At 37.2% G+C, this 72,089-nt stretch overlaps 5 protein-coding genes across 5 annotated transcripts; 2 read left to right on the top strand and 3 right to left on the bottom strand.

Annotated features, from left to right (window-relative positions):
* The first annotated feature begins 14,619 nt into the window (after positions 1-14,619).
* LOC143610500 (axial regulator YABBY 5-like) lies at positions 14,620-18,844 on the top strand. The gene is made up of 7 exons (XM_077084964.1): positions 14,620-15,030; positions 15,145-15,300; positions 15,496-15,616; positions 17,225-17,273; positions 17,366-17,441; positions 18,411-18,491; positions 18,633-18,844. Exons 1-7 carry the CDS (start codon positions 14,893-14,895, stop codon positions 18,699-18,701), a joined length of 690 nt encoding a protein of 229 aa, XP_076941079.1. The 5' UTR covers positions 14,620-14,892; the 3' UTR covers positions 18,702-18,844.
* A 9,566-nt stretch (positions 18,845-28,410) lies between these two features.
* Positions 28,411-33,027, bottom strand: LOC143610501 (acid beta-fructofuranosidase-like). Its single transcript, XM_077084965.1, has 5 exons — positions 32,594-33,027; positions 32,342-32,350; positions 29,962-30,818; positions 28,946-29,340; positions 28,411-28,852 (listed from the first exon to the last, which is right to left on the bottom strand). The coding sequence occupies exons 1-5, from the start codon at positions 32,976-32,978 to the stop codon at positions 28,588-28,590; spliced, it is 1,911 nt and encodes a 636-aa protein (XP_076941080.1). The 5' UTR covers positions 32,979-33,027; the 3' UTR covers positions 28,411-28,587.
* A 13,042-nt stretch (positions 33,028-46,069) lies between these two features.
* Positions 46,070-48,848, bottom strand: LOC143610512 (beta-ketoacyl-[acyl-carrier-protein] synthase III, chloroplastic-like). Its single transcript, XM_077084973.1, has 6 exons — positions 48,678-48,848; positions 47,602-47,707; positions 46,852-46,970; positions 46,717-46,781; positions 46,419-46,641; positions 46,070-46,342 (listed from the first exon to the last, which is right to left on the bottom strand). Exons 1-6 carry the CDS (start codon positions 48,759-48,761, stop codon positions 46,070-46,072), a joined length of 870 nt encoding a protein of 289 aa, XP_076941088.1. The 5' UTR covers positions 48,762-48,848.
* A 20,040-nt stretch (positions 48,849-68,888) lies between these two features.
* On the bottom strand, positions 68,889-69,497 carry LOC143610510 (protein NDR1-like). Its single transcript, XM_077084972.1, has one exon. The coding sequence runs from the start codon at positions 69,495-69,497 to the stop codon at positions 68,889-68,891; it is 609 nt and encodes a 202-aa protein (XP_076941087.1).
* A 1,466-nt stretch (positions 69,498-70,963) lies between these two features.
* On the top strand, positions 70,964-71,758 carry LOC143610516 (protein NDR1-like). The gene has a single exon (XM_077084976.1). The coding sequence runs from the start codon at positions 71,059-71,061 to the stop codon at positions 71,689-71,691; it is 633 nt and encodes a 210-aa protein (XP_076941091.1). The 5' UTR covers positions 70,964-71,058; the 3' UTR covers positions 71,692-71,758.
* Positions 71,759-72,089: the final 331 nt, after the last annotated feature.

Below are 72,089 nucleotides of genomic sequence, written 5' to 3'. Positions count from 1 at the left end.
AACCAAGAATCATCCAGATAATCTCAAAGACCCACCCAAGCATGAAAGCTAGGATCTTTCAGAAAACGTATTCATATTCGAAGGGTGCATAACCACATGGACAAACTCACACTAACCCGTAAATTTAAGATCCAATTCGATATTTTCCTTAAGAGATATTAGGAAGGATTTGGATGGAATAATACTGATAGATACAGAAGGAACTGGATCGATATTCTCTGGCGGCTTCTTCATTTTTTTTTGCTGGAAATCGATTCGATCCCCGAAACGCCCGGATCGGGCACTTGTAGATCCTGAACATCCGGATCTACAAGGAGAATGCTTTAAACTCAGTTATTTCTCACTTTATTTCCAACTTTGTTTCTAGATCTGGAAACTTTATTTTCAAAACTTCAACGGGTTTTAACGTCTCAGTTCGGGTAATAGCGGAAATAGAACCCGAATATCAAGAGCAAAGTTGAATCATAAGATTCGACCCGCTCTGATACTAATTGTAGGTCCCAAAACGACCACCGAACGGTTTTGCTCTCGGTAAACGTGTCGAGACGGGTGCGGTAAATCAAACGATCGAACAACGATATAAAGATAATAAGTATAGTGAACGAATCCGTAATCGATTAGAATATTGATAATATTAAATGAACCGATCCCACCCGAGCTCCCCTTGAGTGGTTGATTTACACCTTACATAACACACATACAAATAATAATAAAGTCATATATATAGCCAAATACAAACATTTTAGAAGCTTAATCTCTTTGAAGCTAAACACGCTTCACAAAGCTCTTGTTTCGTGTCCGATCTCCTCGTCGGCTTTAATTATTAACGTGACCATTAATATATAACGGGTTTCGTAATTTGATATCGAAAGTCACTAAAATTGGCCTTACACTGGCTAATGGTCAGAACTTTATATAGTTAGAGATCGGAAATTGTTAAGAAACAATAGGATCTTTATTTTCTCAGACGATGGGAAAATAGATAAATGGTTAATCTATTCAAGATAATTACGTATACTACCTGTTAAGCTCAAACCTAAACTTGTTTAACCCTTTGTTATTTCACGACGTATTAACACACCCGTATCATAAATTTTTAGCCTTAACTCTTTGTCGTTTCGCATCGTTTTAACGGGTCGTAGAAATTGGTGGAGCTTCATAGGTACATGTTGGTTCCTAAGGACAAAGCTAAAGCTTTTCACACGATATGTCTAATTACAACGTGGTGTCTTTGGATGAAACAAACGATTTAGTCCATAATGAGATCCCGCCTCATATTCAGAGTCTTTATGAAGGGATTAAAGCCCTAAGTTACCTAATTTGGATCAAGTAGCTCCAAGAAGAGAGGGTTAGTATGGGAGAATTGTTGTAGTTTTCTATTATAATCGTTGTTATTATTGTATGGTTTTGTATAGGGTGTTGAGGCTTGAATTGTGTCATTTTTTCTTGTGTCTCTTTTCATGGGCGTATGTATTTGGTGGTTGTCAAGAAAAAACTAAGATGATATGATATTGATATGGGAAAAATGAAATAAAAGAATTAAAAAAGTCAAATAGGTGAGCAAATTTTGAAAATCGACCATGAATTTGTAAGGCTTAGGATTCTCCCACATCACATATGACCCTCACACATCATTTTTTTCCTATACGGCTCATATAGGGCTATACGGTCGTATAACACCTGAATCGTGCTAGTTTGTGTATGATGTTGTCGGCCATCATTTATAGTGTCTCGTATAGCCCTATATGGCCGTATAGGCATTTTTTTTGAATTTTTTTTAATATATTATCTGACTTGCGTCATATTTTTTAGCAATTTTAAATGTTCTTCTTTCGACCCTTTCTTGTGTTGTATAACACCACTGAAAATCTGTCTATACTGGTCGTATAGCATTATACGGTTCGTATAGGCGTTTTTCGGAAGCGATTAATAGTGGTCAAAAGGCAATCTAATATTTTTCTGCAAATGTTTGTCATATAGCCCTATACAATCGTATAGTTTTATGGTTTGTCAGGGAGCAATATGAGTCATTTAATGCATATACGGCTCGTATAGGTCTATACGGTCGTATAAGCTGCAAAAAGCTATTTTTTGTCCATTTGTCAGTCATTCGTACCCTATACGACCGTATAGGCCTATACGAACCGTATAGACATATGTAGATGGTGTATGAGGATCACATCACATTTGTAATTATATGTAGTTTTCTTGTAGTTATCCTATATTTTTTTTGTTTGGGATAACCGATATTAATGACAGTAAAAGAAAAAAACAATTAAACAATTGTGAGGTAGCAGGCTTTATACATGAGCCTTCACAACAGCAAAGGTACATATATTACATCCAAGTATGGCTGCATGCATGCCATTGTTGATGCACAATGCCACCTCAATAAAATATATATTCATTTATGAGCTTTGGAAATAACACTAACTTTCATTAGTTTCTTTACATTATACAACTATACTTCACTTGGTTTTAAAATGTTTCTTAGGCTATTTATTGTGGATTTCGTCATGGGCGGCAAAGTAATATGGCGTGGTAACTAGGCTTTAACATAGTGTTGGGGGCATTAAGGCCCGGGTGGTAAACAAAGAAATGAGAATGTGGTAATGGGGCTTTAATAAGAAAATGGTGTGGCCTAAATGCTTGGCGGGCTAACCACAACACGGTGTTAAAAAATGTGCTAGTTAAAGCTACATTGCTTACATTGTATTTACATGACGCTTTAAATTGGCATTTAAAGGTCCATCACAACAAATAGACTTAGGGGCTGTTTGGTAGCCTCTTAACAGTCATTAAGAGACTACATCTTAATAGCTCATAGCCTTTTAATGGTTAAGATGTAGCATTAAGTCTGAATGGTTAAGAGGTAGCTTCTTAACCATTCAGACTTAAGGTTCCATCTTAACCATTAAGAGGTTACGGACCATTAAGAGATGACCTCTTAATGACTGATTGACTATTAAGAGGCTACCAAACAGCCCTTATACTTTTCACATAATGTTTATAATATCTTCAAGTCACAGAAGAATTAAGAGTTTATATATCAAGTCAAAAGGCATTTTTATAACAAAAGGAGCAATAATATAACTTATCATAAAAATACTAAATCTTATACTTTATAGAAAGTATTTAAAATTTCTAAAGCAAAAGTGATACTCTTACTGATGCAGTAAAAGTTATTTCATACCCATTCATCTAATAACTAATTGTATGCATTTCTAAATCATTAACCAATTGGTGTCTAGCTGGGTTGGATAAGGCTTGGGCTCTCCTATGGGAGGTCTCAAATTCGAATCCCACTCCGGGCAGCCTTGAGGTACCCGTCACTAATGAAGTTCTACTAAGACAGGGAAGCCGTAGTGGCACGGGTTCGATCCTGAGGGTCGGCCCAGATCTGTCACGGATTGAATGGAGGTGTTTTACCGGCATCATACCTCTTGTGGGGTGGGGTGATGGGTATGCAAATGGGTAACGGGGTAAGGGTTCCCTCCTCCAACCCTCTCTTTTTTTTTAAATCATTAATCCTTCTAGTTACAAAAAGCAATTAAATTAGTCTTTTTGCAGTTGTTGCTTGAATTTAAAGAATAAAAAGAAAGTACCCAATTCATACTGATCTAGCTAGCCCCACATTTCCTTATCTTCTTTTATTATATTTTTCTTGGGGCTGTAAAGAAGTACAAACATTGTTTGTTTATGATTATAAATTGAAAAGAAAAAAGAAACACATGTTACATTACATCAATACAAAAGGAAATATTAGGAATGTACTTTGGAGCTAGCATACATTAATAATCTATCTAATGGAAATTTGACTTCTATCAGCTGACCCATGCTTGTCTTTCTTAGATCACCTAACCAGTGTTTTCTTTAGTTTTTGAATCTACCATTTTATAAAGCCCCAACAGAATTTCAACTTTTTTCATTCAACAGCAAACACAATTAATATTTGAATAGGATTCATACAGTAAATTTTTACCCCACAGGCATGTGGATCATCATCAATGACTGCACTAGCTATATCTCTAAGCAATTACACTCCATCATTTTTACTGCAAATTTTGATTTTATTGAGTTATGATGTTTCTTAAGTTGTACGTCCTTCTAAAATTAATATTGCATAGATGTTAAAGTTTTACATTACCATGCAAGAAAACCCTAAATAGTTATATATACTAAAAAGTGCCATCAAAAGTTGATGCATCGACTCGATATACCCGTCAAAAACTAGGGACTTTGGGTGCTCGGAATTGTCATAGGATGAGTCGGGATGGGATAAATTTTGGTGTGGTACTAAAGGGAAATACCACCCAAAACACAATACAAAGTTAAGTAACTGTAATGTAATGTTATAGATATTACTGCACAAAATTGAATATATTCAACAATGAAAACATGTTTAAGTCATGAATATTGAACAAAAAGAAATTTCACTTTTTTTATATTTAAATGATTAAAATAATAATAATTGTCATCATTTAATGATAATAATATTGGTTGGCTTTGCTATTCAAAAGTTTCGTTTTTAGCAGGATTGACTTTGCTATTCAAAAAAGGGTTGTAGCGCAGCTTGTTGCACGTTTGCCTACCACTTTATTGTAATCGCTTTGTAGTAGCTAAATTATATGTAATCAAGATATAAAAAATAAAAAAAATTTAATATTGATTTAAATTAGTTAATTGAGAAATGGTTTTGAGATGGTGAATGTATTTTCATGGTTTTGGGCCGGCTCTGTCTATATGGGTGGTACTACAAGAATTGTGGTCATTAGTGGCGACAGTATTAGCAGCGACCCAAACTTTTTAGTGTGTTTTTAGCGGAGATTTTTAGGGTTTTTAGCAAACAAATGTCACCATTATTGATCCGAATCTTTGTAGTGTGAGATGTTATCCCTCCACCCTACAAATTTAAGAAAAAGTACACATTGATTCAAAGTTTCACATGTTGTTACAGCTACACTTTGTGTATGCAACAGCATAAAATGGTAAGTATAAAGGGTGCATTTCAAAAATATCTATATATGTGACAAAGGGTAAAGTTCAAGAAAGTTGAATATATGAGGTAATTACACGGATTCATCTTGAACCATAGCTTTAGGTATTATGCATAAAAGAAGAAAAGGAAACCTTAAAATGCGTGAAGTTAATATAACCATGTATAAAGTGTAAAACAGCTAAACTAGCTAGCTAACTTTAGCACAATTACTTTGTTACCATAGTATTTGTAAGATTGAACTTACAAGTTACAAAAAGTAAATCTTTTATAATATACATTTAATTAAACCAAACAAAACTCGTTTATCGATATCATTGAAGACACGTATCTGATAACACATGAAAAGGTTAGGCCTTACAAAACATGTTGGAGCTATGAACCGGAACATGTTGTTAATGAGATGAGATCCAACTCGTGATGGTTAAAAGATGACAAAATTTAAGGTGGTAAAAAGTAGGTTATTTAGTAGCCTGGATTGAATTCATTGATTCGTATACTAGACTGTCAACTGCATTATGTTTCTACTGAGCTTAATTGGATCTTGTGTGTGTGTGTGTGTAAGAGGGTGAGACTATGAATGGTCATGTCATTTAAAGGTAGACCTTTTTTGTTCCATGTCTTCTAGGGACACAATTATGTACAATATTAATTTTTAATTCCTTCATCTCATTTTTAGAAATGTTTTATGTTAATTCTGATATTTTTATGAATTCTATGAATAGTTAACATGACTATTTATGTTATTATTTTTCTTCATAAAATTAGCTTATTTTGTTAATATAGTTAACAGTTTGACAGTAGAAACATATATTTCATATTAATATAAATATATTGGATGCCAAAAAAGGTGTGTTTCGTGGCTTGGCGGGCGGATTTAGAGAGACTTCCAGTTTTCGTTTCGTTGGCAGCTACCGAACATGTGTTTGTTGTGGTCTCGCACTCTCACTCAGTCTCTTTTATATTTTCCAGGTTCGGGATGTGATCGATTCCTATAAGTTTTCCAAGTTTCCTGAAAGGAAGGCTAAAACATTCTATGCTATTTGTTTAATTAGTCGCAGTTTGGTGTCCTTGTAAAGCGAGAAATGCTTTAGTTTTCAACGGTGTTATTTCGAGTTATTTTGTCCAAGTTGGTGGAAGACATTAAGTGCTTAGTTTCTTATAGATCAAAGGCCGCTTTATTGAGAAAATTGGTGTCGGTTCAATTTTAATTGTAATGGTGTTTGTATGTTCGGGTGGTTGATCGCCCTGTTGATTGGACTGATCGTGTTTGGATGAGGCTAGTTTCTTGCTAGTCAGTGTTCTCGATTAAAGTTTATATTAATGAAAACGTATTTTATTGGTCGTTCAAAAGGAAATATAAATATACATTATTTGAATACTAGATTATAAACATGAGAAGTCAATTTTGTTTTGCTTTCTTAACTTAATAAAATACACATCATCAAAGTGATTTAATTATGAGAGAGAAAAAAAAAAAACATAATGATGGCTGTGAGAACCCTAATGAGCCGGAGACGGAAACGGAGGGGTGGGGGTCTTAATGCGCCGTGGGGGGTGGGTGGGGTTGGGTTGGACCATAATTTGCAAAATCTATATATGTTTACAATAAATAATTTTTCATATTATTATCAGTCATACAAATTTGTGAATTTGCTCTAGTATAAGTTATAACCACCAAAATAAAAGGGAAAATCACCAAATACCTATCGACAATTGATAAAAAACCAAAATAGACATGGAAAGTCTCTTAAATTTAAGAGGTTAACGAAAATTTAGGACTTTAAAATTTGACACATAGGTGAAACGTCTGGGCTGTAGAGGTTTTATTTGATTGTCGGGCCCATAAACAGACAACTTATATGCTGACACGTGACATATTTAAGAGGAAGCGTCTACCATTCATACGAAGTTTAGGCGCTTCGTACATTTTTTTAAATGTACAATTTTTAGATATCCCGTTTGATTTTTTTGACGCTTTAACATAATTTTTAATTAGTTGCTTCCGTACGGTTTTTAGACGCTTCCATACGGCAAATAAGTGATCCGTTTATGAGGTCGACTATCAGATATAAACTTCGAAAGCCCAGACGTTTCATCCATATGTAAATTTATGAAGTCCTCAGTTTTCTCGAAGCCTTTAAATTTTAGAGACTTTTCAGGTTTATTTTAGTTTTTAGTCAATGGTCTATGGTTATTTTGATGATTTTCTCAAAATAAAATCATTGCATTAAACTATATATTAAAGTGATTATTGTAACTTATTATTTTTTTTTTGAACAACAATTGTAACTTATTATTAAATAGGGTTTTGTGCATAGATTTGAATTTTGAGTAATGAGAAAGAATTGAACGGGAAAGTAGTTATTAAATCATTAATAAAAATAAATTCAGAAGAAAGCAACAGATGATCGACTAGTGAGATATTTGATCCCATGCAAACGTCCCTTTCTGGCTCCTCTCTCCCACAAATCTCAGTCTCTAAACTTGTGATAGTTGTGTATACATACACAAATATATGTATTTATGTACATATGTCGTATCTTGATACCGGTACTGTCATTTCCTTACAAAACGGGGCATCTCTCAATACTTGCATGCAATCTAAGCAACTACAGGAAGGTTAATTGCATCATCTTTATATTATGGAGTGGCTTAATTAAACACTAATTTAAAGCATTATGTCACTGGCACGTAGACATGTATTGTGGCTTTAACTAACACACTGCTTTGACATCACATTATGGTTTAAAGCAATAAAGCCCCACAATTTTCTAACTAAAACATATGGACCTTACTATTTTCTCCCTTTTTACTTTTCCAGCCCCGTTAATGTGTTGAAGCCCAACCCTTTACCGTCGGTCTTTAACGCCCGGCATGACGTCTCAGACGTTAAAGTAGGGCCACATGGTTTTACCGCTTCCTTTACAGCCTCATAACAATCAGTCTAGTGCAACATCATTTATCTTTAGTTACTATAGCTAGGGTGCATTGTTGATGTTAGTGCTTATTATTTTTATGTTTTAAAAAGTATATTAATTATATTTTACAAAGAATAATATTGTCTTTAATGGCTGCTTGATAAATTCATGTCAATGGGAACGTGTATTATTGTTTTCTTGACAATAGTTAATAGTAGTCACATCATTCTTATCGTTAAATCAAACTACATGTTCATGAATAGACCCGTTAACATATTCACATGGCATCAATTCCTAAGATGATTGATTAATTTGTATATGTAAAGCGAAAAAAATATTAAGGAAACGATTAATAATTAAACTTATTTGACACTTATACAAAAAATGATTATTTCTTAAATTATTGGTTTCTATTAAAAGTTATGTTGATTGGAATATTGTTGTTTCTTTTTCTTTTAACTCACTAATATCATGGTTAATATGTATATTACTTTGGCCGAACTTAACACTTTAGTTATAAACAACTACTGTTTTATCCGGCGCAAGGGTTAATAAAACTCAGGCAGTAAGTCAAGGCGAATTTGGACGGTTTCGGTTATGTGTGTTATGGCATCAGAACTATAACCAGAATAAAACAAATATATATATATATATATATATATATATATATATATATAATTTTAGGTGGACCAATTGGATGACGTAGGTCGATAAATCCCAAACGTTGTTGATCCCAGGCGTTGAGATGATGGGTCTACACAAATTTGATCAGTGAATCTATGCGAATTTGATTGGGTATTGTCACGTTCGTTACAGTGCCGGAACTAAAACTATAAAACTGGTACCCGGTTGGTTTTTGTTATGGTACCGAAACTGAAACAAATGGCGTCAAAACCCAAGCCTTATCGGTCCCGGACATTGATGCGAATTCAGTCGATTTCCGTCACGTAAAAAACAAAATTGGCATTCAATCGAGTTCCGTTACGTTCGTCACGACTGCCAATACTAAAACATAAAAAAATCAAAATGACGTGAACTAGCTTTGCGCCGCCACTTGGCCCAATTAGGGCTTAGCGGCACCAAACATATCTTTTATTATATATAGTAATACAAGAAACACTAGGCTTGAGGCTATCACTAACGGACATATCAGTTAGTGATGCATCGTTCGGGTATTAGTCGTCCTGATACTAATTTTTTTCGTGCACAATCGATTTTATCTTTGATTCACCAACGATAGCTTTACCGATAGATGCTAGTGCAAAACGTTTCTTTAGGAGCGTTTAGAAATTGCTTTTTAGAGCGGTAAATACCGCTTCAAAACTGCTTCCATGAATATGAATTAAATATGAAACTGCTTCCAAAAATGGAGTAGCACTATTTAGAGACAGTTTTATAGAGGAACCACTTCAAAAGTGAAGCCCTATAAACACATTTAACATATAAGCAGCGGCAATCTCTCATACAAAGTCAAGCAAGAATCAAATACAATGACATTGTTTTGAACTACGGTTGCCAGTTTTCTGCCTGTATAAACTTGTCTAAATGCCACTTCATCCTTATTTCTTCCATAGTTAGCGTGTCACTTGATTTGAATACTGTTTGGTATGGGGTAATGGAATAGACGATAGAATGGAATGGACGTGGTAATGGAATGGATAAAGGAATGGAATGGGTTATTACCATTCCAATGAAATGTTTGGTTACCACATGGGAATGAAATGAATCATTACTTTGTATTGTTGATAGGTAAGAAAAAAATAAAAAAAATTAAATTAAAATGGTAGTGAGTGGTGGTTGTGGTGGGAGCGGTGGCGGTAACGGTGGAGGTGGTGGTGGGCAGCGGTGACGGTGGGCAGTGTGTGTGATGGTGGGGCGATGATTGATGGATGCGGCGGGCGGCTGGAGGTGGTGGTTGGTTGGCACTGATGGCGATGGTTTGTGGAGGTGAGTGGTGGCGGCGGTGGACGCCGATGGGGGTGATTGGTGGCAGTGGCAGCGGTGACGGTGGGCGGCATGTGTGATGGTGGGGCGATGGTTGATATATGCGTCGGGCGGCTGGCGGTGCTGGGTGGATGGCATCGATGGCAATGGTTGGTGGAGGTGGGTGGTGGCGGCGACGGTGGGCAGAGGTGGACGAAGATGGTGGTAGCTGGTGGCAGTGGAGGCGGTGGATGGTGGTGGTGGTGGGTGTTGATGTGGGTGGTGGTGGTGTTGGGAGGGTGGTGGAGGTGATGTAGGGTGAAGGAGAAAATGGAATGAAAAAAAAAACATGGGGTATGGATGGAATGAAATTGAGGTATTTTAGAGGGAATGGAATAGACTAGGTAATGGGTCATTCCATTCCTTTGGTCAACCAAACACACTATTTTCCATTCCCTCGCAATAGGTCATTCCATTCCGTCCTCCATTACTGCATACCAAACGCTACCTAAGTGAGTGCTAGTTTTATTACTCTTACTCTTTCACTTACAGTTTTTATAGAATAATAACATATGTGCCCGAAGCACAAAACATAAGTACAAAAGAAAACTATATACTAAATTCATAGGCTTCCCTATAGAAAAATAACATCCATGAGTTTGAATTAAATAGAATTGTTTGATGATGAAGGAAATGAGTTGCCACCCACCGAGCCTCATAATGCCAAGATGGTGAAGCAGACTGTATTTAAGGCTATGTTGGAGCCTGCTGGTTGAAGTGGTAACAAGTATCAAGGAGATGTTCCTGGTACAAAGTTTGGTTTGTTTGCTGAAACCAAACTTGATAGTGAAGAAACAACTGAAGAAGAAGCAGAGGATGATAGTGGAGATGATGGTGATATTGATGATTAACAAGAGCATGACAGTGAGGCTACCGATAGTGACCCAAAGATTGAGGGTGAACATAGAAGGAAGAAGTTGCACGACAAGAAAATGAAGGCTATCAGTAAGCCTTCTAATTGTGGTACATCTCAACAACCAGAGGATGAAGAGGAACCCGAGTTGCCCCTCAAGTTTGAAGAAAGCCAACCACCACAAAGATTCCTATGTCTGTTAAGGTAATCTTTCCCTCTGCTTCCACTGTGACACAACCACCACAAACCACCCAAGCCGACCACACCAAGCCTCACCAACTACCTTGTCCCGCACAATAGAAGCCTTAAAGGGAAAACAAGTTCATGTGCCAATGCACAAAACCAAAGCCAAACCCAAGACCAAGACTAAGCCCCATCTAGGGAACTCCATTACTCACCCATAACCTCTCCCTAACAATCTCCCAGTCACCAAGACCTAACTATACAAGGCCTTACCTAACCGCAAATAATCGAACCAGAAACCAAGCCTACCTATACCTCACCCATCCAACAAACACCTCTCTCCCCATCTTGGACCGCCTCAGCAATATCATCACCATTTAACTCAACCTTTACCTCACCACTTAGGGGAACAACCTTCTGGTCATCTACCTTTACATCCCCACCTACTACGTTACCCATAACCTCCCGTAACATTACACAAACATCCAGTGAACCCTCGAGCCAACCTCTAGCCCTAACCGCACCTTTAGCCACCCAAACCAAAACCATAACCATAATCATGCCTACCCAAACCTCACCACAATCCATCTTTTCAATCACACCATCCACACTTACCAAAAGCCCAGTCATCTCAGCCATTCCATTGTCCAGTAGTAAGTTCAAGAAGTCCCTAGTTTACCAGGATCCTATACTTGATAGAATTCAGGCTCTGAAGGAATCAAACAGCAAGAAGGTCACACGAGAACACCTCATGATCAATTTCATGAAAGAACAACAGGACACGAACGAGAAGGTTATGAAAGAAAGAAACACTCTGGTCGCAAAGGTTGCTCAGTTGGAGCAAGACAAGAAGGTTGATAGAGCCCTGATAAAGAGTCAACGATTGTGAATTGAGACTCTTCAAAACCAAGTTAAAAATCAACACACTCTGTTGACCAACCAATCTTTATTGAATACTGAACGTCACGATGAGGTGGCTCGTCTTGAATCAAGCCCCCCCCCCCCCTTGAGACTGTTCGACCTTCCTCCTCAAACGTTGCACAGTATTTGAGGATAGAGTTTTGAGGATAGAGTTAGAATCAGGAGTTTACAAAACATTGATTAAGGTCGAAGGAATTGATTCTCGAGTCCGTTCGTTGAAGGGTGAATCCAGTTCCTCGAGAAACATTGAAACATTGATTAGTGAAAACGCCAACTTGAGAACCGAAGTTGAACGACTTAGACTCCAACGTAAGCAGCATGACCACTTTAAATGCTCAAAATCCGGTCAACGAAGCTCTCGTGGACCACTATCTTGCTGTCGCTGAAGTTATGAAGCTAACTGATGAAGATATTGAAGATCTGAAGAACCAACTTAAATCAGTCATCAGAAGCTGGATTGACTCTAATGATGATTATCAAAAAGGGAGTAAGAGATAATCCGCTTTGGCTGAGCTCATTGTTTATGCTCAGCTAGAAGCGGCGCAAGTAGTGATGGAGTTAAGACTGGTGATGGTGCGAGTAGAAGTGGTGCTGGTATTGGTGGTAGTGAGACAATTATGGTGGTTGGTACAAATGTTGCTACCAACGTGGTTGAAACCACCATTGTTTCTAGCGTCAGTACTGAGACCGTTCCGGTGATTACTCCGGATATCGGAGTAACTGGTACTAGGAACGAGGAGGAAGAGGAGGATGAGAGTGATGATGATGACGAGTCTGATGAGGAGGAGGACGATGAAGAGGATGATGAGGACGATAATGAGGATGATCTCATGATAGTTTTGATGAACCGCACGGTGGCGGTAATGGTGCTAATGGTACTAGTGGCGGCAGTGGTGCAGTGGATCAGCCTACTTCACAATCTGGCATGCCGAGATTGGAGACCCAATTTGTTGATCCTGCTAAGAAAATAAGAGACGCTGACGCTGCATTGGAGTAATAAATTGCCTCTATTTTTAATGTTGCTACTCGTGTATGTACTTCGTCTCCAGCTCAAGAAGCCGTGGAAACTAACGGCGAAATAAATTATTAACCAAATCTGGACACTACAGTTCATGGTGATACGACGGATCAAGTTCAGGAGCCAGTTGTTGTGATGGCTCTTCCCGCGACTGGTGGTGAGTCTTCTCAACCGTCAAGACGAGGAAAGAAGAGGAGACGCTACATCACTAGGGTTGCTACTTGCTAGTCCCAGATACCGTTTCTACCCTTATCTCGACGACTCGCCAATTCTTTATTGTAAGTGTCACACGACAAGCAAGACGTGGGCAATCCGACGTGGCAATGGGGACCTGACTTACATGTATTACACCGATATGCATACGTTGTCTGAGCTCGACATGAAGTACTTCATACGATTCGTAGGTAAGGGTGCAAGTGAGAAGGAGATGAATGGATGGTTTATGAAACTTTTGAGCCAAGAGTGGAAGAACAACTACCCTAACTTCAAGCTCAACTAAGGTAAGTCGTATCTTAACCGAATGAGATTGATCCAATCTCTGGAAAGAAAGGGAAGGGTTGGAGGTACAAGACTCACAAGGATGGGCGACCCATTTATCATGGAGAACCATTTCTGCCCAACTTGTTCCATGCCTTCATTTGTTGTGAATTCGAAAACAACACAGGGGAAATTCACTGCATATGCGTGCACTTTCTTTGTTTATTCGACGAGCATGAGCTGGCCGTCCTCAGCAAAGAAGACTTGTTGAAGTTGTACAACTCTCCGTTAGCCATAGTCAAAGATGTTTGTCGGTACAACACCGACATGATAGTTGAGAAGTTCAACAAGTTTGTTCATTCTCTTATTAACAATCACCTATATGAAAATGACGAAGGCTTCGACTACGAGACCAGCTGAATATAGAACCTACCAGAACAAATACTAAATACTAGAGAGAGATTGTAAGGCCCGTTTTGTTTAATAGTCTTTTGTATTTGTTTATTCTATTCACAATCTAATTTGCTAGCTTACGGTTTCATTAATATATGTTTGGGTCCGAGTCCATGTATTTAAAGCACATTGGGCCGATATAATGAAAGCCTAGCATGACATGCCTTCACCTATATAAGGCGAAGCATGCACATACTAGAAACATCCTTTTGAAAACACATAATCTTATTATCCTACCAACTCTCCCTACACCCTCTCTCTTTCTTACCATTCCGGGTAATAACCAACACCAACAAGATCCGAGATCTCGGTTTTGTAAGTGATTTCCGATAGCCTACAAGGAGATTGATCCAAGAACTTTGTTTTTTTGATCTGCTCTTAGAACCTACAGTTAAGGCTGTACAGTAGGTTTGAGATGTGTGTGGTGGAATATGTTAATTGTTCTGTCGTTGTATGCCTGATGAAGTTTGGATAAGCTAAAACCAAAACTAATAATGAGTAAATTAAAAAATCGAAAAACATAAAAAACAGAGCATGCCAAGGCTTGAACTCGCGTCTTTCGATTGGTGAAGCAAGGTAGTCTCCATCAGACTAGAATGGTAATATGAGTATGAGTCTAAGTACTAATTTTTATGAGGTCCTTCAAAAATTTATTATATCGTTTCTAAAACTTTTTTAAAAAATATTGGTTTCTTAGAACACCGATTGTTACTATGTGGGTCCATCCCTGATTATATACATTGTCAATCGAGAAAAAGCCAAGAAAGAATGTAGAGTATACATAACATGCAACCAACCCATGCATGGTACATATACCCAACCCACTATTTGCAATAAGAACCCAAAAGAAAAGGCAAATTGACAGTTGTGGCCTTATATAATTTCTCTCTCTACTGCACACCACTCCTCTTTACCTCTTATCTGCTCCCCCTTTCTTGCTCAACTTAACTCATGAGACCCCAAAAGCAGATCCAAGGTTGTTGTTAATCTGTCAATTCACAACTATCAATCAACTCAACTCACATCAATCAATCAATCATATCACATCACACCCCACATAAATTTCCAAACACACCAAACCAAAAACATGTCCATCTCTTCCTCCACCACCTCTCCCACCGTATCTCAGCTCCTCCACCACTTCCCACCTCCACCATCACCACCTCCTTCATGCTCTGATCAACTCTACTATGTTCATTGCACCCACTGTGATACTGTCCTTGCTGTATATATATACATACATCCTCTATCTCTAACCTCTTTTCAACTAGGGTTTTATTATTATTATTATTCTTATTATTGTTGTTGTTTTAACCGGCTTCATGAAATACTACTTCAGGTGAGTGTTCCTTGCACCAGCTTGTACAAGACAGTAACTGTCCGGTGTGGTCACTGCACTAGCCTCCTGCCTATGAACATGGTGCTGCCACCTTCAGTGAACCAGTTTCCTTTTGGTCACAATAATTTCTTTGCTCCTTCTACTCACACACACTTGGTAATCTTTCTTCAAGATTTTAGCTTGTAAATGTGTATCAATCATGGTTGCAAAAGTCGTTAGACGCTTTTAGGTCGTTGGGAGTTGTGTGTATTTCCTAGTAGGGAGTACTCTAGTACTCAGCGACTAGACGTGATTTTTGTAACCATTAATAGTATTGGTAGAAGTAATCTAAATGTTTAATGTTTTTTACAGGATGATCAAATTTCAAATGTGAGTGCTAACTTTCTGACCAATCAGAATTACCCGAATGATTATTCGCTGACTACAAGAGGAGGATTTAGAGAGATTCCAAAGCCTCCTGTGACTAATAGACGTAAGTCAAATTTCTTTTGATCACATGTTACTTTTCTTTTCTTATAATAAATTTTATAAGAAAACTATATACTGATGATGATCAAGAATGAAAGCGAATATTGTTAACATGATAAGTTTAGAAAATTTCTTTTCAGTGTTATCAATATTAGAAGTGATAAAATTTGTGTCAATTCAAACAAAACATTTGGCAAAACTATAATTCACTTGGTAAAATTAAATTGAAAATCTTTGAAGCTAAGAAACAAAAATTCTTCACTTTTGGACAAAAGCCTATTGGTGTTAGTTGTTAAATGTTCAGATCATACTTTACATACTAATTAAGTGTTTCACTAATTATCTAAATTAAATCCATAACCAGAAAGTGGAGGGTATTAAACGTTTTTGTGACACCACAATCTCTTGCAAATAGACCGAAAAGATATATAATTAACCCATATTCTTATTTTTTTGGAACCTTTTATTCTTGTTGGTTTTTAAAACAGAGCTTACAAAATCTTAGAAGATAGTAATATATGTATACCTTTAAAGAACTAGTTATTTTGGACATGAGTTCTCTTTTGAATATAGCACTTGTGAAAAGTATCCAATATGGTTATGATTAATGATTACTTAATTATGGATCTCTTTCTTTAGAAAGTTTTAGTGAGGTACATGTATAAGTTGTTTGATCATAAATTACTGATGTTCAAAGGGACTAATAAAAACTTCTATTCCTTCATTTTCCATGCTCCTTGATCATGTTTAAAATCAAAAGCTTATGATCTCTCTCTCTCTCTCTCTCTCTCTCTCTCTCTAACACACACAAACACTAATCATTTAACTTATTTTTTTGGAGAATTTTGAACTAATATGACATAAATCAAATATCCCTTCACTTATTCATAACCACGGTTGTGGATTTCTCCCATTAAAAATATTGAAAATGGTCTAATTATTCTCTCTTTTTTACTGAGTATGTAGAAATGACATCTACAAATTCAGCTAAGTTTTAACTTAGAGATTATAGATAATAGATCTACGCATAAAATACATACATTGCACTATTTTAACATTTATTATTTATTTGCTAAAAGATAAAATATTTCACCCTGATTCGACCACCTCTAAATAATATATATTGTACTGTACTATTTTTTGACCTAAAATATATACAATGTTTTAAAATACCATTTATGATCATAAGCCTAGTATAGCAAAGTTTTTATCTTTCATTTTTTTATTGTAACATAATTGTATTCATTATCATATAATCCCAGAAACTCAAAACTCAACTAAAACTAATCTGTAATATATTTGATTTCTTTTGTTTGTATATTATCATTCTTTTACACATGATATTTTATATAAGTGAAGTATATATATAAGAGTTATTTATTAAGTTCATTAAATGAGGGAATGCACACAATTTGAACAGATATGACATTGATAGTTTGTATGAAAATAAGAAAGGATGGATGAGGTGACAGTATAGATACCCTATCATTCCTTATATTTTTGTTCAATTATTAAAAAATGACAAAACACAAGAAAGAAGAGGATGGAAGGCACACACAGACACAGTCAAACAAAAGTGAAATTTGATGGGGTTTGTTTTTGTTGATGTCAGCTCCGGAGAAGAGACAAAGAGTCCCCTCTGCCTACAATCGGTTCATCAAGTCAGCTTTCAAAATCTCTTTTCTTTTTTACTTGATCTAGAACCATCCATTTTCAATGATATAATGCAGATAATATTATGAATATAATGCAGGGAAGAGATTCAAAGGATCAAAGCTGGGAATCCAGACATTAGTCATCGAGAAGCCTTCAGCGCTGCTGCTAAGAATGTAACGTCTCTCCTCCTTAGTATTTGGCGGTGCCTATTATTCGTAAACACGTAGGGTTTGCATTAAAATATAGGAACAGTTTTATATATACGCTTACAAACATTGAAAATACCATATATACCCAATGAGACTAAATGAATATCATATATACACCCAACTTTAACTCGTTTAGAAGGGCATATACGATATTGTTTTGAATACATACGATATTTTGGGGGTTATATATGAAATTACCAACAAAAAAAAAATACAATTCCAGATTTTATTTTTTCATTTTGCTTCAATAAAGGATAAACACAATGCATGCTTATAGATGTATGCATTAATTCTAAGCAGGTAATGCGGAAATATATCGGATATTGGTCAAAGACCGATATCTAAGATATCGGTTATCGCAGTGAGATATCGGTGGTTTTTTTATGAATTTTAATATCATGTAAAATTCATATCTATAGCAATTTAACACTAATAATTCAATATAATCTCCTACCATGAACAAATTAACCTTTTGTAAATTGCAAAACACTAACAATCGTAGCAAAGTAAAAATTAATTCAGACTTAAAACATTAACATTGAACACTAAAAGTTGATCATTAAGACTTAAACACTAATATCGGGAGTATCAGTGATATATTGGTCAAATAGTAGTCCAATATTGGTCAAATATCGGTTAATATCATTGATATTATCAATACCGATATTCTGAACCGATATTCTAATTTATATATCGTCAAGGACCGATAACCAATATATCACTGATATATCAACGATATCGACTGCATGCATCATTATAAAGCATGATTAGTTGATTACTAACCATGCAATTAAGTAATTTGCAAGAATTAAAAAATAGGGTTTCATGCTTATTTGTTTTAAAAAAAATACAAAAAGCGTAAATAATGTAAACAGAAAGGTATATTTATGTTTTAGTATTTAAATGTGTGATCTAATTGTTTTGATCCAACAGTGGGCCCACTTTCCACACATTCACTTTGGTCTGATGCCTGATCAGATGAGTGCTGTGAACAAGAGCAGCATGCGCCAACAGGTACACTGTTGATATATATCATTTCTCTATTATATGATCTCACATTCCCATGGCTCTTGAAAAACAAAATAAATGATTTTCTTTACAAGAAACATTATTAATATCATTTTTGAAATATTTTTTTTTCATTTGTGCGTGTAGGACACTGATGGTGGTTTCATGAAAGATGGTTTCTTTGCTTCTGCAAATGTGGGCGTCTCTCCTTACTAGTTACCCTTATCCCAACTTAATTAATTAGCTTTATCAGCATAAGAAGCTGCTTATCTACCTTTGTACCTTCAAATTTTAATGTAGCAAACTGTTTCCAATATCACACTCCTTTATGCTTCAAATCTATCTCCCTCTCTCTCTCTCTCTCTCTCTCTCTCTCTCTCTCTCTATATATATATATATATATATATATATATATATATATGGGAGGGTTATCCTAAAAATAAGTAGTTTCTTAAAAAAACTAAGAATAAATCATAGCAATTGAATCATATCAATCAATTGTTAAGATTTGAAATTAATAAAAAGTGTCATAATTTCCTAGAATTATTTTTTCACCATAAGTTTAATGCCAAATGTCAAATATCTATTGGTTCTTACTATTCCTAGGAAACAAGTTCTTTTTATTTGAACAATTTTCTATACACACACATATATTGTCGGGTCGAGTACAAAGTGAAGCAAAATACACGTCGTGGCATTTTCGTAAATAGCATAATTATGCTACAACAATTTGAACTAGCGTAATAATTATTACGGAAGTTGTAATCTTTGGCGTAATACTATGAGCTACTTGTATAATTTAGTGTAGTAGTCTAATTATTTTGTTAAGAGTAATTATTAGATTGTCACCGCGTCTTTCTCTTCTACACCCCTAATATCTATTTGTATTTTATCCAATATACGTACACACACCTCATTGTTACTGGTGATAACTTGGAATAATGTCGTGACCAAGTTTTTTATAAAGGATGTAATATTACAGTTTAAACATCACCATTACATATGGAAAGCGAAGGCTGTTATTTTTAAATTTCCAAACCAAGTGTTTTCAAAATTACATTGATGAATCTTGGAGTCATAACTAATTAAACATAACCTGTTGAAATCAGATAAGTAGCTTCACCATTTCAAGGTCGAGGAAACCAAAAGTATAAGAATTTAAAAGATAAAAACACATGTTAGTTATCAAGACACGCTTCTCGTATTCCGTCACTTTGCATGAAGTAGCTTTTAGAACGGCATACTAACCATGAAACCACTACCCCCAAGCATACAAGACGGCAAAACCCTTGTTAGGTCCACACATACATGTTTCTCTTCCATCCATCAAAATACCAAGATGTATGTTGGTCTGAGTATTGATCTTCTTTCCAACGGCCAGTCAAGAAATTTACAGGTTCTTCATTTTAATTGATATCCATTACTAGAAAACAAGTCATTTTCTCACAAAAACTTCCTACAAATTTCCTACAAGTAGTTCCAACAGAATTCCAACAAAGCTCAAACTTTGCTACAATATTATCTAATAAACATTATGAATAGTTTTTGTAGGAAAGTTGTAGGAAGTTTACAACCACATGTTTTGTAGCAATTTCGTAAAAAAAGTTGGAAAACTGTTGAAAACGATTTTCAAGCATGTGTTTTTCCAACAACTTTTTTTGTTAGAAAATTGTTTGAAACTTATTTTTTCCAACAAATTTCCTACAATTCGATTGTAGAAAAACATCTCTTTTTCTAGTAGTGATCCCGACATAGATAAATATGTCAAAACGAACGCCCCTAACCAAGTTGTGTCGGTATTTCACCCCAGGAGCTCTCTACATTGTCGTGTCGGCTAAAACAGACTTATAGCTAATACATATGATTTTATATAAGCGAAAATAGGTGTTGGTTATTATTATGAAGTATGAACATGAGTTGTACTAAGAGTTACATAACGAATTACTTAATTTGCTTCAACAACTTTTATCTAGATTATAGCACACAAGAATTTTTCTGAAAGCTCTTTTCTTTTCTCCCCCACCATAAAGTAAATTCCTGAAAAAGATTACTTAATAAAGCTTGAAAAAGAACACCCGAGAATTTGATTTTTCGCCAATATCTATTCCAACATGTTAAGCATGGTGTCATTTTCTCTTTTGCGGATTTAAAACATCTTTTTAGAAGTTATCGAAGAAACAAAGATTTGAAGTATTAATTATTGTCGCGTGTGTTTCACAATTTCTTATATTTCGAATGCATGTAGGCAATATTATGAATCATGTAACGCCATTACTCATTAGTGATGATGGACACGCAATTCAGATAGCCAACTGTTCGTATGTCGAATGATAGGAATGACAAAATTGTTGGCATAATCTCGATTTGGAATTTCGGATCCAAAGAGATAAGAGGATACAAAATTGTCTAATCACATGCCACTTTTAAAACGGTTGTTTGAAAACACTTAAAACGGCCATAAGGTGAAACCAAAATCGTTAGGGCTACTTGGTCACTTTGTAAATAACTTAATCGGAGATTGCAATAAGCTAAGGTAAATAGTTAATGATTCGAAATACTTTGCGTACGTAGTAGTTTGCGTGTTTTCATATGTGAATGTTTGAATGTTGTTTCTTGGCAAATTAAGTTTCTTGATCATGATTTTGGTTGTTTAATCGGATGCACCGACACATCGTCTTCTATTCAACTTAACTATTGGATATTCTTTGTATCTAGATTCGACATATGTATAAGATCTAAAAAAAATTATATATCTTCATATAATTAAAAAGAAAAATGCTTGATCTAGCTTTACATTCATTTCATAAGTAAATAAATTGTCAAATTTGATTAAGATCGTGTTTTACACATATATATATTAAATTCATTGGGACAAGTGCATATTTCCCTATCTCTAGCTATATTAAATACGGAGTAACTTATTTGCTCTTACACCGTTAATTATAAGTCAACGATTACTTTAAATAATATCAATACAAGTTACTCCGTATATAACAGTATTGAAGTCATAATATAATTTTGTAAAATTAAACAGGCTCTATAAAAATTGAAATGTAAATGTTAATTTACTTACATGAAATACTCAAATTAATGTAAATAAATCAAAATGGATTAAAACAAGTTGGGCGGATAGTTGGGCTAGAGGAGCAATGAGCCTTGGCCCTTGTGGGTCAGACATGGGCTTGACTGCTTGAGTCAGTGCTAGACCAAACCAAACTACCACCAGCTACCAAGTCCAAAGGCCAGATCCAATGATCCAACCAGAATTTTAAGATTCCGAAATTCAAATAAAAAATATAATTAGATTCCGAAATTCAAAAACACACAGAATTTTAAGATAACTTCCAAATTAATTTACCTCAATGTGTTTCAAATATATAGAATGATAAAAACAATTGTGCTTTTAATAAAAAAATAACAAAAAATTGTGCTTTTAAACCCGCGTGTTTTAGTAGGGGACGTGTAGGGAATCCAGTAGGTATCGGTTCGTTAGGGTACCGGTATGATACTTATATACGCTATATCGAAGGGAAAAAAACACTCAAAAATAAATTTTTAAATGTCTAAACAAATCGTGATAAAAAAAACATGCAAAACGTCAATAATTAATTTTTATGACTCCGGCCTTTTTATTAAAAAGAAAGTAAAAAAACATTTATATAAACGTTTAAAAAAATAAGAGAAAATGTTAATAAAAAACAAAAGAAACAATTACAAATATCAAATACTTGGTGAAATGCAATATTAATATCTTAAAACATCAAAAGATCATCCCTTTTTCTTGCAAGCCCCAACACCTTCACTTCACTTCACTTCATTCTTCAACAATCCATTTTAGACAAGAAATTGTTAGAATTCTGTCATTTCTTGAATGCCAAATGCACCATAACGTTGTAAGAAGACTCCATTCAAAAGATTTTTTTGCTTAAGTGGAATTGATAAAAGAGGAATGAACTTTAATAAATCATTTACCGAGGAGACTTGAACCTATGAAATTTTGCACAAAGAACATACTTGTGTCCAACAGGTATTGGATAGTAATGTAATGACCTCACAATCTATGAATGCTATTTTTAAACGACTAAATTTTGCTATTCAAAAAGGGTTGTTGGCACAATTTGTTGCCGATTTACCTTCCTTTTCGATGTAACGCTCATCCCTATTAAATGAAAAGACTGTTATCAATTGAAAAAATAAAAAATAAAAAAAGAGAGAATTCATCAGCCATGTGTCGACTGATGTGGTAAGTTTAGCAGCCGCAGTATTGATAACGTTTGATCCATTAAAAAGAACACGTTATGCAACTTAGATTTGTTTCAAAGTTGATATGACAATCCAATTAATGGACACCATATGCAATGTCATCTTATTATTGTATTAGTTATTTTGTTTTAAGGATGAATAATTTTGAATCACATGCTATGGCTTCCATACCACATAATATGTTTATAGTTAGAATTGTGTAACCATCACTAATTATTTGAATAACGCAAACTACCATTCTATGTGGCCAAACTTTTCTATGTGACTACCATGTTCATCTTCACCTAACGCTTGATGTGAGATGTTATCCGTTAAAGTGACATATATGATGTAATAAATAACGTATTTTATACATAAATTTAATGGCTAACTTACACACTTACTAAACCTACTCCAAGATCAATGATAATGTCCATCATAGGAGTAGAACATTCAGCCATTTGGAGAGAAATACCTTACTACACTTCTTGATCCATAAAATAATTCGTAGATAAACACATTTGCTATACTTTTTGATACACCTAGGCTACAAGCTTTTAATGTTATCGTTATATATATACTAGTAATTTAACCTTGCACGTTGCACCGAGAATTTAATTATCAGTTCAGTACTGGAACTCGGTATACCAACTGAAAGAGATAACGTAGAACCATTGGAAAAAACATTCAAAGGTAACCGACGTATGAGCCTGGCGGTTTAAAAATGACGCTACAGAATTAATGTGTATATTAGTAAAGTTAAAAAAAGAAAAACAAAGGAATTTGAAAATTTTATCAAAGTCAGGAACTAAACAATTTATTAGCAAAGTTGAGACTAGTTGTGTTGATTAAACCGTATCAAAGTAAAGGGATTAAACAAGTATTAGTAAAGTTAAAAAGGAAAACAAAGGAATTTTGAAAACTTTGGCAAGGTTGAGGGATTAGCAAAGGTTAAAAAAAAAGAAAGAATTAAAAGTTTATTAAAATAGAGGGGCCAAACATGTTATTATTAAAGTAGAGGGATTAAAGTGACGAAAGAGGTTTTTTTCATAAAAAAAATAAAGGCTTCCATGTGGCCGCATTTAATTGACCCATGTTATGAATAGTGTATTTTGTGAGTATAGGTATCTTTACATATATAAAACCAAAACGAGTCATTAGATGCATCTAACAATTATATTCTCCATCTTCTACTACACATTTCTACCGATTACCTCTAAAGCAGTTTATAAAATACATCAACGACGATTGCTAGTGAGTACGCTGTCGCTAAACCATTTAGATAAACATTTAGCTTCACTCGTAACAAATAAGCGGCCATGTAGACCAGCGCACCAAATATATCAAATAGTCAAGTCCTAACGGCCCTATAGTCTGGCTCAATGAGTAGGGACATGATGCTAAGCATGGCTGGGTATGCCCACCCTCTGACCACATATGAATGGATCTAGACGCACATATACCTAGACTAAGAGCCACTAACTATTAAAGTTTTAGGGATTCGTAATCCCATATAAACTTTTGCATTTATGTAAATAACTTAATTAAATAGTTTACAAGAGTTGGGTGTATTCATCTTTTGATGAGTTGTTCAATTAACAACTTCTCTGTATTTGATGAATGATTACATTGAGCCTATACTTTAAGAGTAATAGTTTAATAACATAGCTCGATCGAATGATCTAGCTTTAGACCATTAGTCTGATTTATAGCTTTAAACCGATTTATAGATTTAACCTTGATAAACATTTGTTTTGATATAATAATCACTTTTATTCGGAAAGTTTACTTAAATCTTTTGGTCCGCATGACGTTTGGTGTGACATTCTTTGGCCTAATAGTTTCGAAAACTCTCATCAAGCTCTTCTAGAAAGTAAACAGGCCCCGCAGTTAATTGGTTATATACGAATTACTTTTCTAAGACAACAGACTCGATTACTGGTGTTGTCACCCTTCCAACTAATATATACATGCACATTATGTTTTTCTGTTTAGTTATTTATAAATATCTTGTATACAAAAAGAATAATGTTTCTTCATTTAGAATCTTTGTATGTACAACTTTACGTTTCTTAATAATAAAGAAACATTTATTTTTTGTAACCCTATATATGAAAAGCTTAAATATATCTATAAAAACTTTCCAAAGTTTATGTTATACCTTTGACTAGGGTCTAAGCTATGTATTGAAATAATGAAGCATAACTTTTATCTTAAAACGAGTATAACACTAAAGCATGAACGAGTAGCACTTCGATTACACATACGGTGTCGGGGTATGAAACGTCGAAACTCCGAAGTGGCGTCGGGATAGAGCGGACTTCAAGAAAGTGAGAGTGGTTTGGTGTTTGGGGTGCCACAAATGAGAAAGCTTATGACCACTATTATAGCCATCTGCTCACACCCCGGTTGGATCGTCGTTCACCACCATTCGCCATGTATCATCTTGTGATGAAACGTGTAATTTCGTGTTCTATTAGTAATCAGACATGTGTCATTCCATTCGATTAGTAATTAGCCATATACCGATTTCCTATATTTTTATTTTAGCTACATGACAAACTGGTCCCTCAACTTTCAAAATTGTCAAAATTGGTATGGATATTTTCGAAATGTTACACGAAACTAGCCCTATTTGTATCTTTCATGACGATTAAATAGCTGAACAACCAACCGAAACTGTAAACATAACACACACACACACATATCTATATCTATATAATAAATATAAACGAAACCATAAAAATCCTACATGTCACGATATGGTCGCTTCCACTTTTTTTGGAGTCACCAGATTTGCTTGATTTTTAAATGGAGACTTCTAATGCATTTGACCCGAATTCACAAGTATGGGTCTTATCAAACTCATATATTTTTAAACGAGTTATAACATCTCATTAAATTAAAAACTAATCTCATCAAATATTTGATATAAAAATCTTATAGAGTAGGGATATATTAAAAATTAATATCTGATTTAGTTAAATATATATAACCCTCGGGTGAGCCAAAGTAAAATTGCACTAATTTTGACGTTATTTTATTAATCTCATGAAAATAACGTTAAAAGTGGCGGAAGGTTAATCAGGCATCATGTGGTGGCGTTGATAGCCGAAAGACAAGGGCACATGCACCAATCAGCCGGTGTCCCGATGATTGAGTGCTATGTGCCTTATGTCCAAGGCTTGATGCAAAACTACTATCGAGCCGGGTGTCTCACTGGAAGCAGCCTCTCTATCCCTATGGGATAGAGGTAAGGCTGTCTACATCTTACCCTCCTCAGACCCTACCATAGCATTGCTATTGGTGGGATATACTGAGTACGATGATGATGATGATGATTATTTAAATATATATATATATATATATATAATTTATAATTAAAAAATTAATTTTATAGTAAAAAAAATAAACGGGTCTTGGGTCTCATCAAACCCATATAGCTTTTAAACCGGGTTATAACATGACATTTATTTGTGAAACAATTCATCATCAAACCATAAGTATATTATTAACTTTCATACAATAAAAATTCAAAAAATAAATAAATATTATAAACAATTAATATAAAACAACCCCGTAATACAGGGATAAAAACTAGTGTGTGTGTGTGTGTGTGTGTGTGTATATATATCAAGTTCGTTGGGCTTGGGCCATCAAGTGAACTTAACACAAGTACGCCTATGTCCAAGTTCGCCAACGATATCCGAATTGCATAGCAACGGTCACAAACTACACCAACATGAACAATACATTGTATCAGACACGAATGTTAACAAATCAAGTTTAGACATTATCTTTAACTAACCACTGGGTCTCCCCTAGTGGCCAGGCACAATGATGGTTAGTTCTCTGCCCTCCATTGAGGTCACAGGTTCGAACCGGAGGGCCGCCCGAGTTTTCTAGGGTGTATTAGTTGCAAAGGGTTTCCCCCTTGGTAGTTGGTACAACATCTGTCAAGTGGCAGGTGGCCTGAAATTTTCTCGGGGAACGCCTAGCCAAACTCGGATGTCAAGCGTGGGCCCGGTTAAGACAACATAGTCTTGGCCCGAGTGAGGCGGTTAGAGCTTCCGTATGGAAGCTGCGACGATCCTGCATCGTTAAGAAAGTCGTCGTTCAAAAAAAAGACATTATCTTTAACTATACGTATCAAACAAATGATTTATGAATGATAAATTTTATAGATTTGTTCTATCAATAGCAATATTTGTTCTTTTGAATAACTTTATCAATGATGTAAGTTGAAAAATCTTGATTAAACTATTTGTTGAAGACCTTATCCACAAAAAAAAAAATAAAGAAAGAAAAAATAACAGAAAAAGCAAACCTACATTAATTTCAATTTATTATATACTTTTTAACTTTTTGTTATAATTCTAAAGCTAAAGTAGTAGGTTGTTTACTAGTTGCTACTCCTATCTCTTGGATGAAAGAGCTCCACGTATTTTTTCTTGGTCTAATATCGTGACAGAAACACCGATTATTTATTTCGCATTCATTTGCCGACCAGACGTGGGAGGCGAATCTTTCTTTTTTCTATGTTTCTCGATTACTTATAATTGCGTAAACAAATGGAACATATTATCATTTGATATATGTTTGTTCTTGTGTTTGGTCGTTTAACTGCATTCGAACGAACATAAACCATTTGTAAACATATTTTTATTTTGTGTCCATTCGTTAATAAATTGGGCTTCGTCTACGTGTTTGTTTATATTTAATTTTTAGTATATCAAACAAACATGAATATATAAATAAACGAATATGAACCAACTCAAATGAAAATGAGTGGCATATAAACAAATGAATATGAACCAACACAAATGAAAAATGAAAATGATAAACTATTTTATGGGCTTAAAGTAAAGTAAAAAAAAACTGTAACCATGTTACAATTTCATTATCATCCAACACATATAAATGATGCGTCAAAATTTTTTTTATTTAAATCAATAGGGTTTGCAATAAAATTTATAGCGAAATACTAAGCATGACATTCAGCCTAACAAATATAGCACTAGCATAGCAACTTAGGACATTCGTAGTGGTTTAATGCCTCTACAACATGAGTTAATAATAACTTAATAATCATGACTAATTATAAATTTAGAAAACTGTTTAAAACACATAATTCTCAACAGTATAATCAAATACATCAAATATGCTACCTATTTTAAAATAGGTGTGCAAATTATTACAGTTCAACACAAGATAATTGAGAAATAATCGTTGAAACTTTCAATGACAACATTTCATCATATCATTTGGTCCAATGTTACAACATTTAATTGGATCATGCATCTTGCCAGAAAATTATACAATGACTTGTGTCATTTTATTGATCAATAAGGAAGCTTCGATCGAATTCTTCTTTGGAGTTGTTGTGTTACGTTGCTGAGACAACAAGAGCTGAGAAGTGAGAACCTACGTCTACTGGAAGTCTGGAACTGGCAAATGTGAGCCCTTTGATAAGTATAGGCCCAAGACAAGGGATTTACTTCCCTTACCCTTGGGTTGTTAATGTTAGCCGGAAAAACGAACGAATAAATATGCTTTCATGTTCGTTCATTTAGCTATAACATACAAAACACTTATCAACAAATGATTTAATAATGATTTAAGTGAATATTATGTTGACTCTTGATACTTTTTATACCTAAAAAACGCAACAAAATAAAACATCTGAAATAAAGAAATTCATACTTTACTCAAATCTAGCTTACATTCATTGTGACTCCTTTCTTTGAAGTTCATGAATTCCCATGTACAACAATGAAGAATCTTCAAAATAATAATCATCATCAAAATCAAAAAATAATAATAAAATGGATTTTAAACATCATTGCCAAAAATATAGGAACTAAATTTCGGCCGATTTCATTTGCCATACACTAACTGAGGTAGTAACTGATGCTGCCGTAGCATTGTTAAACAAGAACAACCGAGCATTATTGTATATCGCCTTTGTCGGATAAACTCGTGAAGTAATACATGTTCTTCCTCCTTGTGCAAAACTTTCGACTACAGAATGATCCACCAAGATTCTCATAGTTAGTTTTTCGCCTTTTAGTACCGGGACAATGTCTCCATAGATTGACTTGTCAACATCGTTAGCAGTAGATGATCTACATAGGGTAACAAATAATAATCAAGCACTAAAATTAAAAAAAAACATAAGCCTAAACATAATAATTAAGAAAATGAGAACAAATGGATACCTTGATTGGTCAGCACAAAAGAAAGTTGTAAGATTTCCATCAACGCCTTTGGCAACGTAAAAATAGACAGGAGTATGCTCGATGAGGCCCTCATGCGCAAGGACTGAGAAACCGAATGGACCTAGTGCGCCTTGTGTTGCAGCTCCACCATTAGCACACAGGTATGTAGCATCGGCTCCATTAAGTTTTAACACTGTGGCCTCATTGAGTTCAAACTCGGCAACAATGTCTAACTGGGATGCTGCAGGTAGGTCTAGTGGTACGAGTGAGCCAGCTTCCAGTTCTAGATTCTTGAAAACTGTTACATTTGTTCGCAAGGTATTGATCTCATCAACCGGCCATTGGATTATATTGCTTTGAGTTTTTTTGTCCAACAAAATTGTTCTTGGAACGCCCTGTGAATTCACAAGTATAAATATAATTAGATCAAACGCGTTCAAATATTAAAACCTCTAATATTAATAATTTAAAGTTTTAAACTATAATTTGTTGGTCGATAATAATTATGCTGAAATGTGACAAATAACACTTTTTACTACCACTTTCATTGTCGAGTGCAAGTGTATAAACCCTACGAGAAGTTAACTATTTTGTCCAGGATGTTACAATTATGTCGTTTCAAAACAAATACTTGGATAAAAATCGGTTAGTTTTTTACTAGAGTAAACAGATATACTTTTCCATTAAAGTGAGATTTCTTATTATGAACATATGAGTTTCGTTGCCACATCACCGGTATAGATTATTTAAAATGATGTATGGATGATAAATTTTACCATTTTCATTCGATAAGTATATAATATGTTCTAAATTTGTTGGTAGTAAATAGTTAGTTATCAAGATCTGATTTATGTATTATTAAATAGGAAAATAAATGCAACTATAAACTTAAAATACCTATTTCTAAGCGCCCCATCGGATTTTTAAATCCAACCGGTCATTAATAGGTTATAGTTTAAATTATTAAAATTAAATTTGAAAAAAAAAACACTTATATGGTAACTTAATTTACGTACCATGAGAGAAGCCCAACCCTTGCTAATGTCAGAGGTTTCAGTGTCGGTCTCCTTGATCCAACTCCACAAGACTCTTCTTTGTTTGTTTTGGTCATAGAATGTCTTGGATGCATAATATACACCGTAATCGTATCTCAACCCGATCCCAACGTCTAATGTCGGATTATCCGGTTTCCATTTTCCCTTATATGCATCATAAGTACCAATGGCATAATAGTCATGTCTATCATCATCCATACTTGCTTTGACTATATGTTTAACCCCCGGTCCATCAATGGACGTGTCAAGACCATTTTCGTCTTGTTTTGAAATCGGGTAAAAGTCAACACATTCCCACATACCCGTACCTGGGACCGCATGGAGCACTCCATCTAAAAGCTCAAACGTTTTAAAGTCTTCTGTGTCGTAAACAAGTGAGATCCCGGTTTTATTAATCTTGGACCCGATTGTGATTCTCCATTTTCCCTCGGGTGTCTTCCACGCGGTTGTGGGGTCACGGAGGTCCTTGTTGTCAATACCAGGTGGTGGGACCAGGACCGGGTTTCCAGGGTACTTGACCCAGTTTATTAGGAGTGGGTCCGATGGGTCAGCTGGGTATGCGAGGTTTTGGACTTGGACCGACTCATTGGTGGACCCGGTGTATAAAACCACAAGTTGACCGTCGGGAAGGATGGTGGCTGAACCGGTCCAAACACCCTGCTCGTCGTACCATTGGTCGGTTTCCATAGCGATGGGAAGGTGGCGCCAATTAACTAGATCTTTGGAGACCGCATGACCCCAAACAATTTTTCCCCACACGGGAGCATCCGGATGATATTGATAAAACAAATGGTACCATCCTTTGTAAAAAACGGGACCTAAAATATATTTTAAGACAATATATCAAAAACTTGTGAAGAAGTCCAATGTTTTTCAAGTAAATGATTAGTTAAAAAACACATGTTTTGTTTATTAGGACATGGTTGATGTTATAAACAATTATTTAGCCCGTGAAAAGTGTGTTCTCTTTCTTCTTTTCCAACTATAAAAAGTGTTTAAAAGTTGTGATATTAAAGGAATTAAAAGGTAATATACTATAATAATTTGATTGGTAAATCTGGAACTGTTGTGTTGGTTTTGTGATCTTGCTAAGAGGGATGCATAATGAATCAGCAAAAACGTGAGTGGGCCAGGCGAATATTAGTTGGAATTACCATAGGATGAGATCTATTTTTAATTATTAATTCAACTTTTTTCTAAAAAAAAATTGCATTTAAGGATGAACATGTTACCATAAAACAAATAGAATATTCATTTATAAGACCACCCATAGTGGTGGCTTTGCCACCAGCGTTGTGAACCAAAACGCGGGGGGTACACCGCCCCCCCTGCGTTATGTTGATTTCATTTTTCCGAACGTTTTGTACAAAACGCTAGATCTGGCTCAAATATCAAAAAACTATCCGTTGAATTCCGTTACAGTTTCCACCTTTCAGCATCTGATCTCGCCAGAAACAATGGCGGATTCCGGTAACAAATCGTCCACCGGCGGCGGCGTTAGTCTCACCTCCAAGGCGTCCATCCTAGGGCAAAAGCTCTACGTCATCATCGTCGTCACCGTACTCATCGTGACGTCAGCACTCATACTGATGCTGTTCTGCATCCGTCGGAAATTGAAGGAGGTTTCAGATTTGGTTTTGGAATGAAATGGAAGAAGATCTGATTTGGGTTTGGTATTTTTTTAATATTAATGTAGTTTTTTAATTATATATTTATTTAAATGATTTATAATTTAAAAAAACAAATAAAATTAATAGTGACTGGGCGCCACGTGGCGCATAACCCCTGGTAGTGGAGAGTTATGACTACAGCCTGTTTTTGTACAAAACCATAACTCTGACTGGGCGTCACGTGGCGCATAACCCCTGGTAGTGGAGCTTTATGACTACACATGGTCTAAGGAGTATCTTCACAATTAAATGTGTGGATAACGTTACAAAACATTTTTTTTTTGAACGGTCAATTTCAGTAACAGTCCACCCCACTCGAACCAAGACTATGTTGTCTTAACCGGGCTCACGCTTGAACACGAGTGTTGTTTCCTGGTCCACCTAACCACCAATTCGTTACAAAACATATGAGCTAAAAAATAGATTTATATTTTCCAATTTAATGTGAAAAAATCAAAAATCCATGAAAACTCCACAAAATAGATTCATGCTTTTAAGTGTGATCATGCATATCTTTTCACACACAACAGTTGATCTTTTACTATTTACCACAATATTTTTGTCTATACGCGAATTTCTATCGCACATAGATTTGACAAATATTTTTCCAACGAAAAGACAAGACAACGCTAACTGATGCATCAAACAAATAACAGTTGGAGAGCACGTACCGTTAGGATCTGTAGATCAAATAATCGCCATCACGAGTAATAGCAATGCCAACCGGAATCAACATAAACAAGAAATCATTAGACATTGCAAATTATAAATTTGTAATCTCTCTAATAAATTTCAAGATTCATACTTTTCAAATAAAAAGGAAACACAATGATCCACCTAACTGGCTAACCACATTCACCATGTGACATATTTAATGTAATAATCTTTCTATGTGCAAGAACATGTAGTCCAATAAAACATACCATTCATCCAATTCTTCAAAGGCTGAAAATGAAAACTAGTTCTTTGCCAATCCAACATGTTGGAGCTCCATGGATACGAATTATCCGCACCCAACAACGGTCGAAAAGACTTCTCGGACACACCTTTATCCACCCCACGAGACAACGTAGTTGTCTTCGTGGGCGTCTCCACCGTTGAAGGTGTTAAAATGATGTTTAAGTTATTAGGAATAACATGTCCAGTTCCGGTGATCAAAGCCACTAGAAAAGCAACAAACAAACATGTACACACAATAAATAAAACCGGCTTTTTGGTGACAGTAGGCTCGTTGCGGGCGGTGTGTTCACCGTCCGGCAATGGGGCATAGGTGGCATTAGGGTTTTCAAGATCTGAGGAAGAAGACATGTTTATGTTAATGTTTGTGAATGTGGTTTGGAGAATAGGCTGGAAACTAACGGTATTTATAATGGAAATGTTGAGGAGTGTAGAGAAATAAGATTAAAAATTATTGGTGCTTACGTGGAAATTACTGTATCCACGTGGCAAATCTCATCCGGTGAGAAAACAATTTGGACATTTGTTAGTAATCAAAAGTTGTGGTTAATTTTCAATTTTAACTTTTGTTAGTAATCAAAAGTTTCAAAACTTTTTGGAATAGTTTTTTATACTCTTAACTAAAAATATTCTACATTATACGAATTACGAAGAGTACAGATGGAAATTTGTTGATTAGATAAACCATTACATGTAAAAAATTCATTTAACATAAACCAAATAAAACATGATCATTAACACCACCCTTAATTACTAGTTTACTACCTTCATGAAGACCATCAGAATCCTTTAGTAAACAAATATAATTAACTAGATCGGACCTTAAAAAACTTTTATTTTATAGTAAAAGCCTCAATTATTGACGTTTTCGAAATCCTAGAACCTCTATCGGAGTCAGTGGTGGTAGAAGAAGAGGATCGCGCCAGCTCTGTGATGGTGAGAACTAGGGCTCAAATGACGAGGACAAACGACTTTTTGTTGGTCTGATCGTTTGAGAATCAGGAAAATCCCTAACATGAAGAAGGTTTCCCGCGACGGTGGTGGTGGATGTTATTGTTAGCCGTGGTGGTGTTGTTCAGGTTGAGTTTTTCGACGAAAATGGTTGAGTATTCCGACCAAAAACGTTTTACTTGTGATAGGAGACTAACAGAGTTAAGATTCCGCTAGTCACGGCTCGTTGGGAACAAATGTGTTAAAAGATGGGACCGTAAACAACCAACCCGTTAGTTGAGATTGTTATTTGCCAATAGTTCATAGTTTGGATGATTTAAATTCAATTTTTCAAAAAATTATAATGGTTGTTCAACTATTAATATATATTTGCATGTGAATTCCTTGACTGGCCCGATGGATGGATGTTAAACTCTTTGACCAACTAATATTTTGGTCTTGGGATGGATTGTTGGGAATCATGCGTATGTGGATCTAACAAGGGGTTTTTCCTATGTTGGATTTGGGGAGTAGTGGTTTCATGGCTGACCAGACTGCTCTAAAAGCTGCTTCATGCAATATGATCGCTATTTGTACCTGATACTTTTGAATCTGAAGCTATAGAGCTACTTACTCGAGTCCTACATGTCTTGCATAATAAATGTTTCGACTCCAAGATTCATGTAGTTTTTAAAAGGTTGGGATTTGAAATTCAAAAAGAGTTAACGACGCAACTTATTACCCTTTTATCTTTCGTCTTATTGCAAGCACAAATAGTATTAAATGGTACATATATTTGAAAAAAAAAACATTAATAAAACTACGCAAAATTTTTCTATAAATTACATAATTAGTACTTAATTTGATGTAAATAACTGAATTGTACTGTTTACGCAGAAAAACTAGATATGGTTAGCAATGTGAATTACAATGGTTATAAATTTAAACCTTAGGCCATGATATATTAAAAAAAAAGCCTATATTTGAACTAAAATAATCAAACATGTTAAACCATGTGACCAAAAGTGTAATTTACTCCCTTGAATAATTTGTATTTTTAACTGTCTACCTAGTAAAGGCAGGTAACAATAGAAACTCAAATTTTCTTCTATTCATAATACGAATAAGTGAATTTTATATGAAGTAATCGAGTCATAAAATATGAGCTCACAGTTAGAAATAACTGGATAGGTGGTCTACAATTTTCTTCTATAAATAATAGTAATAATTATTGTGTTTGGGTACGTGGACATTATTTTAAGGATCCAAAGGAAGCTATCACATGTATGATGGAATTTTAAAATTGCATTATTGTTTCCAAAATAATTTCATTATTGAAGTTGATTTCAAATCCACATCGGCAAACTAATAATTTATCCAACATACGACATTTATTCTAGAGATTCATGTGAATATATATGTGATCCTATTGCTTACAGGTCGCATGATTTTCTTAACTATTATGAGAATACTCGATTATAATATTAGGTGATTAAAGAATTGATGATAATTTAGTGTCATCATAACATCTTCGGTAATTAATAGTCACTAAAGGAAAAAAAATAAAGATAGAGATTATACGTTGATATAATAATAGAGGCGTGAAGCAGGGCCGTATCTGAGGATTTAAATACCTCGGCCGGGCTAGAATAAAAAGACCCGTATATATAAGCTAATTTTTGTAAATGACAATTAACGTTATAAAAATAAACATAGCAAAAATATAGTATATTGTAATAACTATAACTAACCGTTAACTGATGATTCGTGAAGCTCCTATAACAAAAATCTAATTTTCTCTTTTACATCTTTTAGTACCGATGATTATTTTAGAGACATCACTGATTAATTGATTGCAAAAATTTTAAGAGAAAATAGTCAAAATAAAATAGTCTATATTCTCTAACTTTGTCACGCTATTATTTTTTTTTTCTCAACCAATTACTCAACATATTGTAAGCACTGAGCACAAGGATTATTAAATAACATTGCCATTTTTTAATAAAATCAAATAACTATATAACTAAATTCTAAAAACATTGTCATTCAAAAAAGAGTGTCTTAATGACATTAAGTAATAGCTAATTAAACTACAACCCAAAAAATATCTAAATGCTTTAATTATAATCAAATAGTAAAAATAATTAAAAAACAAAAAACTCTAGCCACACATTTAAAAACGTGCTATGGTTATGTTTCTACTTAATATAGATATCTTTTAGCCACTTGGGCTAGCACAAATGGCCAGCCAAATGATAGGTAAGAGTTTGATGCTGGTTGGCCTCTCAAGTTCGAATCTTGATGGCGACACGAGTTTTCTATTAGAGTGTCCCTTCCCAGAGAGCTTGCTCTTGTGGGCGGACAACTCCTGTCAAGTGGCAGGGGGGCTCGAAATATTCTCGTGGAACGCCTAGCCAAACTCGGATGCCAAGCGTGGGCCCGGTTAAGACAACATAGTCTTGGCCCTAGTGGGGCGGTTGGGGCTATTTTCGAGAGCTGTGACTGAATATTCGACCACTATAAAAGTCATCTTTCAAAAAAAAAATCACATATTAACTTTTAACTTCTAGCTAAGCTTTTGATGTTTTACACAAATACCCCTACCATCATCTTCCTCACCCCGTTCTTTCTTCACGGGTGTTTTTGGTTAGTGCCATGGATCAAAAAAGAATCACTAAACTTTCTCATCTATTCCCATCTAGGGTCAAAACTACAAACGAAATCAGAAAAAATATACATAATATCAGCAATTTTTGAAAATTTTGTGCCCCGGAAAAAGATGTGCCCCGGCCGGCCGCCCACATTGCACACCCTCCCGGGCGGCCCTGGCGTGAAGTACACATTTATTCAAAACTATTCAATTTCTAGTGTTAATACACCTCAGTAGTTTAACGTGGTGAAGCCTACTAAACAATGACGGTCTGAGGGCGCCGCCCCTAGTAGTGGGGTCCAAGTGTAAAGCCCCTTACTAGGGTTAAAAGTTGTTTAGGAATCACAAAGTCGATAAAAGTTGATTGAATTCAATGGCCCGTATTAACTTTGATCATTGGTATGAACTTTGACTTTGACACAAAAAGTGCTTCTCGGTATAAAAAATAAAGGTATGTAGCAACTTTGTTCTTAGGTACCAAAAACGTTTGGTCGGTATCAACTAAAGTAACACCATCGGCTATAGATGTAACTGCCAGTGATTGACAATTATGGCAGTTATTAAGACTAACGGATATATAGTTTGATGAAGGGTTATGATTTTTATTTACATTGGTTAAACTCGTATATAATAGAGTCACTTTGGCTAATATATGATAATGAATTATACGAAATCCATTACAATATTCACATATAATTTTAGAATCCTTCTTGAAGCCTTTTGTCTTGTTGAAATAAAATTGTGAATTACCATCAAAATAACTTTAATCTAAAAGAAATCTCGCGATTCAAAGATTATACAAGAAAACTCCAACCAAGGACATAAGATTTTACTAGTTGAGTATAGGGCATATGAAATTGGATTTTAAAGTCATCCTAAAAACTTAAATAAAATTAAATACTCAAGTATAATTCTGTTAATTCTAAATATTTATAATTTCGAGTTTCTAAAAAAATAATATATTATTTATAATGTTTTTCCTAATTTGTTATCATTTCCAACTAATTCAACGTGTATAACTTAAAATGACACCTCTATTGACATACCCATACATTTTTATTCTTAAATCTCATTGCTAGTGTCATATATTTTTCAAAATCTTGTCGGTTTGATCAGAGAAAATGATTCATAAAAAAAGTCCTTTGAAAATCCGCCGGTACCATGGGATTGGATTTCTTACCCTATATTCTTCTCAGGAAAATTTCTGATATGGGACAATTGTATTGATTTTTGAATGCAATTATGATGTAACAATGAACCTCTCACAAAACACTCTATAGAACTCTAATGGATATTGTATAGTAAGCCTTTCAAGTACACGAAATTCACACTCACAATGAATTCCTCGCAATCCATGATTTCTCGCGAATACCGACTGCTTTTAAGTTTTCGCAATTTGATAGGCATTAGTCACAATTTTGGACCTTACGTTACGATTACACGCTTAATATCTCAATGATCACTTTCCATATATACCACTTTACGTTATGATAATTATTACTAATATAACTAATAATTATATTAATAATAGTACAAAATTTAATTACTTTTTTTTATCAAATCAAAAATTAAAATTTTGTTGATGTTACTGTTTGGATTTGAAATCATTGTGAATTGTCAATAATAATTGAACACTTAAGTTGAGCTGCCGATGTCTAGAACATACGAAAGTTATGTCCTCATTATTAATCTAGCGTAATTATGTTTACTTTTGACCAAATGTTAGCCTGTAAAATTTGCATTGATGTATTTATACTATTCAAGGGACGGCTAATATGTAATTTTATCCCTTATTTTATAAAATAATGAAAATTTTGTATCCATTCTCTCTTGATAATAAACTACGCACATGAAGCAAACTAACTATACATATGAAAGAGAGAGGTTTTGAGTTAAAATCTAACAGATAACCAGAATTAAAAGAACTTTGCTAAAAAACTCTATAAATATGGATATATAAAGAGTATAATTATAAAACCTAATCAAAACATATGCCGAGTAACGACAAAAATAATTATAACAAACTATAGCTAATTTACTTTATTAGATAAATTTAATTTATATATAATAGAGCTGGAAAAAACAATGAAATTGGCATGAGAAAAACAGCCTAATTATTACCCAAAAAAAAATTGGGGAGAAAGAAGAGTAACTTGGTGGGAACCAATTCCACGTTGATTTGCTGTCCACTAATTAAATGAATTATTGGATCACATTTAATGGATATGATGCTACATGGTTTTTAGTAATACAAGTAATTAAATAATGCATTTCCACGTGTATATTTAAAGAGTAAATTTACTTCACGCTACTAAGAGCATCTCCAATACAAGTGTTCAGTGTTCACTCTTTATTTAGATATAGGCGGAGCCTAGGTGGATGAGAGAGGAGAGAGAAATAGAGGAGAGATGAGGTCTGACATTCAGTTTTCTAAACATGTGTGGATAAACATTGTGAGAGATGACTAATAAAGAGAAGGGAGAATAGGAAGAGAGAGGAGAGAGAATCACCATTTGAATGCTGACTGGACTTGTTCAGTTTTTTAATGCATTGTTGATGCTCTAAGGCTAAGGGTAGTGGGGCTTAATTAAGCCTCAAGTGATCCAATACATTTACGACACGTAGGCGCTGATGTGACACGTGATCAAGTCATTGGATCAAGCTTCATAGGGTGTAGTGGGGCTTGATTGATCCACCCTCAAGTATTTATCCAACCCATGCCCAACCAGCCGTTCAAGCCCCATGGACCGGTCCACTTGGGCCGTCCGCGCTCCCGTTCACGGCAGAGGGTAGTGGTGTGCACAGCTGCCACATCATCCATACCCAACAATTCCACCCCCGCTACCCTCGGTCTGAAGGTGTAAATTTGTCGATAGAAGTCATGTAACGTCCCATTATATATTTGGGTTCAAGTTAAAATAGAAAGTTCGGGGTCTTGAGTTTTACTATCTAGATAAAAGAAAAGGTGACGACTCCGGGGAAAAGGCACTATGGTTGGATTTGATGTAGATTCAAAGTGAAATTATATGTTGAGCATAACACCATAAATATTATGCAAGATTTGATGTAGATTCAAAGTGAAAATTAAGATTGAGCATAACACCATAAGCACCTACAACTGGTAACAAGCTTCCCACAAGGTTCAAATAACATAGGCAGCACTTTTATGATTCCATAAATACGTTTACGAGAGCACTATTACTCTATGTATTAATCTTCAAAAATATGTATACGAGAACATCTTTTAAAATTATGGTGTATCTCTAGTGAACAAGGAAATTCTACCAACCCTACACGGGCAATTGTTAAAATGCAGATCATTAACAAGTGCACAACATCTCTTAACATAGTGAATGTTTACGAATTGAGATATGACATCTCTCGCACGGGTAGATGATTTACGAAACAACAACGAGAAACAATTGGTCTTGTGATAAGAAACAATTTTTATAGTATTTGGTGGTTTTCGTGTTCGGTCTTTGTTCTTTGTCCTCTATAACAAGCTCACAAATATTACACTCAATTTACATATATTTTTTTAGCATATGATCCCACAGTTAAATAAATGATTGATAATATTATTTTAAGTTTTTTTTTTTCCTTTTTGTAAATATCATTATATATATATAATTAAAATGCATTCACAACTTGTCTCACGTTAATCACTGTTCATTCCATTTACAACTTATAATGCTTTGGGTACTTACATTCAATACACACTGATACATACAATCAATACACACATATAGTTCTGTCATGGACAAGTGGTTACTGGTAAGTTATCGTACTTATCATCATTTGGGAGCCATCTGTCTATCTTTACACGTGGGGTGATTTGTGCGATACATCATTTGGAAGGCAATTATTGAGGAAGCTAAAACTCCATATGAAAAGGGTAATAGTAATCGATTAATGACTTTGTATATACCAAATTATTTTCATATGGGCCAAATCAAATTCTTTGATTTATAAAGTTTGTACTCTTTTCAGCCAATTGGTCGTGATAAGTCGATTGTAATTGAACATGTTCTTAAAATTGTAGGATGATTATGTTGCTGCTGTTGATGAGGAACTAAAGAACGAATCTCTGGAAATTTTTTCGATTTCTTCTCAGCCTGTTAATGGTTAGTTAAAATGGGTTGACTTAATTATTATATCGATTCCACATATAACCTTCATTGATGAAATATTTTTAGTGCTCGCTTTAGCTTTTTCTTCCTTGATGCAATAATATTAGTGCTCACTTAGTCACTTTAGTTTTTTATGACACCTTAAGTCGACTGCTTAGGTAAAATTTTGTGTTACCCAGATTAGGTGATATCTGATGAATTACACATGTGCATAATATATTCACCACCAGCTGTACACACGAGCTTTGTATCTTTGTCTGTCATGTGGGAACGTGCACTTAGACGTAGGGATCCATATGTAAACATAGTATCAATTTAGATTAATAGTCAACGAATTCTCTAAGGTGTTAAGTTGCGCTAATCATTTGGTTTTCGTTAAATGCACTAAAAAGGTGGATTCGACCAACTCTTTTGACAGAACAACAGTCATTTTATTGATGTTCTTAGCTGTCAAGTTTTAAATTCAATTTAGTGAATAATGGCCACCTATGTCACTGTGTGGACTTCAATAGTAAGCAAGCATGCACGAGCACCATTAGTGGTGTTAAGGGTTTTGGAAAACAATTTTTTTTTTCTTAGTTTTGAATTAGGTTGTCATTTCTGATCTATTATGGTAGATAGGTAGTTTGTAAACAAGTCTAGAGCGAACTTGATAAAGGGACAGATTTTGCACAATTGGTCATTTTGCAGTATTGGGTCTGAAACAGTTACTTTGAACTTATTTGTCTTCAAAATGTTCAAAAGGGCCTCTGTTTGTTTTAAAAAGAAAATTAACTCACTTTATGTTTGTGTGTTAAGTAGTTCAAGAACAGTTGGTTCGTGTTCGTTCTAAGTGGCTTCATAACAAAAACGGTTAACTGGGTCAAGATCTTTGTAGCCGCCCTTTATTTTTGCAAAGAAAAAAAAATTAATTTTCTTATAAATACCCCTTCTATTCTTTGCAATCCATTTTCAATCATTTATCATCCTTTAACTGAAAGACCAACAAATGCCCCCCCTGTGAACATATATCACCATATGGACTTTGAACGGAAACATAACCCAGAAGCACTTTTGAACAAACTAATTTCATATTAAAAAACATCATAGTTGACTAAATTGTTTAAAGACTTTCATGGTTATAGCTGAAATTTTTACTTCTCTGTTAGCAACATTTGTGATATAAGTTTTAGCATGCTAATCTACTATACATATTTAACTTAATATTTAATAGTTGCTTTTGTTGTTTATATTTTTATCATGTTTCATTTTTTGCTTTGCGAAGAAATTCTATTTCAGGACTCCATTTGTAAGGAGGGAAGGTGGTGCTGCTGTTGCAAAAGAACTTGGTTGCTTCTTGAATTCGTGCCAGAACTCAAGAAAGTGTACATCAATGTTTTGAATGATTGCACCGAATGTAACGTTGTTTTACTTGGTGACATTTAACATAATTTAATGGATATATAGTACTATTGCCTAAACAATACCGCTGCCCTGCAACGTGAATGATCTTATGAGCATGTCTGAAACACAGAACATGGAATCAACTCGGTCCGCCGCAACGCGCGGGTACGATTACTAGTTGATAATAAATAGCAATGAACACGGTCTATGATACCACAATCCATATTTGGGGTTACTTAGAACACGTTCCATATATTTATGTGGCCATGTGGGTAACTTCTTATAGACTTCTTTTCATGGGGGCTATGTGTAATTAGGCAAGCATAGTACAATAACAAAAGCAAAAAAAATACAATAATTAGCACAAAAGTATTTTCAAGACTAAAGTGGCTAAACAACCATCTCTTATCCACAAAGAAACCCTACCAAAATAATAAGAAGAATGAAATTAATAACAGATGTACCTAAATTAGTTTGACATAACATGTCTTGTTACTTGTTAGTAGCTAATGCCATTAAAATTAAACTATTTTTTCTCACTTTAAGAGTTATACATATATAGTAGTTAAACTTTATTTGGTATACTATTTCTTACTATACATTTGTTTAACCAATTAACTTGTAGTTTTAATTATGTCATTAATTAATAATTTTCCTTGATAATAAACAATTTTAGTAAATATATTGTAAGGCCAATTTTAGTGACTTGCGATATCAAATGACAAAACCCGTTATATATTTTGGTCAAGTGAATAATTTAAGCCGACGAGGAAACCGGACACGAAACGAGAGCTTCGGGAACGCGCGTTTAGCTTCAACGGGATAAGGCTTCTAGAATATGTTATGTTTTACTATATATAGAAGCATTGTGTGTCATTTGTATGTGTGTTTCTTAAGATGTAAATCACCACCCAATGGGAGCTCGATCATATATTGGGTGGGTCGGTTTTTTGTTTAATGCTATCAATCTTTTAACCGACAACGAGATCGTTCATATTTTATCTTATATTATCTATGTTCGTTCGTTTGATTTACCGCACCCATCTCGACACATTTATCGAGAGCAAAACCGTTCGGTGGTCGTTTTGGGACCTACATATACTTTTTAATAGATCTCATATAGTTTGTTTTTATCTTTTGTTGTATTTATTAATTATTGTTGTTTTTGTAACAAACTTTTGATTCTGAGATGAAAAAACATAACTCACAACTTGTTCTGTGACCATTTAGATATTCAGTTGTAACTTGACTATTTTTTTAAGTGATTTGGAGGTAAAAACTAAAATATAATATATGAGCATTCTATTCTGACAAGATCGATAGGAAACTTAAGTTTATGTGGCTTTGAGTGTCCACAACTTGAAAACTGTTCAAGTTGAAAAAGAAAACAAAAAGGTTGCACCGAACTGAGGAACTGCATAATTCATGTGATCCTGGAGTTGGGCAAGTGCCCGTACACATGTCAAGTTGAAACACTTAAGGAGACATTATTTAATTTGTACATTGTTTAGGCACTTTTATTTAATAAACACTAAAACAACCACTCACCCACCGTTTATTCTTAAATAATATAAGTTTCTTTTCAGAACAACGAAAGACTAGTAAGACGTTAGAAAACAAACGAAAGTTACAAGGTACAAAAATAAGCCTGAGAATAATTTATACCACTCTGTTCATGAGATATTACATACTTTAGATCAACTTTTTATACAATTAAAAGTAATAAGCATTATATCATTTGTTGTCTTTATAGAATATCGAAACTCTCTACTGAAGAGCTAGGAATTTCGAGCCTTCATAATCATTCAAAGTGTAGAGTAGAGCAGCACCATCTCCGGTTTGTTTCCTGTTTTGACCCTGATAATACTTTTAACTATATAAAGAAAATGATGTAAGCTGATTCGAGATGGCTAATCTTCCAATTGATATACCCTTTGAGCAAGTTAGACTCCAAGAGGCCATGTCATGGGAGTGCATGAAGGCTACGTGGGGTTGTGGTTAGGCACATATCATAAAATCTAACTGATTGTGAGGGGACGAGAGGGAGATAGAAATTTGGATGGAGAAGAGAATTAAACAAATACTTAAAATTTTAGAGATGTAACAGAGAGAATGAAATGTGGATGCTATAAATGTTTTTGTTGATTCTACGTTGTTTAGTATTTAATATTAACTGGTGACGGTATTGTTTGTACCAACCAATAGTTATTAATATTGCATATAATTTGGTTATGAAGATTTTGTGAAATATGTCATACCCAAGTGACAAACATGCACATGCGACTTCATGTTCGTCTGATTTCACAACTCATTTTCTTATTATCTTTTTATTTATGCCATTATTAAAGATTCATAATTATAGATCCAATCATTGTATTTCCACTAAGCAATTACATCCGACACCAATCAATCTAGACTCTCTCTTGTCGTCAAACGTTCAGTTGTTCATCTCCCTTGTCAAATGGAATATACTATAGCCCACGGATCTAGCTTATGCAAGAAATATATGAATATTTATTAAGTATATATTATTTACAAAATTGGATGGAGCAAGTAGGGCTTTAAACGAACCGAACGAACACGAACAGAAACTTGTTCGTGTTCGCTCGTTAAGGAAATAATGTGTTCATGAACGGTTCACGAACACTTAGCGAACACGATTTTTTGTTCGTGTTCGTTCATTAAGGAAATTAATGTGTCCATGAACGGTTCACGAACTCAAACGAATACAAATAAAATTGGTAGAGCCTAGAGATTAAGACCGATGTATTCATCAATGCGAATAATGAAAGCATGTAAACGAATTGAAAGAACACGAACACTTAATCGAACAAATATTTATGTTCATGTTCATTTATTTAAAAAATGAATATATGTGTTCGTTTCTAAATAAATATAACTGATCAAAGATAAATGAACATATATGAACACATACAAACATAAACAAACATAAATGAAACACTTAAATGAACACAAATTAATAAATATAAAGATTTAAGTATATGATTCATCCAAATAATATTTAATTATTTTTTATTAACACATAAACAAACATAAATAAACAGACAGAAACGAACATAGATAAACGAACGTAGACGAACGTTCATGAACATAAATGAACGAACAGAACACGCGTTCATTTTTGTTCGTTTAATTAAACGAACACAAACTTTTGTTCATGTTCGTTCGTTTATTAAATAAACGAACATAAACGAACTTCCCGCCGAACAATTCACGAACAGTTCACCGAACGTTTGGTTCGTTTACAGGCATAGGAGCAAGGGCTTGCTTTCATTATTTTTTTTGAGTTAACTGACATTTTAGTATCTGGATTGGTCAACTAGGCAACTATAGTACATATTCTTTATTTTGTGCAAATGGCTACCTCAGTTTAAAAAACTTTCATTTTTATTATTTTTTTCTAACACCGTCTATTTTTTCGTTAAGTCAGGGATAATTTGGTAACTTCGTTATTTCTTTGTTTTTTTCTTTTCTTTTAAACACTTATAGCTTGTAAACCCTAAATCCCCAAATCAAAACATCAAAGTCCAGGTCCTAAATGTTAAACGAGACGATATTTAAAGGCGGTTCGGTAAATCTCATGGGGTGTCTTGGAGGAGATTTAAATAATAATTCGTTTATTATTTATTAATAAGTTTGTCTTATTTTATTAAGTTAGTCTTATCCTAAACCTATTTGAGTTAGATTCAAATTGTGTATTTGAATACGAGTAGGGCTCGAATTAAGGGTATTATATAAACCCTTGGTTCATATATGTTTATTAAGTTTTTTCGTGTGTCGTTTTCTTAATAATATACCGGAAGCTTTTTGTTTGTCAAAAAGAAACTAATTGTGTTATAGTGCAGCCAACTAGAAGTTTGTCCTATGTTGTCTTTTTGGTTCGACTAAAGAAACAGTGGGTTTTTTAAGGTTTGGGGTATTATTTGAGTTGTGAATAACAAAGTCAAGAAGTAGTATTATTTGTTTCCTTGCTGTACGTACAACAACAATAAGAAGGAAGCAATATTTGTTTTCTTGTGTTATTGATTGAGATCAGTTCTTGATCAAGCATCGGCTCCCCTGTTCAAGTTCAACAAGTGGTATCAAAGCCGAGTCACGTTCGTACGTAATCGAGTTTAGTCGATCGAAGTCCAGCCAAGAGATTAGTCTCACGGACGGTTGCCTTTGGCGATTATCCGGGTTTGTAGATCGTAAACAAACTCGTGGTGAGAAAAGAAGCTGACGAAGAAGTAAACGATGGCCGATACGTCGTTTGTCGCCGGAATCAAGCGTTTGAACCAAACTAATTACCGGGTTTGGTCGACATGTGTTATGTCATACCTTCAAGGTCAGGACCTTTGGGATGTAACCAACGGAACCGAAACACAGGTGCTAAGAAACGACACCGGAGGTGCCATCGGGAAGTGGCGAGTAAAAATCGGGAGAGCGATGTCAGGATGGTTTGGCCTTCCTTCCTTCACCTTCCCACTTCGAACGGCTTCATCCAATGCTAACGGAATGGAAGCAGCACTCGTATTACCATAGTTTGCAATATTAGATATGACTTTGTCCTTTGAAAAGTCAAGTTTTGACGCTATACGATCAATGATCCGCTGGTTAGCCTGCATACACATCATGTCACATAAGTCACTTTGTATAACCGGTAAATCAATATACATAAAAATGATAGGTATAAACCTGATGGACGAGTAACCAGTCGATATCTGACTGCTTAAGACCGGCCTTTGCTAACAAAACCAGGATACTCTCTGGTACGACCTTAGAAGCAAAGCGAAAAACCTCGTGCCCATTCGTTTGGATATATGAAATAGATGGCTGTGTAATGGAAAACCCTGGGGTAACACCTTTAGAACCCGATGCAAAATTCGTTTGAGTATGCCTAATAGAAGCATTCGCGTGCCTATGGAAAGAAAAAAACAATCAATAAAAGCTAGAACTTATTAATATTATCAATGATGGTGGGTTAAGGGGGAACCTGGCACCCTTGCCATCAGTGTGCATGTCAAAATCAATTAAACCATCCTCCTCACTATCGCACGCCTACACAAAATGATGATTATGTTAGAACTTACTTGTCATTTACCAAATGTACTCATGAACAAGCGTAAACCTGGAGTAAGATAGCACCAGCAGCATCACCAAAGAGAACACAAGTATTTCTATCCTTCCAATCTAAATAACGAGTTACACAATCAGCGCCGATCACAAGAACGTTCTTGAAACCACCTCCTACAAGAGTTCATGGATTGTACACGTATGAAAATGTTGAAAAATAACTCAAATAGTGTCTAGCCGGTCGAAAAGATAGCCGTTGCATGGATTACCAGGTTAAGTTAGGTGCAAGTGCATGTTTACTTAGTTGTTCCTTAATAAGATGTAGGTGGTTAGTCAATCTTGTTTTGATTACTCAGTTGCAATATTATGCTTATAAAATTAGTAGTATTGTGATTAATGAAGGCATATCTTTCCTTCACATCTGTCGGCTCGCATGTTTCTTCCGATCAAAAGCCCTACAATTACATCGATTTGAAATTCAGGAAACACTTAACGACGTTAAGTGTTTTTTTAACGGAGGTCCATTGAGAGAAAAATAGTCGAAAGGTTAGACCCTTGGTAGCAAAGGCAACCGAACAAGCGAAGATGGTTATATGGTTATATGTTTTTTTAACGGACTCTTTAGAACAGTTAGTGGTTGCTTAATTAACGTAGGCAGCGCGCTAGTCAATTTTGTTTTGATTATTTGGTTGTAGTTCTATGCTTATATAAGCAGTAGCATTGTGATTAATAAAGGCATCTATTTCCTGCATATAAGTACTACTGCAACTTTGATTATTATACTTCAACATAATAGATTTCTTACCCCGAATATGACACGAAGCCGAGACTAGCCCCAATAGAAACCCACTGCAAGCCGCTCTGATGTCAAACGCAGGTGGATTCCTTTTACACCCGAGTCCTTTTTGAACCTGATAATGTACTAAATGTAGACCAACGTTAATGTATTTAAAAAAAACGCTAAAGAAAGAATTTGAGACAAATAATATACCAAATATAATTAGGGGAAACCTTGGTGCATCATGTAAAAGAAAAAGAGTGTTTTAGATGATTAAAATTTGTGAACCTCTAGCCAATTATTACTGACGTAACCATAAAATGTGGTAACTAATGTTCATAGTTAATTATGATGTTGAAAATTATATATGGCCTACAAGAAAAATAACTTTTATGTTTTTCCGGGGCCGGCCAACATCGCATCCTGGGCTCGACGGGCGTTTAAGGCACGGTTTCTCAACGGGGGCACAAAATTTCTAATTATTTTAATATATGTATAATTTTTTTTAAAATATTAACAAGTGAAATTGAGAAAAAAAAGCCAGAGAAAAATAAATTATATAAGATCCATTTTTTATACTCGTCATGGGCACTCAAATTCCTAGAGACAACCATGTGTTTCCTAGCTATAATTATAATGATTTTTCCTATTAATTATCTGCATTCACAATTCTCAAGTTACGAATACATACCACTAGGTAACTTTTCTAACACATTGTGAACAACTCTATACGGTCCGTATAGGGGCTATACGAGTCATATAGCTCTCATACGACTAAGTAATGTACGGATGACAGCTTTTCCAGTCTATACGGGTCATGTAGCCCCTATACGGGCCGTATATGCTTCAAACACCTGACACTCTCTATCACAAAATGACAAAATTTTGCACATATACAGCTCGTATAGTCCCTATACGAGCCGTATAGACGCATATGGTGTCCAAATAACTTATATGGTGTGGAAATAACGTATGACATTTCCTTAATGTTGCTAGAGAAATGACTGTACATTACTAGAGTTAATTTGCACATGTATTTTTGTATTACTTGTGTTTAAATTACCCGTCATATAAAAAAAAAAAAAAAAAAAACCTTTAACTACCTCAGGTGCGCCGCCAAGCAGTTCGTCAGGTGTCGATGAACAAAAGAGGATAAGATCCAAATCATCGGCTTTAAACCCCGCCATTTCAAGCGCTTTTTGAGCAGCCTCTACAGCAAGACTTGTCAAGTTTTCATTACCTGTAGTTGCTCTAGTTAGATTACAAATATGTTTTGGTACACGGTTAAAGTATATACGTGTGCATATTCATGAAATTTATGCAATTGTTTACAAAAGAATGCTTTAGTAAGTAGTAACCAGATGAGTTTGCTTGAAATTTGTCAGTGGTATAAAATTTAAATAGGTTGCTGGTTTTATATATAATAGAGGGCATGGATCGATCCAGTTCAGTTTTCACTATTGTCTATATTATTGGTGGATGCTTAACATAGACATAATGAATTAGTAAGCCAGCATAATAACAATCTCTACCAAAGGGTCAAGGCTTGCTACTTTTTAGAATATCCGTAGTTGAAGAGCTAAAAACACTCATTTTTTGTGTCATGTAAACGCTACATAAACACGGGGGACATTTTTTAGTTTTATATATAGTGGTTGAAGCTCCTTGTATGATTATGATGACTGGTTCATTGACCAACCCATTTGCTCAAAACGTCGTCGTAGGAAAAACATGCATGCTAAAAAATGATCAAATACGTCCTATGCGTAGTGATATTTGGACCTTTTTGTTGCAATAACATGGGTGATAAAGCCCACTACGAATGCTTAGCAAGTTGGCCTACCACTGTCTTTGAAAATATCTAGTACAAGTTAGGCATAAAACTTGAACAATGCCCACCTTTTAATTAATAAAGTGGACCCCTCGGGCAGTGGCGAAGCTTAGACTGAGGCACCGGGGCGGCCGAACTCAAAATGTATACAAAGTTTCACAAACAAGGCGGGGCCGGGCTCAAATTTTTGGCCGAAAAAGACTAAACTTACACTACGTATAAAATTTTTTGCCCGGAAACGAGTAAATTTACACTACTGCGCAAAAAAATAGGGGGGGCACCCCGGGCCTCAATGAAGCTTCGCCCTTGCCCTCGGGAGTTAACTATGTCAATGTAACAAGTTTTCTCCTTATCTAAAACTACTCCCTAATCTATCGTTTTTCATCTCAAGATATGCTAGAATAATTGTTCAATTATGATTCTAAATTCTCAAGAACTAATCATATATATTGTACTACGATTATTCAAAATCGTAACACAATAAAATCCACAATTGGTTGCTTCTGTAAGCATCTAATAAAATAAAGTAAATGTACCTAGAAATACTTGATAATATGGTTTTTGAGAAGGAAAATCAATCACTACAAAGAAAGTACCTATTCTGTCGCTTAACCAACTTGTTTCGTATGAAGGGAATTTTTGATGCTAAGCGTTAAGGGAAAAAAATGCACGGTCACATCTTCATAAATAGCGTAATTACGCTGTACTTTTACAACTAGCAAAGTAACTATTAGCTAGCTTATTTTGTTGGTTTTATATATGTAAGTGTATATATATTTTTTAATTAAATATATAGGGTTATTAACAAGTTTAATATAAAAAACATAATTACATACAAATCCGCTTGGCTGAGGCACATAAACTCATAGAGCCGTCACTGATTACATATAATATATAATTAGGTAAATAAAAATAATTAATTCATCTTAAGAAGTAATATGTTGAAATATATTATGGGGTGAGTTTACTGGTGAAGAGGTAGGTCCCAGCAGAGACCAGTTGGTCCCGCAAGACTCACCTTGAACAGGGACGTCTGCGCAAAGGCCATCTGCTCCCGCAGGACCCACCATGCTCATAGAATCTTACGCGCAGTACGCAAGCTGTACACGCAGGGAAAGCCTCCCAATGGTGAAGTACCCCGTCTGTTCCCGCAGTTGCGGATACAAGCCATCAGGGAAGGCTACCCGCAGACAGCAGGGCTACACGCACAAGACACTAGCTACTTCAGCAGTCACGTGAAGGCATGAGCAAGGCGGGAACAATCCCGCCCAAATGAGCCAGTCTGATTCTGAAAGATCTTTTGTACCATACCTACCAAGGTATGGATAGGACAGACGATCTGACCAGAACAGCCCATGAGCCAATCACAGGGTGACAGCTCACCGACAACAGTGCGAGGAGGAGCACCCTCTAGTACTGTTTGTCACTATTAGCCGCTGCCTACTCACCAACCCTTACTGTGGAGCATGCGCAGCCTACAGTTGGTGGAATAGTGTTACTGTTGGCCGTAACCTATTCACCAACCAGCATGGCCTGCGTACAATCCACAGTCAGTGGGACGTGCATAGTCTACAGTTGGTGGAATAGTGCAGCCGACTTTGTTACTGTTGGCCGTAACCTACCCACCAACCAGTATGGCCTGTGCGTAATCCACTGTTGGTTGAACAGGAATACTATTCAGCCGGCTGTACCTTCTAGAAAACCTACCTTCGGCTATAAATACTCCAACATCTTGGAATGGTAAGATCATCTGCTATCCAGTTATCTAGCAATCTCTTAATATACACTTATATTAAGAGCAACCTAGTCTGATTCTCACGCCGGAGGGTGGTCACAAGGAGGAACCCCCCCCTTCTCAGTGACGAGCTTACGGTGTTTGTTTTGCAGGTCTCCTGAAGAACAGCCTCCTCAGCTAGACCTCATTCGTGGGAAACATTATTTAACCCCCAGATTATCTATAATCTGTACCGGGTCGCTTAGTGTTTCTTCATTGGCGCCATCCGTGCATAAAAGCTAGAACTATTTTAGTTTTCACAATTTCTGAAGAAATGGTTAACGTTACTCCGGTCCAAAGGCCTGTAACTGACCAAGAAACCCCGGTAACCACCCCAGCAACTGGGGGGAACACCGGCGGTTATACAATCCTTACGAACACTACCCCGACTACCCAAGCCGGGGCAAGTGGAGTAAATATTCCATTGGGGTTCACCGATAACCAACTGGAAAAACGAACGAAGGTCCCTCGCCAAACACTAGATCAAGTGAAGGCGTGGGCCGAAGCACGGCAAAGAGAATTCCAAGCCGAATTGGATGAACGCTTGCGTTCAGCTCAACAGGCTGACGAATTCACCAGTACTCGCCAACACCTCAATATGAGCAGTGACTGCGAGTACTCAGAAGACGAGTTGGAGTCTGATACCGACGCGAACCCTCGCCATAAGGCGAAAGGGAAGCGTAAGGACACGGACATCCAACCAAAAAGGAATTTTGGGGAAGCTTTTAAACCAATCGCGGAGAGAAACCCGCGTGACTTCTCCAAAACCTTTAGACCAACTGCCACAAATGCAGGAAGGTCAAAATTCGCAAGAGACATTGCGGAGGCAATCGCCCCGAGAAGTGCTAAACAAATGTCAAACATTGGCACTTATGATGGTCTATCCGACCCAGACGACCATCTGAACAGGTTCATTGCGGGGGCTACCGTCAGCAACTGGACGGAACCCACGTGGTGCTACATGTTCCAGATGACTCTGGTCGGAGCAGCCAGGGCATGGTTCGATCGTTTACCGATCCACCACATATATGACTGGGCGGACTTTCAGAACAAGTTCAGCCAGCACTTCAGCCAACAGAGGAAGTACACTGAAGAGCAGTGGACGATCCTCAACTGCGTGAGAGAGGAGGATGAATCTTTACTAGACTTCATCACTCGCTTCAACTCTAAAAAGCTTAGTCTCGGCAACATAAGTGAGGATCTGGTTCGCGCCGCCTTCATCCAAGGCGCCGAATACCCAGAACTTATCCGCACGTTGACGGGTAAGGATGGCATGCCATCCACATGGGATGCCATCATGACGGCGGCAAAGCGCTTTGCCGAGACGGAAAAGCAACTGGGAAGGGACCTTCCCCAGAGTACGCACCTCTACACGCAGAGGACAAGAGAGAACAATGTCCGGATCGCCCGGCAGAACAAAAAGAGGAGGCTAGGTATTTGGCAGTCAAGGGTAAACTTTGACACCTCATCCAGCTCTCGCCCTCTTGTTGGCGGAAGGGACAACACACACCCTTCAAATCGAAAACACCGGTGGACGCCACTCACAAAGAGCGTCACGGAGATATTTGCCACGGAAAAATTGCCATGGCCCAAAGCCCCATCGATCCGGCAGAAACCTAATGCGGATCAAAGCAAATCCTGTGATTTCCACGGGACAAAGGGTCATGGTACTGAAGAGTGCACATCCTTGAAGGATATTATTGAAACATTTGTTAAGGATGGAAGGCTTGCACATCTCGTGGCATCGATCAGGAAGGGAGGAAGGAATGACAACCGGTACAGAGGTAACGGACGAAAGCCCGTCGACATCAGCATCAACATGGTTCATGGCAAGGTCAGAGGAAGAAAAAGACGGGTGATAGAACCATGCGCGTGGAAGGAAGCTGAGGTGCGCTTCCCGCGAGTGCCAGGAGGCCCCAGCAAAGAAGGCCCCATCGTCATCAGAAGCCAGCTGGGGCACTACATCACCTCCCGCACTCTTGCTGACAACGGCGCTTCGTCGACAGTGATGTACAGGCAGTTCTTTGATAAGCTGGATGATGAAGACAAGGAACGCTTGGAAACGGTCTACGCTTCAATGGAAGGGTTTGATGGCAGTACAGAAACACCCCTGGGTATCCTATCTTTCCCCGTTACTCTTACTGATGGGAATCATTCACGCACAGAAGACGTGGATTTTGTCGTGATGAAAAAGCCACACCACACATACGACATCCTATTCGGAAGAGATGGGATGGCAAGATTTAACGCCGTGGTATCTTCAGTCCACGGCATGATGGGATGGCCAACAGCTGAGGGTGTAGCAATGATCTCTGGCATTCCCCAGGTATGCATTGCATCTGTCTCATCTAAACCCAAACCGAAGAAGGCTAAACCAACCGTCACTGAACCAGAAAAATGGGCCTTCAATGGCAAATACCCCGACCAGGCCGTTACCATTGGACCAACAATTGTTGATCCCACCCGCACCTTACTCAAGCGCTTACTGCAGAAAAACGCTGACATCTTTGCGTGGACACCAGCTGACATGACTGGTGTACCCCGAAGTAAGGCGGAGCATAAGCTCAAATGCGATCCGGCTGTTACGCCAATCGTACAAAAGCGCAGGGTAATGGGGCCTGAACAAACTAACGCATGTAGAACCCAAGTCAAGGAACTCCTTGACGCAGGCATCGTACGCGTTAGTAGATATCAAACATGGGTTGCAAATCCCGTAATGGTACCGAAGAATGACAAACAATGGCGCATGTGCATAGATTTCAAAGATTTGAACAAAGCATGCCCCAAAGATTGTTATCCGTTACCAGAAATTGATCTCAAAGTGGATTCGTTGGCGCCATTTCGCCTTAAATGCTTCTTGGATGCGTATAAGGGGTACCACCAAATCCACATGGCCATTGATGACCAGGACAAAACCGCATTTCGGACGCCCGATGGTACATTTTGTTATAAAATGATGCCATTCGGACTTAAGAATGCAGGGTCCACGTACCAACGACTAATGGACAAAGAGTTTCATGCCCAAATCGGGAGAAACTTGGAAGTCTATATGGATGATTTGGTCATCAAAAGCCTCGAGCCTGAGGCGATGTTGAAAGACATTGAAGAAACTTTCAACACGCTCCGAAAGATAAACATGAAGCTCAACCCGAGCAAGTGTTCATTTGGGATGGAAGAAGGGAAGTTCTTGGGAGTCATTGTTACTAAAGATGGCTTTAGAGCGAACCCTGAAAAGGTCGAAGCCATTGTTAAAATGGAATCACCTACCACCATCAAACAGGCTCAGACACTGAATGGGCGACTAGTCGCACTTAATCGCTTCTTGGCAAACCATGCGGATAAGTCGTTTCCTTTCGTGTCAACACTGAGAAACTGCCTGAAGAAAACGCACTTCCGCTGGACACCAGAAGCGGAAGCAGCTTTTCAGGAGATTCGGTCACGCCTGATCGAACTTCCAACGCTTACAGCACCACAAGCGGGAGAGGAGTTAATCCTATACCTTTCCGCAACAGATAGAGCAACCGGGGCAGTCTTGCTAGTAGAACGAAAGGGCATCCAGATGCCAATCTATTATGTTAGCCGTGTACTAACAGACGTAGAAACCCGGTACTCTACCCTCGAAAAATTGGTCTTAGCACTTATACACGCTTCACGCAGGTTAAGACGATATTTCCAGGGCCACCCAATCACCATTCTCACCAACTTCAAACTCTCAAATGTTCTAGGCAAACCCGAATTATCGGGACGTCTAGCCAAATTGGCAATTGAATTGGGAGAATATGCAATTAAGTACAAGCCAAGACCAGCCATAAAAGGCCAGGTCTTGGCCGATTTTATTGCAGAAGTCCCCGTTTCGCGGGAAAAAGAGTGCCAGGAGGAGGCTCAACCCTCCCCAGCACAGGACGTCAATGATGTCTGGCGACTCTACACTGATGGAGCAGCCAGTAACGAGGGTTCAGGCGCAGGGTTAAAATTAACCAACCCAGCAGGCCAAGAATATACTTACGCTATTCGGCTGGACTTTCCAAGTACGAATAACGAAGCCGAATATGAAGCATTCTTGGCCGGTTTGAGAATTGCGCGTAAGATGGGAGTGAAAAACTTAGAAGCCCACGTGGATTCCATGCTGGTGGCCAACCAAATAAATGGAACATACACGGCTGTGAATGACACCATGGCCCTGTACCTCGCCCAGGCAAAAACCCTTATGCGTGATTTTAGTGATTGTAAAGTCATACACGTCAAGCGCAGCGAAAACAAATCTGCGGATGCGTTAAGCAAGCTTGCATCACTAGCCTTCACCCACTTGGGAAAGGACATCCGCATTGAACTCCTCGAAGCACCATCAGTCCCGCACAAGGAAATTTGTGTCATCCAGAATACAGAAACATGGATGACACCAATAATAAATTACCTTGCAGCAGGAATATTACCAGAGTCAAAAACACAGGCAAGAAAACTACGCTGTAAAGCACTGAATTATCAACTCGTCAATGACATCCTTTACAGACGTAACTTTCTTGGCCCACTCTTGAGATGCGTGGACAACCAAGATGCCGGCTACCTCCTAAGGGAAGTACACGAAGGCATCTGTGGGGTACACGCAGGCCCCCGCGCTGTTGTAGCCAAGCTAAACAACGCGGGATACTTTTGGCCGGGGATGCATACGGATGCACTGGCATACATCAGAAAATGCAGGTCTTGCCAGCTTTACGCACCTAACACGCATCGCCCAAAAAACGAACTGGTTCCAGTCACTTCTTCGTGGCCATTTCAGAAGTGGGCCATCGATGTGACAGGCCCATTTCCTACAGCAGCAGGAAATGTTCAGTTCCTAGTGGTAGCCATCGACTACTTCACCAAGTGGATAGAAGCAAAACCTTTAGCCCAAACAACCGCAAAGCATATCAAAAAATTTATTTGGGAATTTATAATTTGTCGTTTTGGACTTCCACAGAATTTGGTGAGCGATAACGGCACCAACTTTGCTGACAAGAAGCTACAACAGTGGCTGAAAGAACTTCAAATCACCCACACCTTTACCTCAGTGGCACACCCGCAAGGTAATGGTGAGGTGGAAAGAGCAAACAAGAGCATCGTCGAAGGCATCAAGAAAAGACTTTTGAAACACAGATCCGGCTGGGTGGACGAGCTTCCGCACGTCCTTTGGGCAAACAGAACGCTGAAGAAGGCCAGTACGGGGGAAACCCCGTTCAGCCTCACTTATGGCACGGAAGCCATGGTTCCGGTCGAAATTGGTCTACCCTCACCAAGGGTCTTGAGTCAGCCAGAAGACAATGATGCGGAAAGACGGTTGGATCTTATGCTAACCGAGGAACGCAGAGACTTAGCCGCAGTGCGTGAAGAGAATTACAAACGACAAATGCAAAAGTACTACAACACGCGGGTAAAACTCTGCAACTTCAAGGAAGGAGACTACATACTGCGTAACAACGAGGCTTCGAACCAAGAACGCCCAGGAAAGTTGGCCCCAGTCTGGGAAGGGCCATATGTTATCAAACAAGTTCTGGGAAAGGGCGCATACCGGCTCGAAAGGCTCGATGGCACTCCCATCCCAAGAACATGGAATGGAGCTCAATTACGCAAATGTTATATGTAGATCAATTCCAAAACTTGTAAAGAAAAGGCCAAGAGCCACTTCTAATGGAAATGATTCTCCTTTCATAATGTGTTTACCTTTATTCTTATGAACTCCCCACTGGTGCCGGTGTTTACCACATAAAGGGGGAGAAGTAAGTCGTTACGTGTGGAAGGCGGCAAAACCCGTATAAACACAACGTTAAAAATAAGGGAAACCTACACGCAGGTATGATGTAAGTAAAGTTTAGCCACCCTTGTAAGTGCAAGCGACGGTCTTATCCGCACAATCACAAATAAGGAAGCAAAACTTTAAACTATCATTTACCACGTTCAAAGGTTATCCTAAAAAAAAAAAAAAAAAAAAAAAAAAAAAAAAAATATCAAGGAAAAAAGGAAACCCTACACGCAGGTCAGGTATGGGTAAAGTTTAGCCATCCTACCAAGTGCAAGTGACGGTTCTATCCGCACAATCACGAAGGAGGAAGCGAAACTTTAACCCACTATCAACCACGTTCAAAGGTTAACTTATCCTAAATACTTAGAAATGAGGAAAACCTGCACGCAGGTCAGATAAAGGTTAAAGTTTAGCCATCCTACCAAGTGCAAGTGACGGTTCTACCCGCACAATCACGAAAGAGGAAGCGAAACTTTAACCCATCATCAACCACGTTCAAGAGGTTAACTTATTCTAGAACACTTGGAAAATTGCTAACTTAAACTAAGTATGCAAGTCATGAGTTTATAAAGCAGGGAATCCAAAGAAGGAAATAACAATCTTATACGCAAAAAGATTTATATTTCAGTAATATATTACAAGAATGGCCGGGTTACTACCCGCCTAGAAGAGAATCTATACAAGTCTAAGCAATGGAAAGGGATCTTCGGGGTCAAGCTTCAGGGCCGCCACCACTAGGACCCGCTCCGTCAGAAGAACGGGGTGGTTCGAGGAAAGCTTTGAGGACAGCTAACCCATCATCAGCAACAGCTACTTCATCCACCTTTTCCACCACTGGATGCGGGAAGGCGGCGTATTGGTTCAATGCTTGGTCGTAAATGGCTTCGGTATCCACATCGAACAAAGGGAAGTTGGAAGGCGGGACGCCTTTCTCAACAAACCCTAGACCAAGCATGAAGCCGGCTTTTTCCCCATCATCATGAGAAGCGTTGAGGGCTGCGGTCATAGCATCATCGTAGGAGGTCTCTGAAAAGACCCGACGCACAACCTACAAAGAAAAAAAATACAAGTATTAGAACCTTTTCTTACAAAAGAAATGCGTGAAGATAAATCTAAACATACCTGAGGCAACGCTTCTCGAAGAAGCCATTGGAGGGCAGCTTGAGCTTCGGTATGGGCGCGTTCGGCTTCGCTCTTGTTAAGGTTGGCAAGTAAAACTTCCTTAGCGGCAGCCTCTTCGACGCCCTTAAGCTTCCGCTCGGTTTGGTCAAGCACCCCCCTCTGGTCCAGGATTTCCTGGAGTTTCTTGGCATCTTCCATTGCCAAGGCATCATGAGCGCGTTGGAGAGCCTCTAATTTGCCTTTCAGCTCCTCATTCTCCAAACGCAGAGGCTCAGCAACGGCTTCAGCCTGGGCAGCCCTCTCGGTTGCGTTTCGCGCAGTTTCCCTGGCCAGCCGAAGCTGTTCATTCACAGCTTGGGCAGCCTTGGAACGGGCCTCGAGTCGCGCCTGAACTTCAACCTCGAGGGCCTTGAAGGCCTTCTCCTTGGCGGCGGCAGCTGCCGCCAGCTGTTGGTTCTCCTCCCGGAGAGCACGCGCTTCAGATACGTCTTTGGCGCGAGCTGCTTTCAACTTGTCGTTTTCACGACAAAGCAGCTCGATGCGCGGCTGCATCCGGGCCTGGAGAACCCGAAGCTCATTGGTTAGCCTACCCTCCTGGTAGCTAGCCATGGCTTCCCCCAACGCACCATGAGGAGCAGCGTGGCGAGCCCAGTCCACGCACTCCACAGGGGTACGAAGGGTTGTTCCTCGGCGTATGTTCCATCGTGGAACATACACTTCATTGGAATCCGACACTGCAAAAGAAACAAAGACAGTAAGGAAAAGATGATAAAAAAAAAGGGGAAAAACAAAGGAACCCTACGCACCTGTAGGGTCAATGACAGGCCGATATCCGCCAAACCCATCACCTGAACCTAAAGGAAATCCATCCAACAGGTCAGGCAGATGGGAAGGTGGCAAAGATCGGCGGGAAGCCCTGCGCGTACCTGATGGTCCGGCTGTCGTTGCCGGTGGCGCGGGCATGGTGGCAGCCGCCGTGGTCGCCGCCGCGGTCGCCGCCTCCTCAAAAGCAGCAGTAACCGCCGGTTCCGTGAAGGATGCTGTAAAAATCGCACTCACGGCCGGCGGTGACGTCATCTCGGCCGGAACAGTTGGCTCGACGGAACGAGCAACTGGACCAGCGGATGCAGGCGCAGGCGACTGGGTCGACGCCTCAGGAAGGCTGACCGAGCCTACCGTCATTGGCGAGGAGGTACTCCCCTGCATTTCACCCCGGATTGCATCAACATCCACGCCTGCACAAAGAGTGTTAAAAGAAAATTATGAAGTGACAAATCTACAAAGGCATTATGATTATACTTACGGGTTTTCTTGACCCTGAACGTACGGACGGGCGGGGAGGAACCCGATGGAGCCGGCCTCTTGGTACCGGTCACCGTCGTCTTCGTTGGTTCTCCGGAGGTAACGGTCGTAGCCTCCGGAGCAGTGGTCTTCTCACCAACGGGCTTCCCCGCCACCTCTTCACTATCTGACTCCGTGTCAGATAGAACCACTGGATCAGCTGTGGAGGCCTTCTCCTTCCCCTTCACGCCGGCAGCAGTCTTCTTCTTCCGCACAAGGGGAGGACCATCTGCGGATTCCTCAGAAGAAGATAGGATGTAAGGATTTCCAACAGCGGGTACAGCATTGAGGGGTTCGGGATAAAATATCTCCTTACCTGGCCGCCGGTGGCTCAGGATCTCTTGGCCCGGCGGATAGACCTCCACAAACCTATCCGCCGTTTGCTCCAGGATGGGCAACTCATTGTCGTCCAGAGCACGAGTGCCCACCCGCACGGGACTGTCAGCTTCCCGCGGGAACAGGAGCGACTCCAAATTATTCCCCTCTGAAAGAAAAGAAACAGTTAGAAAATAAACTAATATCAGCAAGAAAGACAAGACATACCATAAGGAATAGAGTTCAAACCGTATTCGAGAAGGATAGGAAACCGAGACGCATCCTTCCATACCCGGCTCATCCCCAGCAGCACCATCCCGGACTCCGCAAACCGGTAAACCGGAGATTGGACCCGGGATATCTTCGCGAACCATTCCGCCTCCTGGTAGCTGGAAGCGTGAAGGCTCGGAAGCGCTTGACCCTTCTTGAACTTCATAGCAATAGGGATGGCGCGGGCAGAGATGTAGAAGAACTCCCGCTTCCACGATCGGAGACTGCGCTCGGTCACGCAGATCTTTAAACCCTTAATACGGGTTGTCAGGCTGTACCACCCTTGGACGCACCTCCAAGTATAGAAGGTCATCAGGCGGTCCACGTAGGGCTCAATACCCAGAATCCGGCACACCCACTCGAAGTGCCGGACCTTGGCAATCGCCATCGGATGCACCTCGGTCAGGTGCACCCCGTGCCTCTCCAGGACACGGTACATAAACTTTGTCAATGGAAACCTAAGGTTTCCATACACAAAGAATGCAGCATATACCCCGATCTTGCCACTGGGGGCATCGTACACAGTCTGGTGAGATTCAGGAAACTCAGGCTCGAGGGACTCGAGCATGAACTTCCTGACGATGTACTGGTACTGATCGACAGGTAGAGCACACTGGCACTCGCCAGCAGTACTCCTATCGTCGGCTACAGCTTCAGCATCATGAGAAGACATTTTTGCAGAAAGAAGAGTGATTTCGGGAAAATGCTTGCCTGAAAAAGGGGAGTATTTGCCGGAAATCACTAAGAAGAAGAAGAGAGGTGAAAGTGTGAATTGCAAATAACCCTCTCCCCCTTTATATAGTAATCGCAATTAATGCGGTGAATTTAATGCGGAGGAGAGAGAAATCGACAGTGCAATGAAACTATGACACGTGGCAAAAAGCAAGCTGGCAACAGCTGTTGAAAGGACGTGCCAGTAACTTCGCGGCCACGCGCCCGAAAAAACACGCCCACGCGCCTGAAAAAGCGACTGGAATGACCATGTTCTGTCACGTCACCATAACTTCCTGCACGTCCTGACACAGTCAGAAGAAACTGTCGCACGACGTTTCAGATGTTTGGATTGTTCTTATCCTTACCAACCTTTTGAATTTCAAAATTCAAAAACATTCAAAATTAAGCGGGAAAACACCCCTTACCTTGGCAACCAAGTAACCATAAGACGGACGCGGGTACAGTGTTAAGGCAAAACCCTTCACATACCTTGCACCCGCAGGGAATTGAAGCCAAGAATACCCCGGCAACAAAGTAACTATAAGACGGGTGCGGGTGCAGTGTTAAGGCAAAATCCTTCACATACCTAGCACCCGCAGGGAATTGATGCCAGGGGCACCTTGAAAGTAAAGTAACCGTAAGACGAGCGCGGGTACAGTGTTCAGGCAAAACCCTTCACGTACCTAGCGCTCCGCTGGGAATTGAAACCAAGAAGGATCTTCTGGGCAATGCTTGTGGAAACGGAAATAACATCCCCGCATAGCGGGAACGTCGAGAACTACATTGTTTGAGGCTCCAGGATGGAATTGGTGGTTTAAACATAATTGATCACTATGTTCAAAACCACTAAAACCTCATGGAGAATCCACACAAGTGAGACTCAACGCTCCTGACTTGCGAGAAGGTTACATACCTACCCGCATCATACCCAAAGATCAAGCAAAAAAATCGGGAATTTTTGCAAGTGACATTAGGAAACCCGAGGGAAGAATCCCCACGGAGAACCTTAAAACTAAACCCTTTTCAAAACCCCTTGCTTAAAGTCCAAAAGTTCACCTCACTTTATTAAACATTCGTGAGAAGAACATTGGACTGGGGGGACTTGAAGAGGTAGGTCCCAGCAGAGACCAGTTGGTCCCGCAAGACTCACCTTGAACAGGGACGTCTGCGCAAAGGCCATCTGCTCCCGCAGGACCCACCATGCTCATAGAATCTTACGCGCAGTACGCAAGCTGTACACGCAGGGAAAGCCTCCCAATGGTGAAGTACCCCGCCTGTTCCCGCAGTTGCGGATACAAGCCATCAGGGAAGGCTACCCGCTGACAGCAGGGCTACACGCACAAGACACTAGCTACTTCAGCAGTCACGTGAAGGCATGAGCAAGGCGGGAACAATCCCGCCCAAATGAGCCAGTCTGATTCTGAAAGATCTTTTGTACCATACCTACCAAGGTATGGATAGGACAGACGATCTGACCAGAACAGCCCATGAGCCAATCACAGGGTGACAGCTCACCGACAACAGTGCGAGGAGGAGCACCCTCTAGTACTGTTTGTCACTATTAGCCGCTGCCTACTCACCAACCCTTACTGTGGAGCATGCGCAGCCTACAGTTGGTGGAATAGTGTTACTGTTGGCCGTAACCTATTCACCAACCAGCATGGCCTGCGTACAATCCACAGTCAGTGGGACGTGCATAGTCTACAGTTGGTGGAATAGTGCAGCCGACTTTGTTACTGTTGGCCGTAACCTACCCACCAACCAGTATGGCCTGTGCGTAATCCACTGTTGGTTGAACAGGAATACTATTCAGCCGGCTGTACCTTCTAGAAAACCTACCTTCGGCTATAAATACTCCAACATCTTGGAATGGTAAGATCATCTGCTATCCAGTTATCTAGCAATCTCTTAATATACACTTATATTAAGAGCAACCTAGTCTGATTCTCACGCCGGATGGTGGTCACAAGGAGGAACCCCCCCCCTTCTCAGTGACGAGCTTACGGTGTTTGTTTTGCAGGTCTCCTGAAGAACAGCCTCCTCAGCTAGACCTCATTCGTGGGAAACATTATTTAACCCCCAGATTATCTATAATCTGTACCGGGTCGCTTAGTGTTTCTTCAACTGGGAAACCACAAAAACTAGGTAACAATGTGTTTTAAATGTTAAATATTCATATATAAATCTTTTTTGCATGTAAAAAAGGGTCATTTTCACATAATAATTTTCAGAGTTTTTGCATACAAACACGTGTAGAGATCATTTAATAAAAAAATTAAAATATAAAGACAAAAATGTTAAAAAAAGTATAGAAAAAAAGAAAAAGAAGCGTTTTTCTAATTATTATTGCTACTTTTACATGTGTTCATATACAAAAGCTCAGAAAAACATTATGTAACATGAATTTTATACATGTAAAAGCGAGTTTTTTTTGTGTAAAATTAATGGTTCTCTGTTCTCTAATTTTTCTGGTTGCCGTAGACCTCGGTAAATATAATTTCGTTTACTTAAAGTACTTAGAACAAATGAAGAAGACTGGTCTTGATTGTTCTTTGTGAGATAAATAGAATGAACAAAAAAAAATCACCTGTAAGAATACCCCCGTTTTGAATTCCTGTACGACTAGATATCCATTCATCAGTGGTATCTACAATCTTAGCAAGATCATGATTAGAAAATTGGTGATTTGGTAGAGCTGATCCACACCCAACCAGTTTACACCCCTTGTTTACAAGCCTGTTTTAAACAAATATAGAAACGTATAAAAACTTGAAAAATGTACCTTGATATATTGTGTAAGTTTCAATGTGCATATTAATCTTTTAAAGAGTTCTAAATATTACAGCATCCACAATAACAAACTTCTTCATATTAGGTCCCCGTCTAGCTTATCAATTTATCTAAAGAAACAAGTTTCTTTAACTTTGACAAAACTGCATAGGTACAAACCTCGTTAAATATATTATTATAAAAGAGCGTTGTGGGTGCTCGTATACAAAAGAGCAAACATAATTTAAAGAATTGAAGCTAACCTGGGCACCGGAGGTTTTGGAGAAGTGCTTGAGCAGCGGATCACCCTATCGAAAACAAATTTAGGACGACAAAGACAGGATCTATTTCTTCCAACAGAAGATGATATTTTGATATTTGGCGTGGAAAACATAGATGAATTAGCCATTTACACAGAAATGAAGATTGATTTTTTAGCTAAAGGTTTAATATTTATGGTTTGGTTTGATCGGCGAATAAGAGAAAGTAGGATAAGTTATTTGGCCACATTTAAGTTCTAGCTAGACCGGAAAATGAAACCCCTACGCAAATGAACAAAAAAGGCAAAAGCCTACTCCCTTAACTTTTCTTTTATTTGACTTACAAGTTACTACGGGTAATATTTTGTATCATTTTATTTCTTAAGCTTTTAATTACTTTACCATTGTTTAATATTTAGCATGCTCATCAAGTGATATAATTGTTATATAGTTAACATGAAAAGTAAAATTAATGTGTGTAAATATGTTTTTTTATCTAATTTTTCATGTATTATTGTTCTTAGATAAAACTTTATGCTAAATTAAGTTTTAGTTATACATGTAAAGGTTACAGACACATCTATATATATATATATATATATCATATATACGTATGTGTGTATAGGAGATGGATCTATGAGAAAGATATTTTTTGAGAAGAGGATAATAAATAAATCATTCAATTTAAAATACAAATCAACGGTCAAAATACAACGTTTATTATCTCTTCTAACATTCTAATTAATTGTGTAAAGATGTATATACATAAATGAAATTTGTTAACTAATAAAAACTTACACATGTGTAGGTTGTGTTTATCATGGATGGTTATATTTTCTACCATTAATGTAAACCTATACATTATTACCTATGCATGTGTGGGTAAACATTTAAAAGTGAAAAAAAAGACATGAATAAATTATATTAGTGGTTACTTTATATATGCAACATAGGCATTCACATTTAAGAAGTAAAAGTTTTTTTTTGTTATAGCATGTATTTAGCCTTATGTAATGAAACTATCCATATAATTTTGTATGGGAAGCCACACGAGAATGTGAAACGTGTAATTTGGCGAGTTGTATGCATCTATATAGTTACGCATCATAATCACGCACCGTATTTTATAATTATGCAACATACATATATAATAACGTACGATTGTGTATATAACTATACACTATTATCATTATGTACACGTAATGCATGATTATAACACAACTATACACCATTATGTATAATATTGCATGGTCATAACTATACCCCTACGTGCCGGTCCCGTAGCTACACGCCCTCCTTCCCGCTCTCATACCCCCTGCAAACCCTCCTTAATAAATGGTTGTGATTATTTATTTGAGACATTTTATTTTCATGGGTATAATTGTGATAAACATAAATGAACATTCTCTTCGATACAACACACTATATTTATATTTGTGGTTCATTACATCTGGATACATATATTTTTGTGGTTAACGTTCTTTTAAAGTCCCTTTCAATATTTCATCACCGGGGTTTTGTGTTTAAGCAAGAATAGCACAATGACAAAACACAAAATACCATAATTAGCAAGAGTACTTAAATGCTAAGACTAAAATGGCTAAACAGCCCTCTACTATCCTCAAAGAAACGCTACCAAAATAATGAGAAGAAAGAAAATAACCAAGAGATGTACCTAAGTTAATTACATAACATGTCATGTTAATTAGTAACAGTACTACCTAAAGTCATTGAATATTAAACAGTTTTTCTTATTCGATAATGTACATTGTTATTCGGTACTTATATATTTTCTATTTGATATAAATTTTAATAATTATAATTAACAGAACTAGTTAGCTTATCTTTTGGCCATTCCAGCCTTCGTTGGATAGTAAAGCTATTGCCCTTTGAAGGAGAAGATCAGGGTTCAAATTTCAACAAATATAATCTTTAATATAAAACCCTTGTTTCAATTTCAAACAAAATAATCTTTAATTTTAATTAATCAAAGGGTGGTACGTGGAGGTGCCTAGCGGGTAAGAACCACGAGTACCCTTACAGTGCCCCCCCACACCACCACCACAGCCACCCCACCCCGTTCTTCTCAAATTCCTTTTTGCGGGTGATGATTCCAATTATACTACCCGAGAGTGAGCGAGAGAATGTAGGCGTTGGACATTTACCGTTTTTTTAAGAAGTGGTGTCACCCCTTTAAGTAGTCTAGGGTAGTTCATGATAAAATTTAGGTGACATTGCAGGACTAGTCAGATCTTAGGGTCATTTAAATTTTTGAAAGAAGCATCCCCACCATAAAACGCCCGAGTTTATATAATTGTATTAAGAGCGTAGGGAGAAAGCTATTCAATTATTGATATTCAAATTAGGAGGCTACTCAAATAGGGTAGTAAATGAGACTTGATGATAATTTCCTCACATTAAGGCCGCGTTTGACTTAACGAATTGCCCTAAACCAGTTATGATCTTCTCGTTAACTTTGAAATTATATTTAGAGGTGAACAAGTAGGTATATTTGGTCGTTGGTTCAACTGCTTTGCCTAGTTTTAGGTGTATTACCGGAAGTTAAACGGGTATAGTACTAGTGGTTCCCACAGTACTCCATTACTTGCAACGTTGTTTTAAATTACAACATTTCGTTTGTGAATTTGTTTCTCATTCCATCTTTTCCCTACATGTGTATAATGGTTTGGAACAACAATATCATGGCAGAAAAAAAATTACATCATACATGGAGAACTAAAACATAAATTGTATTATTATGACGCGTCTAATTAAAATTGTAACGTTTATATTAGGAACTTTTCTACATTCCCTAGGATTTTGAAAATTTGATTTCAAACGGCCATAACTGGCGTACCTAATATCCGTAAGGAAACTTCTAAAACATAATAAAAGTATAAAACGATAGTAATCCAGTGCCTAACACATATGAAACCCGATATGATATACATTTTTAAACGGTCATGAGACATTGAGACTGACAATATCAAAATCCATAATAATTGAATCCGACCTATTATCATCTTTGAAAGAAGATAAATCTCTATTGATTTTACATTATGATTTACAATACTATAAATAATAATACAATAGAGAATAATGGTCAGTTACAACAAACTTGACTATTCAATTTGAATATTGACTAGAGTAACTTTAGGAGAGAAAGGTGGAGACTATTGACTTTGTTGAGTTTGTTGCTTTGATTGAGTGATACGGTTGTTACCCCCGGCAAGCGAAACGGCGACGGATGTACGCGAAGCAAGTCTCGAAAATGTTCAAAGAGAGGTCTTGGCAAGCTCTTTGTGAATATATCCGCAAGTTGAAGCTTGGTAGGAACAAATTTAGTGTGTAACTTTCCTGACATAACTAGCTCCCGAACAAAGTGATAATCCAAATCGATGTGTTTAGCACGTTTGTGTTGACTTTGTTGAGTTTGTTGCTTTGATTGAGTGATACGGTTGTTAATCTTAAAAATAGTGGCGGAAACTAAGTTTATAGGAAATTTTGTTTAAATAATTATGAGAACCCATGTGAAGAAAATATGAAATGAAGAAAAAAACATTAGATTGTATCATTGTAAGAGAGATTGGTAAAGAGAAGTGGTGCAGAAGAAAGTTGTCACAAGTATCACTGAAGTATATTTATTTATTTATTTTGTAAAATCTTAGCCTACGATCTATAATGAGATAAAACTAAACTGCTCGAAATTTCTGTGCTTGATAAGTAGCAGGATATTGAATCCGCCGAAACAAATTATAAAACCATCATTAGCATTGTGATGAGGTTTGGATGATGACCAACTTTTAACACAAAAGCAATGCCGATTGCCGATTGCCGACTGCATAAATCATTTTAATGCACTACACTGCTTTAAGATTTCATCAGGCCTTAGAAAAAGATGGAGTTGTCCTTGCTATTATGTTACAGTCAATATATATTAAGAACTGTGTGAATCACATCAGAGCATTTATAGTTCATTCAGTTTATCCGTATCTTTATAATTATATTCAAAGTAATCATTTTTTATCTCTCATTTTTCATTATATAATATTTTTATATATTTATCATTATCTTTTAGCTTTCCTTCATTGACAGTTAGTTTCTAAAAATACTAAAAATTATACGGTGTAAATAATGTTTTTAAAATTTAACTTTCCCGCATAATATATATTTTCTTCTCTACTTACAATTATTCTCAACCACATCCTATAATTTGCAAAACCTCCTTACAAAATATAGGAAACTGGATGTGAATGCTCTAATGCATTATGCATTAGACTATGTGTAGTGGGGCGCTTCCCACACCCAATGCGCTCCCAAGGCGTCGGGAACATCGGCCCCGGAGGCTTTGGGCGGGAGGGGGGGGGGGGCTTGCCACAAAGCGCTGGTGAAGGGTAGAAGAGGGGGAATATGACTAATGGGTTGGTTTAATTGTGTTTGATTAATGTTTTATAATCAAAGATTGAGAAGAAAACCAAGGAGAAGAGGCTAGAGAAGGAGGGAAGCGGCTGGAGAAGAAGAAACCGGATTTTGGGTTAAACATTAACCCGTATTTTTTTTATTTGGAACATAAATTTTACATTTTTGACCCTTAGGTTTATAACTTTTAAAACCTATATCTAAAACTTTAGCTTTCATAATTTTTAAGTTTTATCTTATGATTGTATTTAATGTAATTTTATTTCTTTATTTTATTTATTAAGTTTTTTTTGTTTATTCTTATTAAATAATAATAATAATAAGAAGGTAATGTTTGGAAGGTGTTCCACCCATTACTGCACCATTTTTAGCCAAAAAAACCTCTATGGTGATGTAGCATTACATGACGCAAAACGTCTTTATAAGGGCTTCATCCACTACACATGGTCTTAGTGATATTAATGGTAGCCGCATTGCGAAAATGTTTTAGTTACATAACCGTTTATTAATCTAGTTCAGAGCACCACCTATAAATGTAGTATTACGTTTACATTTTGATTTATGACTACTACTTTATGAAGTTAACATCGTAAGTCACAAATTATTGGCGTTACACAATTCTACTTAATTAATTGATAACGTTATTCTTTAAGGGAATTAATTACATTGTGAAAGAGTGATCTCTTTAATTACATGTAGAATAAAATGAAGCCAATTACATCTTCAATAAGCTCCATAAGATTCAGTGGATGGAGGTTTCAGCTGAGAATCAAGACCTGGCTGTACCAATCCAATAAACCCGGTTCGCAGTTTCCTGCTTGTGGTGTTATTCACACCCACAAGACACCCCACATCCACCTTATGCCTCTTGGTTCCAACCTTTTTATACCTATACGTACCCACCAAATCCACACGAAAAGCCACCAAATCCGTCCCTTCCAACACCGTTGGCACACCGCTTGTTTCCACCAAGTCTCTTACGTCCTTTGTCTTCCCGTTACCTTGATAAAAACTATCAACCGTGTAATCTGCTAAAGTAACCATCATGGAAACATTTGGGAAGTAAGAAAATGTTATTTTGAGTGGATCTGGATAATGAAGGCCTATTGCCGAGTTTACGTTCTTAATCTTGAGATGAAAGTGGAGAGTAATGTTATTTGGAGAGCCGTGATCGGCTTTTGTCATGTTAAACGCTTGATTATCGAACAAATCAATTGAAAACGAGGGACTTGATGGCGATGCGTATAGAGCTAGCAAGACAGGCATCAAAACAACTAAACCCAAGCAAAAGGAACCGATACATAAGCAAGCAATAAGACCACCACATGCCATATATATAAGTTAGTGGATCAAGAAAATTTAAGGATCAAAAGTATAAGTAGAATAGATGTTAAGAGTTTGTGATTTATAGTCGAAAAAACACGGTGGAGTAGGTGCTTATATCCCTTACAATGTCAAAACCCTTGATAACAATATATTCTGTTGTTGAAATTCTAAGTTGCAAGGAAATTTGGCTGATGTTTCTTTAGAAATTAAGACTTTTATTTAATTATATATTTTTTCTGGAAGAGAGGATTTCATCTTTGCATCACACCTACCGCGGATCGTTTACTAGGTCTAAGATATTTTAAAAAATATATGAGTATTAAAGTCATATAGATCTTAAATTCCGTCGACTTTTAAAGAGAAGACAGTAAATGTATCATCTGAATTTATGATCTTCAGTTATTTATTTATTAAAAACAAACTTGATTAATGCAAAAGTTAATTATTTGATCAATTGTTACCATGAGGATCATCACACTTATCTTTCACCAATGTTCAATACACTTAGTATATATGCTAGTAATTACTATTTAGTAAGGGAAAATCATCAAAATAGAGTCAAGAACAAAAAGTTTATGAACCGGTAACTGACTTTTTGAATTTAACAAAATAACGTTGGCTTTCTGCTCCTGCGTCACCATTTCTGTCCTACGCCATATGGGACGCCAATATAGGTTTGTGGCGAGAATCTCCCACACCTTCGTTAGGGCTTTGGGAAGGTCGTTAACACAAATTCCCAAGTCTCTGCCGTTTAGTGAAAAAAACCCTCATCATAATTACACCATTAAAAACATACACTCGTATTTCTTAATTAATCTCACGCACCACCATTTCTCTTGCGCCAATTCTCGTATTTCGGTTCCATCCTTAATTAATCTCCTGCACCACCATTTCTCTTGTGCCATTACCCGTATTTATGCGCCAAATGGATTAAGTGGTAATTACTAAAGTTCCATATTTGAAAAATATTTACGGTCAACATGATTTATATTTTATATGGTGATTTCCTTTTAACTATGTCCTAGAGGTGGGCAAACATATCGGTTAACCGAACCGACCTGAAAATTGAACCAAAACCCAACCTGTCTGAAACCGATTATGTAAAAACCGGTTTGGAACCGGTTTGTAGTTTTCTTCACCAAAACCGGTTTCAAACCGGTTAACCGAAACCGGTCAAAACCCGAACCGAAACCGATCAAAACCCGAACCGAAAACGATCGTAACATGCTAAGAAACCGGTTTCAACCCGAACCGATACCGATCATAAACCAGTTTTTGACTTTTGTTGACAAAACCGAACCGGTTATATTTTAATGAGTAAACAGATTGACAACCTACTTAACTTGTATACACACTGAAAACGAAATTTTAAACCAAATGATACCTTAAATAATTTGGAAATTTCCACACAAATGATTTATTAATATTAAAACAAGAAAAGGAATTTCCTTACATTAGTCGAACACAACCAAAAGTCAGCTTCTTCCATTATATTCATACACTACTCATTCCATTGTTTTAATACTAAAACCAATTCTTCATTTTGCAATCACCAAATCAAACAAACATGGCATGTAACACTAGATGTTGGTGCATAGTCATTTCAATACAAGCCCTCATAACCGCGGTTATCGTTATATGCGTGTATTACACCACACCATCAGATCCATCTTTCACCATAAGCAACTTCTATGTTTCAGCCCTTAACTTATCAGATACATCCTCCACCAACACTACATTCAATCAGACCATTTTCTTTGACATGAAGCTCCATAATAAGAACAAAGCCATGGGCGCTTACTATGATCCTATCACGATTACCTTTTCGTACGTCCCTAACGTCAAGTTAACCTTTGTTGTGGCCGAACACACAGTGCCCAAGTTTTTCCAACATAATCAGAAAAGCAAACATGTGATACAAACAGTGAGTTCCCGTGGCATTGCACCATATAATCGAACGATAACATCTTCGGTTTTTAAGGTGGAGGTGTTAACCAAAGTCGGGTTTACATCGCCTGCTTACCGTAAGAAGTGGACAGTGGATGTGGTGGCCAACGTGAGGGTTGGACAAACGGGAGAGAAAGATTCGAAAAAGGGTATTAAACTCTTTGATTCCGGAGTTGGTGATGGGTTTGGTGGCTTGGGTGTACATATAGGGTTATTGATCATTTCTACTGCCACCATTTTAGTGATTATATGAACGTGGATGTTTATACTTATGTAATGTGTGCTAAGATCTACAATAAGATGGGAATTTTAAACCAATCAATGTGTGTATATATTAAATGTATTTTGTTGGATAATATTGATGGGAACGAGTTCTAAATTGGGATGGATATGGGTCAAAAGGAAATTGTTAATTCATTCACGTTTATTTAAGTGATATAGTCAAAAGTTGTGGGTTGTTCCTTGCTCATAGGAAGTTCATATGGAGTATTTTTTTCTAATGGCTGAGATTATATAAAAACAAAGAAATCGACAAGACACCGGAAAAAAAAAACAACTTACATCAACAGGAGAAGGTTTTTTAACCACTCGTCCCAAAGAAATAAAACTTTACGGTTCCTATAAGCATACCAAAATACGAATAATATAAAA

The sequence above is a fragment of the Bidens hawaiensis genome, unplaced genomic scaffold (assembly GCF_021521415.1).
Source record: "Bidens hawaiensis isolate Kalapana, Puna unplaced genomic scaffold, B.hawaiensis_p1.1 tig00026600_1, whole genome shotgun sequence".
NCBI lineage: Eukaryota > Viridiplantae > Streptophyta > Magnoliopsida > Asterales > Asteraceae > Bidens > Bidens hawaiensis.
Note: the sequence above shows the minus strand (reverse complement) of the source record. Positions and strands in the feature narration are given on the sequence as shown.

What these genes read in the sequence shown, in the direction of transcription:
- LOC143610512 (XM_077084973.1), bottom strand. Translation starts at nt 48,761, where the DNA reads ATGGCGGGGTTTAAAGCCGATGATTTGGATCTTATCCTCTTTTGTTCA. An exon ending in GGCTTCGTGTCATATTCGGG is followed by an intron (nt 46,971 to 47,601) that starts GTAAGAAATCTA and finishes GAACTCTTGTAG; the next exon opens with GAGGTGGTTTCAAGAACGTT. An exon ending in CTGGTGCTATCTTACTCCAG is followed by an intron (nt 46,782 to 46,851) that starts GTTTACGCTTGT and finishes CATTTTGTGTAG; the next exon opens with GCGTGCGATAGTGAGGAGGA.
- LOC143610501 (XM_077084965.1), bottom strand. Translation starts at nt 32,978, where the DNA reads ATGTCTTCTTCCTCAGATCTTGAAAACCCTAATGCCACCTATGCCCCA. An exon ending in AGGGTTGGGCTTCTCTCATG is followed by an intron (nt 29,341 to 29,961) that starts GTACGTAAATTA and finishes GTGAATTCACAG; the next exon opens with GGCGTTCCAAGAACAATTTT. An exon ending in TTTTGTGCTGACCAATCAAG is followed by an intron (nt 28,853 to 28,945) that starts GTATCCATTTGT and finishes TACCCTATGTAG; the next exon opens with ATCATCTACTGCTAACGATG.
- LOC143610516 (XM_077084976.1), top strand. Translation starts at nt 71,059, where the DNA reads ATGGCATGTAACACTAGATGTTGGTGCATAGTCATTTCAATACAAGCC.
- LOC143610510 (XM_077084972.1), bottom strand. Translation starts at nt 69,497, where the DNA reads ATGGCATGTGGTGGTCTTATTGCTTGCTTATGTATCGGTTCCTTTTGC.
- LOC143610500 (XM_077084964.1), top strand. Translation starts at nt 14,893, where the DNA reads ATGTCCATCTCTTCCTCCACCACCTCTCCCACCGTATCTCAGCTCCTC. An exon ending in ACTGTGATACTGTCCTTGCT is followed by an intron (nt 15,031 to 15,144) that starts GTATATATATAC and finishes ATACTACTTCAG; the next exon opens with GTGAGTGTTCCTTGCACCAG. An exon ending in GCCTACAATCGGTTCATCAA is followed by an intron (nt 17,274 to 17,365) that starts GTCAGCTTTCAA and finishes AATATAATGCAG; the next exon opens with GGAAGAGATTCAAAGGATCA.